The 72089-nt window shown below is 42.9% G+C and overlaps 1 long non-coding RNA gene across 1 annotated transcript; it reads left to right on the forward strand.

Annotated features, from left to right (window-relative positions):
• Positions 1-37200: 37200 nt before the first annotated feature.
• On the forward strand, positions 37201-52327 carry LOC117503154. The gene is made up of 3 exons (XR_004558500.1): positions 37201-37236; positions 45367-45372; positions 52210-52327. It is a non-coding gene; the product is annotated as an uncharacterized LOC117503154 (long non-coding RNA).
• The last annotated feature ends 19762 nt before the right edge of the window (positions 52328-72089 follow it).

The raw sequence follows: 72089 nt of genomic DNA on the forward strand, positions 1-72089 counted from the left end.
GCTAATCCTCCGCCCCGGCCCATGCTACGAGCATTCTGACAGTTAGTGTGACTCGGGGGTGTTGACTCATTTAGGCTAACATATTCATCCTGCTGTAACCAGGTTTCTGTTAGGCAGAATAAATCAATACGTTGATCAATTATTATATCATTTACCAACAGGGACTTAGAAGAGAGAGACCTAATGTTTAATAGACCACATTTAACTGTTTTAGTCTGTGGTGCAATTGAAGGTGCTATATTATTTTTTCTTTTTGAATTTTTATGCTTAAATAGATTTTTGCTGGTTATTGGTGGTCTGGGAGCAGGCACCGTCTCTACGGGGATGGGGTAATGAGGGGATGGCAGGGGGAGAGAAGCTGCAGAGAGGTGTATAAGACCACAGCTCTGCCTCCTGGTCCCAACGCTAGACAGTCACAGTTTGGAGGATCCAAAAAAATTGGCCAGATTTCTAGAAATGAGAGCTGCTCCCTCTAAAGTGGGATGGATGCCGTCTCTCCTAACAAGACCAGGTTTTCCCCAGAAGCTTTGCCAATTATCAATGAAGCCCACCTCATTTTTTGGACACCACTCAGACAGCCAGCAATTCAAGGAGAACATGCGGCTAAACACTCACTCCCAGTCTGATTGGGGAGGGGCCCAGAGAAAACTACAGAGTCCGACATTGTTTTTGCAAAGTTACACACCGATTTAATGTTAATTTTAGTGACCTCCGATTGGCGTAACCGAGTGTCATTACTGCCGACGTGAATTACAATCTTACCAAATTACGCTTAGCCTTAGCCAGCAATTTCAAATGTCCTTCGATGTCGCCTGCTCTGGCCCCCGGAAGACAATTGACAATGGTTGCTGGTGTCGCTAACTTCACATTTCTCAAAACAGAGTCGCCAATAACCAGAGTTTGATCCTCGGCGAGTGTATCGTCGAGTGGGGAAAAACAGTTAGAGACGTGAACGGGTTGACGGTGTACACTGGGCTTCTGTTTAGGGCTACGCTTCCTCCTCACAGTCACCCAGTCAGCCTGCTTTCCCGACTGCACGGGATCTGCCAGGGGGGAACTAACGGCGGCTAAGCTACCTTGGTCCGCACCGACTACAGGGGCCTGGCTAGCTGTAGAATTTTCCACGGTGCGGAGCCGAGCCTCCAATTCGCCCAGCCTGGCCTCCAAAGCTACGAATAAGCTGCACTTATTACAAGTACCGTTACTGCTAAAGGAGGCCGAGGAATAACTAAACATTTCACACCCAGAGCAGAAAAGTACGGGAGAGACAGGAGAAGCCGCCATGCTAAATCGGCTAAGAGCTAGTAGCTGCGCTAAGCTAGCGGATTCCTAAAAACACACAAAGTGAATAATGTGCAAATAATCCAGAGGTGATTCAGCAGAAGGAGTGCCCCAATCAAGGCACCAAACAGGCCATGAAGCAGCACAGGCAACGCACGACAACGGTGCTAAAATAAAATAAAAAAAAAAAAATTAAAAAATAAAAACGAAAGCGTTAGCAAGCTAGTTAGCTTGCCAACGCTAATGAAAGTTAGCTGATAAAAGTGCTCCGTCGCGATGTTTCGACCGTTAGAGGTCTTCCTTAGGCGTTGGAGCACAGTAAAAAAGTTAAAAAAAGGTAAAAAAGTAAAAAAGTCTTGAAAAAGACTGTTAGTTCAAGTCCAAAGCAGCAGGTAGCAGTCTCTGTGTAAACAGTCCCAACAGAGAGCCAAAATTCTGATGCAATCTCACTACATGCAACCAAAGTAAAAATGCAAAGAAAAAGTCCATATATATGGACACTAGTTTCCAATACCACAACTTTTTACCTGTGAAAAATTTTCAAGGTCAAAGTCTTATTAGACGTGACTTTTCATAAGCTAAAATACAATACAAAATATAGACCAAAGCGCTTTTCAATGTTAAAATCAAATATCTGTTAAATCTGCAATACGGACCAGGTGCAGATCAAACTTAGTCTGTTCATCGAAAGTGCCAGTTTGCACCTCATTGTCACAAATGAGAGTAACTGAAGCACTTTTGACTGAGATATAATGCAAAATGTACATCAAATTGACTTATCAATATTAAATTCAAATGCTCACAAAATCCAAAATCCGCTTCAGATCCACATTAAACTTTGTCAGGTGATATTGAGTGCCAGTCAGCACCTCACTTTCAAATATGAGCGTGATTGGGGCATGTTTTGTTAAAATGTACATTAAATTGGGTTTTCAAAGTTAAATTTGAATATCCACAAAATCTGTAATCTGGATCAGATCCAGATCAAATTTTGTCAGTTGATAAAGGATTTTGATCTTTTTTGACAGAGTTATGAATTTTTGAAAATCCATTCAATGTTGAAGATAGGGATTTTTACAAGGTTTTTCCTGACTTTGACCTTTGACCTGTGACTTGAAAAATGAATCAGTTCTTGCCTATCAGAATATGAATATTCTATAAAAAATCCATAACAATATATGAAAAATTGTGGGCTCCAGGCGGTTTACAAACAGACAAACAGACTAACAAACAGGTGCAAAAGCATAACCTCCAGCTTAGTTGGCAGAGGTATGAATAGTGCCAAATTGTACTGACCAATGCAATCAATAAAAGACAACTTATTTTTTTTTCTTCTTACAACTTCAGGCAAATTATAGTGGAGCAGATAAGAGAATATTTACAGAGGAATCTTTCAAATGGTGATACAAGCGCCAAATTCAGCAGAAACACTCCTTAGACATTACTCTTATGAAACAGTAGATGGGCCACTTGAATTTTTAGGTGCCATGTTAAAGATAGGGATTTTTCCAGTTTCCCAAGAATTTCCCTGACTTTGACCACTAACCATTGACCTTGAAAATTTCATCAGTTCTTGCCTATCAGGATGTGAATCTTTAGTAAAAAATTAATAATGATATGTGAAAATTGTGGGCCTCAGGCTTTTCACAATCAGACAAACAAACAAACACGGGTGATAACATAACCTCCTCCAGCTTCATTGGCGGAGATAGTTTCAGGCTCCATCCACACCAGTGTTGCCAGAAAAAAGCAACCATGTCTGTGGAAAAAAATGAAATTAAAAAATAAACCACTTTACTGTTCAATATCAGGTACATTTTGAAACTATCCTCTATAATTTTCTTTTTTCTTTTCTTTTCTTTTTTCTTTTTTGTTTGTTTTTTTTCCTTCTTCTGTTTTTCTTGTTGATTAATGCTGACTAATTCTACAATATTTTTTGTCTTTCTGATGCCTGATTCTGTTTTTTCACTGTTTAAGGTGCAGCTCCATCCAGAGATGGGAGTTGTATTTGTGTTGGCGACCCTCCTGTCCTGTGCACCAACAGCAATTCTTGTATATTTGTCCGTGAATTGTTCTGTGAATTGTTTCTGTAATTTATGTTTGTAGCATGGCCCAAGCAGAGGGTCACCCCTTTGAGTCCAGTCTGCTTGAGGTTTCTTCCTCAGAGGGAGTTTTTCCTTACCACTGTTGCTCTGGGGGTTGGTAAGGTTAGACCTTACCTGTGTGAAGCACCTTGAGGCAACTCTGTTGTGATTTGGCGCTATATAAAGGAAATAAATTGAACTGAAATTGAATTGAATAATTGCTACAAAAAAAATCTCCAAAAATAAGCAACCTGGCAACCCTGATTCACAATTACAGACATCAACAGCCAACAAATAGCATACAAAAAGATAGGTTTTAAGGTGTGGTTTTTAAACAGACAACATAAGATGCATGCCTGAGGTCAACTGGAAAACCATTCCAAAATCTTGGCTCAAAGATCTTCAAGATCTTGATGAACATCACTATGCAGGACTAAAATCATTTGAAGCTTTTAAAACAAACAATACAACTTTATACTGGATTATGTACATACTACAATCCAGTGCAAGGCTGCTAACATTGGAGTTATATGTCCTCTGTGTGTGTGTCTTGCTCAAGCTCAACCTCTGGTTCTCTACCAGGGGTCTGGGTGTTTTTATGGATCCTGCACAATAGCTGTTCCAAGGAGGGCACTGTACTGGCCAAAGACCTCAGACATTCCACAAGGAACCTGCAATAGCCATTCTCCCAGTTTGTGGCTTACAGCCCAGAGAGCTCCTATTGCCACTGACATTCTTCATAGTAACATCATTTTTGAATATATTATGTCTATTTCAAATTTTTTGGCTATATCAGTAGGCTAGAACAGTTTGAGGTAAGTTGACCAATACACTAGCTTATTGCACAGTACCAAGCAGGCACATTAGAAACAGCAGTATTGAAAAACTTCTGTTTCCTTACCAAAAGACTGATAGAACATGGACTAACTTATAAACGTTGCAATGGAGATAACCATATGTATAAGTCATTGTACATAAAGGCGAGATAACATGTTTGATAAACATGTACTTGAGGAATGTAGCCATTGCATTATGTCCACAAAATATTTTGTCTATATTTTTAGTTTCAGGAGAATCAAGATCCAAGTCTGTAGGGTCCTGGTCCTTCATCTATGGTTCTGAATCTTGAATGCCAACCAGTAACCTAAAGTAATAACTGGATGTTTTTGGTACTAGGTCTTTTTGGAGGATACATTGGTACTACTGGAAGAACCTTATGTCAAACAAGCTGTTACTTAAGGAGACTCAGATAAGGAGTATCACTTGTATTTTAAGGGACTGTCAGCTGATATATTTTGGAAATTTATAATATTTCTCTGGGTACACAGATGCCTTGGTTTTGTGGACCACATCACCTGGAGAAGGCCAATGGGATGCCAATATTTTGTCAGGCTGGGACAGGAAGTGGGGGAAGATCATCCATCTGGGTGGATCCAGGACAAAAGATGGTTCTGTAGTGTAGTGGATGTAGCCATACATGGTGCATGCTGCCAGAACCAATTTCAATTTGTGTTCATTTCTTTAAAAATATCTTCAGAGAAAATCAAATGTTCACTCAATTTGACTCAGTCAAGGCATGTTGTTGCTTTGACTTGAGTTACATTATTTAGTATAAAGTATCAACTCCCATTGCTAAAAACTACCCGCTTTATATTGACACGAGGTAATTCACTTAAAGAGTAACAATGACTTGACCGAGTCAAGTGGAGACAACACGTTTTGTTACATTGTACATGTTCTGGCTCATTGCTTTCAGTAGTTTGGTTTATCGAATCATGACAGCAGAACTTTGCTTTGGGTGAATAGCAAATTATTTAGTTTTAAACTTGAGTTAAAAAATACAGTTAGTCATATTTCCATCTGACAGGAGTCTTAAATGGAATTGCTTTTGCTCTAACACCGATGCTATCCTCACCATCTATTTCAAGTCAATCTCAGTGCTGGTAAAGGAATAATGAAGAGAAGAAATAAGGGTGGCAGTAACAGAACAGGGCCATTTTTCTCCAACATCACCATTAAGATCTTTTAAATTAGAATCTATTTTTGAACAATGGGATGGGTTCTTTATGACGGAGGTACAATAATGACAGATAATAGAGCCAAACCTCTTTGAAACACAGTGTAATCTTTAGTGCTGAAGTCCTTGATGAAAAATGCAGAGGTGTCACTCAGTGGTAACATGGAAAAAAAAGAACCCCGCTTGAAAAACAATGGCAGAGGAAGTGAACACGAAGGAGGGGGTGAGAAGTGGAAGTGAAAGGGGAGTAAATGAATGGAGGTGGTAGCAGATTAATAGATGAATTCAGAAGCATGGACTGTGTCGCGCTTTGTCTGGACTTCAATGAAATGTGCCGCTGACATTAATGGAATCAATTTTCCACACCGACAGTGATTGTCTTCTTGTTATGACACTGACATCTTTGAATTTGTTCCCACCTTCCTCTGTGAGTGTAATTCTATTTCTTTTTCAGACGGGTTTGCAGACTGTCAAAAAGAGACTCGCTGGCTGACTTGTATATGTACGTTTGTGCCATATGTACTATCCCATTTAAACTTACAGATATGTCTTGGACTTCATTTACTTCAGTCAACAGAAACTGTATGGTCTTGTGTGGTAAATCTGTCTGTAGGAGGCACATCTCCAAAAGTGAGTGAGCATGCAAGAAGGAGATGAGTGATGGAAGCCACCAATATAACTCTGAAAGTTACAAGCTTCAGTAGCTGAGATTGGAGAGGCTGTGCACAGAACAGTTTTAGTCATTATTTCACCAGACACAGCTTAATGGTGGATAGAAAAGAGTCTGTGGGATTATGTGCTGGCAGTGTGCATTGCTGCATGCACCACACAACGAAACAGCCCCAGGTAGTGGATGACAAACACGCAGGCAAATAAACACTCTATCCTCAAAAGTAACCATATATCTTATGCAACCAGGTGAAAGGTGGGTGTCCCTTTGTCCTTCTCCAGCCACTGGAGTATTTAATACTGCGGCACCTGCATGTTGGATCATGTTTAGAGAAATACGGCACATGGCCAAGATTTCGTAGATGATGCTCCATTAGAATTCCAATGATACTTCTCATCTTAGTATTGTTGTGGTCTTTCCCCTTTCTGTGCCTTATGTCCTCATGTTAGTTGTTATTGTGGTCTGACCTCTGTCCGTGTCTTATCTGTAAGTCATGTTGTTTTCCACTTTCATTTTCTGCCTTTCTTCATTGGTTTTGTATTTAGTTACTTTATGGTTTCCCTTTAGTTTGATTATTTTTTTCATGGTGTGTTTTAGGTTCAACTCACCCACAGTACTCTTTGAGGTTTGTTTCACTCTGTGTCTGTCAGCCCCTGTGTGTGCTTGTAGGTGTGTCCATGTCACTGGTTCTCCCTCACAGCTGTTTCACATCCCCAATCATACCACCTGTCTCTCTTCTACTTATCTTTGTGTCACTACTTAAGTTTGTCACAGTGTGGTCCTCAGTTGCTGGGTTTTTCTGGTTCATCACATTCCTGTCAGTTTAGTATTTTGTGTTGCTTCATGTCTGCTTGCCCTGGTTTTGCTGTTGGCTCCTCCTGTGCTCCTGTCTGTTTGGTCTGCTCCTTAGCTTTGCACTCATCTGCATATACTGTAGTAAGATAATCACTGACATTTTCCCTACACCTGGCTATTCCAGTGGGACCTCCAGAGACCTATTACCAAAGACATCCAGTTATTGCCTTTGGACACTGGTTAGCATCCAAATTTTATAAAGAGTAACACAGAAAGCACCAGAACCCTAAAGACTTGAACCATCATTCTCTTGCAAAGATATCAGCATTGTCAAGTACCTTTGTCCATTGTTGTCATGACTCCCTAAGTTGTTACCAGCTATTTCCTGATCTCAGAGGCTGAGAAACAAGACACAGGAATGTTGCTGAGAGTGGTAATTCTATGAATCTACATGTTCAGCAATTTGCCACATACAGATACACTTCAGATGACAGAGTTCCAGAAGTCATTGAAGGCTTGGGTCTTCATCTTGTTCCAGCGGAGTTGCAAACCCAGACACTCTGATTCTTATTCAGCTTCTCAATACTGCATTCATTAAGGCTGGGACCATACACTTGCCTCTGGATATGATACATATCACAATACTGGGGTACCAATTCAAGACATATAATGATACACTGGAAATGAGATTCTACAAATATTACAGTTGGTTATTATAATATATTGTGTTTGTTTTGTAGGAGATCTATACTGCATATTTAGTCATTAAATAATTAAAACAGTCATTGAAATAAACTCCCTGTCCATCATTAATCAGACTTAGCTACATGAAAAGTGTTTTTTATAATTTTTGTAGGGTTGGACAACATCTATTTAATTGGTGTATATTTGGCTTACGAATGGTCCACCCATCTCAACCATACACACACACACACACACACACACACACATAAGTATATATATATATATATATATATATATATATATATATATATATATATATATATATATATATATATATATATATATATATATATATACAGTGAGGAAAATAAGTATTTGAACACCCTGCGATTTTGCAAGTTCTCCCACTTAGAAATCATGGAGGGGTCTGAAATTTTCATCTTAGGTGCATGTCTACTGTGAGAGACATAATCTAAAAAAAAAAAAAAAATCCGGAAATCATAATGTATAATCATAGTTTATTTGTGTGTTACTGCTGCAAATAAGTATTTGAACACCTGTGAAAATCAATGTTAATATTTGGTACAGTAGCCTTTGTTTGCAATTACAGAGGTCAAACGTTTCCTGTAGTTGTTCACCAGGTTTACACACACTGCAGCAGGGATTTTGGTCCACTCCTCCATACATATCTTGTCTAGATCTTTCAGGTTTGGAGTTTCAGCTCCCTCCAAAGATTTTCTATTGAGTTCAGGTCTGGAGACTGGCCAGGCCACTCCAGGACCTTGACATGCTTCTTACGGAGGCCCTCCTTCATTGCCCTGTGTGTTTGGGGTCATTGCCATGCGGGAAGACCCAGCCATGACCCATCATTCAATGCTCTTACTGAGGGAAGGAGGTTGTTTGCCAAAATCTCACAATACATGACCCCATCCATCCTCCCTTCAATACGGTGCAGTCGTCCTGTCCCCATTGCAGAAGAGTACCCCCAGAGTATGATGTTTTCACCCCCATGATTCACGGTTGGGATGGTTTTCTTGGGGTTGTTCTCATCCTGATTCCAAAAAGCTCTATTCTGGTCTCATCTGACCACATGACCTTCTCTCATGCCTCCTCTGGATCATCCAGATGGTCACTGGTGAAATTGAAACAGGCCTGGACATGTGCATCGATTGAGCAGGGGGACCTTGCTGCCCTGTGTAGTTCTGAGCTTTCTCAGAATCATCTTTACCCCACAAAGTGAGATCTTGCATGGAATCCCAGACCAAGGGAGATTGCCAGTCATCTTGTGTTTCTTCCACTTTCTAATAAATAATCATAACAGTTGTTGTCTTCTACCAAGCTGCTTGCCTGTTGTCCTATAGTCCATCCCAGCCTTGTGCAGGTCTACAGTTTTGTCCCTGGTGTCCTTAGACAGCTCTTTGGTCTTGGCTATGGTGGACAGGTTTGAGTGTGAGTGACTGACTGTGTGAACAGGTGTCTTTTATACAGGTAAGTTCAAACAGGTGCAATTAATACAGGTAAAGAGTGCAGAATAAGAGGGCTTCTTAAAGAAAAATTAACAGGTCTGTGAGAGCCAGAATTCTTGCTGGTTGGTAGGGGATCAAATACTTATTTGCAGCAGTAACATACAAATAAATTATTAAAAAATCATACATTGTGATTTCCGGATTTTTTTTTTTTTTTTTTTTTTTTGATTATGTCGCTCACAGTGGACATGCACCTAAGATGAAAATTTCAGACCCCTCCATGATTTCTAAGTGGGAGAACTTGCAAAATTGCAGGGTGTTCACATACTTATTTTCCTCACTGTATATATACATGGCATATCTGGGAAAGTATTCACAGTGCTGCACATTCTCCACATTTTGTTATGTTACAGCCTTATTCCAAAATGGATGAAATTAATTTTGTTCCCCAAAATTCTACACAGAATATCCTATGATGACAATGTGAAAAGGGGTTTATATATATATATACAGACAGACACCCTCTCTACTTTTAAGATTAGGCTTAAAACTTTCCTTTTTGCTAAAGCTTATAGTTAGGGCTGGATCAGGTGACCCTGAACCATCCCTTAGTTATGCTGCTATAGACTTAGACTGCTGGGGGGTTCCCATGATGCACTGAGTGTTTCTTTCTCTTTTTGCTCTGTATGCACCACTCTGCATTTAATCATTAGTGCTTGATCTCTGCTCTCTTCCACAGCATGTCTTTTTCCTGATTGTCTCCCCTCAGCCCCAACCAGTCCCAGCAGAAGACTGCCCCTCCCTGAGCCTGGTTCTGCTGGAGGTTTCTTCCTGTTAAAAGGGAGTTTTTCCTTCCCACTGTCGCCAAGTGCTTGCTCATAGGGGGTCGTTTTGACCGTCGGGGTTTTTCTGTAATTATTGTATGGCTTTTGCCTTGCAATATAAAGTGCCTTGGGGCAAGTGTTGTTGTGATTTGGCGCTATATACATAAAACTGATTTGATTTGATATATATATATTTTTTTTTAAAGCTAGGAAAGTACATACTTATTCCATAAGTACATAAGTATTCATTCATTCATTCACTAATTAAATCAAAAAAATAAATTCACTAAATTAATTTTATTACCCAAAATTTTACACAGAATATCCTATAATGACAATGTGGAAAAGGGTTTATATATATATATATATATTTGAAAAATTATTAAAAATTAAAAAGCTAATAAAGTACATACTTATTTCATAAATACATAAGTATTCATTCATTCATTCACTAACCATCCTTGAGATGTTTCTACAGCTTAATTGGAGTCCACCTACGGTAAATTCAGTTGATTGTACATGATTTGAAAAGGCACACATCTGTCTATATTTAAGGTTCCACAGCTGACAATCACAGCACAAACAAAGCATGAAGTCAAATGAATTGTCTTAAATCTCCAAGACAGGATTGTGTTGAGGCACAAACCTGGGGAAGGGTACAGGAACATTTCTGCTGCTTTGAAGGTCTCAATGAGCACAGTGGCCTCCATCATCTGTAAATTGGAAGAAATTTGGATCTCTTTCTAGAGCTGGCAGCCTGTCTAAACTAAGTGATCGGGGAGAAGGACCTTTGTCAGGGAGGTGACCAAGAACCTGATGGTCACTCTGTCACAGCTCCAGCATTCTTCTGTGGAGAGAGGAGAACCTTCCAGAAGGACAACCATCTCTGCGGCAATCCACCATTCAGGCCTGTGTGGCATTTTTAATCACTTTACTGCAGACGTATTTTCTGCTGCTTTTAACCTTGATGAGTTGTTTAGTTCAGATTATGTTAATATTTTTTTTAATTCTTGTAATCATTATTGTCTATCTATTTTAGACAGAGTGGCTCCTTTTAAAACCAGACACGCCCCTCTGAATAACTCGTCCCCCTGGATGAATGACAGTATTTGCAGTTTTAAGAGATTTTGGAAAGTAGAGCATTTGTGGAAATCCACAATACTGCAAGTTCACCTCATTTATTTAAAGAAACTTTTGATTTCTTTTAACAATATGGTGAAAGATGTGAAGTTCTTGATGTTGAGGTTCTTGCCAACCACCAGTAGAGGCTTGCCTCTACTGGTGGTTGGCTCTCACTACGGTATTGTATCACTTCCTGTTCCGGAGCACAGCGGTGTTTTGCTGTATCTGTTAGCTGTTTAATCTGCGCAGTTAGATTGATCTAGGTAACTAGATAACGATTTGTTTCACAGTGTAATCTTCACATGCCTTAACTAAAGCACTCCCTCTGCTGAATCACCTCTAAATTATTTACACATTATTCACTTTGTGTGTTTTTAGGAATCCGCTAGCTTAGCGCAGCTACTAGCTCTTAGCCGGTTTAGCATGGCGGCTTCTCCTGTCTCTCCTGCACTTTTCTGCTCTGGGTGTGAAATGTTTAGTTATTCCTCGGCCTCCATTAGCAGTAATGGTACTTGTAATAAGTGTAGCTTATTCGTAGCTTTGGAGGCCAGGCTGGGCAAATTGGAGACTCGGCTCCGCACCGTGGAAAGTTCTACAGCTAGCCAGGCCCCTGTAGTCGGTGCGGACCAAGGTAGCTTAGCCGCCGTTAGTTTTCCTCTGGCAGATCCCGAGCAGCTGGGAAAGCAGGCCGACTGGGTGACTGTGAGGAGGAAGCGTAGTCCTAAACAGAAGCCCCGTGTACACCGCCAACCCGTTCACATTTCTAACCGTCTTTCCCCACTCGACGACACACCCGCCGAGGATCAAACTCTTGGCGACTCTGTTTTGAGAAGTTAGCGACACCAGCAACCATAGTCAATTGTCTTCCGGGGGCCAGAGCAGGCGACATTGAAGGAAATTTGAAACTGCTGGCTAAGGCTAAGCGTAAATTTGGTAAGATTGTAATTCACGTCGGCAGTAATGACACCCGGTTACGCCAATCGGAGGTCACTAAAATTAACATTGAATCGGTGTGTAACTTTGCAAAAACAATGTCGGACTCTGTAGTTTTCTCTGGGCCTCTCCCCAATCGGACCGGGAGTGACATGTTTAGCTGCATGTTCTCCTTGAATTGCTGGCTGTCTGAGTGGTGTCAAAAAAATGAGGTGGGCTTCATAGATAATTGGCAAAGCTTCTGGGGAAAACCTGGTCGTGTTAGGAGAGACGGCATCCATCCCACTTTGGATGGAGCAGCTCTCATTTCTAGAAATCTGGCCAATTTTCTTAAATCCTCCAAACCGTGACTATCCAGGGTTGGGACCAGGAAGCAGAGTTGTAGTCTTACACACCTCTCTGCAGCTTCTCTCCCCCTGCCATCCCCTCATTACCCCATCCCCGTAGAGACGGTGCCTGCTCCCAGACCACCAATAACCAGCAAAAATCTATTTAAACATAAAAATTCAAAAAGAAAAAATAATATAGCACCTTCAACTGCACCACAGACTAAAACAGTTAAATGTGGTCTATTAAACATTAGGTCTCTCTCTTCTAAGTCCCTGTTAGTAAATGATATAATAATTGATCAACATATTGATTTATTCTGCCTTACAGAAACCTGGTTACAGCAGGATGAATATGTTAGTTTAAATGAATCAACACCCCCGAGTCACACTAACTGCCAGAACGCTCGTAGCACGGGCCGAGGCGGAGGATTAGCAGCAATCTTCCATTCCAGCTTATTAATTAATCAAAAACCCAGACAGAGCTTTAATTCATTTGAAAGCTTGACTCTTAGTTTTGTCCATCCAAATTGGAAGTCCCAAAAACCAGTTTTATTTGTTATTATCTATCGTCCACCTGGTCGTTACTGTGAGTTTCTCTGTGAATTTTCAGACCTTTTGTCTGACTTAGTGCTTAGCTCAGATAAGATAATTATAGTGGGCAATTTTAACATCCACACAGATGCTGAGAATGACAGCCTCAGCACTGCATTTAATCTATTGTTAGACTCGATTGGCTTTGCAACAAAATGTAAATGAGTCCACCCACCACTTTAATCATATCTTAGATCTTGTTCTGATTTATGGTATGGAAATTGAAGACTTAACAGTATTCCCTGAAAACTCCCTTCTGTCTGATCATTTCTTAATAACATTTACATTTACTCTGATGGACTACCCAGCAGTAGGGAATAAGTTTCATTACACTAGAAGTCTTTCAGAAAGCACTGTAACTAGGTTTAAGGATATGATTCCTTCTTTATGTTCTCTAATGCCATATACCAACACAGTGCAGAGTAGCTACCTAAACTCTGTAAGTGAGATAGAGTATCTCGTTAATAGTTTTACATCCTCATTGAAGACAACTTTGGATGCTGTAGCTCCTCTGAAAAAGAGAGCTTTAAATCAGAAGTGCCTGACTCTGTGGTATAACACACAAAGTCGCAGCTTAAAGCAGATAACCCGTGTGTTGGAGAGGAAATGGCGTCTCACTAATTTAGAAGATCTTCACTTAGCCTGGAAAAAGAGTCTGTTGCTCTATAAAAAAGCCCTCCGTAAAGCTAGGACATCTTACTACTCATCACTAATTGAAGAAAATAAGAACAACCCCAGGTTTCTTTTCAGCACTGTAGCCAGGCTGACAAAGAGTCAGAGCTCTATTGAGCTGAGTATTCCTTTAACTTTAACTAGTAATGATTTCATGACTTTCTTTGCTAATAAAATTTTAACTATTAGAGAAAAAATTACTCATAACCATCCCAAAGACGTATCGTTATCTTTGGCTGCTTTCAGTGATGCCGGTGTTTGGTTAGACTCTTTCTCTCCGATTGTTCTGTCTGAATTATTTTCATTAGTTACTTCATCCAAACCATCAACATGTCTATTAGACCCCATTCCTACCAGGCTGCTCAAGGAAGCCCTACCATTATTTAATGCTTTGATCTTAAATATGATCAATCTATCTTTATTAGTTGGCTATGTACCACAGGCTTTTAAGGTGGCAGTAATTAAACCATTACTTAAAAAGTCATCACTTGACCCAGCTATCTTAACTAATTATAGGCCAATCTCCAACCTTCCTTTTCTCTCAAAAATTCTTGAAAGGGTAGTTGTAAAACAGCTAACTGATCATCTGCAGAGGAATGGTCTATTTGAAGAGTTTCAGTCAGGTTTTAGAATTCATCATAGTACAGAAACAGCATTAGTGAAGGTTACAAATGATCTTCTTGTGGCCTCAGACAGTGGACTCATCTCTGTGCTTGTTCTGTTAGACCTCAGTGCTGCTTTTGATACTGTTGACCATAAAATTTTATTACAGAGATTAGAGCATGCCATAGGTATTAAAGGCACTGCGCTGCGGTGGTTTGATTCATATTTAGCTAATAGATTACAATTTGTTCATGTAAATGGGGAATCTTCTTCACAGACTAAGGTTAATTATGGAGTTCCACAAAGTTCTGTGCTAGGACCAATTTTATTCACTTTATACATGCTTCCCTTAGGCAGTATTACTAGATGGCATTGCTTAAATTTTCATTGTTACGCAGATGATACCCAGCTTTATCTATCCATGAAGCCAGAGGACACACACCAATTAGCTAAACTGCAGGATTGTCTTACAGATATAAAGACATGGATGACCTCTAATTTCCTGCTTTTAAACTCAGATAAAACTGAAGTTATTGTACTTGGCCCCACAAATCTTAGAAACATGGTGTCTAACCAGATCCTTACTCTGGATGGCATTACCCTGACCTCTAGTAATACTGTGAGAAAACTTGGAGTCATTTTTGATCAGGATATGTCATTCAATGTGCATATTAAACAAATATGTAGGACTGCTTTTTTGCATTTATGCAATATCTCTAAAATTAGAAAGGTCTTGTCTCAGAGTGATGCTGAAAAACTAATTCATGCATTTATTTCCTTTATTTCCTCTATTGTAATTCATTATTATCAGGTTGTCCTAAAAGTTCCCTGAAAAGCCTTCAGTTAATTCAAAATGCTGCAGCTAGAGTACTAACGGGGACTAGAAGGAGAGAGCATATCTCACCCATATTGGCCTCTCTTCATTGGCTTCCTGTTAATTCTAGAATAGAATTTAAAATTCTTCTTCTTATAAGGTTTTGAATAATCAGGTCCCATCTTATCTTAGGGACCTCATAGTACCATATCACCCCAATAGAGTGCTTCGCTCTCAGACTGCAGGCTTACTTGTAGTTCCTAGGGTTTATAAGAGTAGAATGGGAGGCAGAGCCTTCAGCTTTCAGGCTCCTCTCCTGTGGAACCAGCTCCCAATTCAGATCAGGGAGACAGACACCCTCTCTACTTTTAAGATTAGGCTTAAAACTTTCCTTTTTGCTAAAGCTTATAGTTAGGGCTGGATCAGGTGACCCTGAACCATCCCTTAGTTATGCTGCTATAGACTTAGACTGCTGGGGGGTTCCCATGATGCACTGTTTCTTTCTCTTTTTGCTCTGTATGCACCACTCTGCATTTAATCATTAGTGATTGATCTCTGCTCCCCTCCACAGCATGTCTTTTTCCTGGTTCTCTCCCTCAGCCCCAACCAGTCCCAACAGAAGACTGCCCCTCCCTGAGCCTGGTTCTGCTGGAGGTTTCTTCCTGTTAAAAGGGAGTTTTTCCTTCCCACTGTCGCCAAGTGCTTGCTCACAGGGGGTCGTTTTGACCGTTGGGGTTTTTACGTAATTATTGTATGACCTTGCCTTACAATATAAAGCGCCTTGGGGCAACTGTTTGTTGTGATTTGGCACTATATAAATAAAATTGATTGATTGATTGATTGTTGAGGCTCGATGTCAGCCAACCACTTGAAGTCGCCCCTGATGGGTTTGTTCTCACTGTGGTTGGGAACCTTGGCTCTTTGGCTCCTTTTGCTCACTCAGCAGTCAGGAATTTAAGTGTTATGTTTGATCATTCCCTCAATTTTGATGGTTATGTCACCCACCTGAGAAAATCTTTATTTCATTTGCGGAATATTGCCTGTCTGAGCAGCATTGTGTCTAGGGCTGTGAAAGAGATGATCATTCATGCATTTGTCTGATCATGTCTAGACTACTGTAACTCGTGGTTCTTTTAACCTTAGCAAGTCCACTCTAGACCACTTAGGGCCCCATTCACACATAGTGCAAATGTGGTTGATTTGCACATGAAGCAGGAATTGTATGCAATAAGTGTACAATCATAGCTGCCTCCAATGCCTCGTTCACCTGTTGCTTCAACTATTTGCGCACACCAGCGGCTGAAAGACAGAGTGTGCGCTGTGACAGGCCATCGAACCCTCTCGCGGCAGGTCTCGGCCAAATTCCAGCTGACACACATGAACATCTAACACTGCTCACTTGGCACTTAGAAACTGTGTGGCCATTCACACTATTAGCATGACAACAGATCACTGTGGAGCTGGATGTGAAATTTGTCTAAGTGCCCCCATGAGTGTGGCTTTGCAAACAGACACAGTGATATGTTGGTGTGTGTGCTGAACTGACAGGGGTGTGGACGCTGACAGGAGCAGCTGTAGAGATCTGTGGTCTGGATGTCATGGCTGGGGAACATGTACCGTGTTTGGACAGACATAAACATAAACTGATTGTTGTTGTTGTTGCTTTGTGTGGAGGATTTAAGACACCTGTTGCAGTCTGTGAACCTGAGCCTCATTGTCAAGCCTGCAGTATGTCTACCCTTGGTTCTCAGTTTTTCAGTACCCTTTGATTGTTCTGTCTTGCCCTGCAGTTCTCTTTGGCTAAATAGCTTGCTACTTAAACAGTGGATACATCTGAATAATCAAATTAGCTTATTAAAAAGCAGTGCACACACTCTGTATGGCATAAAAATACAAATTTATTAAAGGTCTTCTTATTCTTATTCTAGCCTAACCAATATGGATTTTTAATAAATTTGGAAAAAAAAACTTTTTTTATGTTGTCATTATGGGGTGTTGTGACTACAATTTTGAGGGTGGGGGGGGTGAATTTGTTCCATTTTGGAATAAGGCTGTAACCTATCAAAATGTAGAAAATTGAAGGGCTGTGAATACTTATCAGATGCACTATACAATGCAACCAATCATGAGCCCTGCTGTAAATGAGTGTCTGGAGTCGTTCTGCCAGGAAAAGATTTGTATAAATGCAATAACTTCAAACAAACCACTCAAAAGGGTGAATTAGTTTTCTAAAACTCCTTTGAAGCTGGCTGCTTTAAAATTAAGACATTGCTAAGCAGTCATTCTATGCTCTCCAGCAGATAAGAGAAACATGACACGTTGGGCTTTTAATGGAAAAAGAGCTTACAGTGGGCACGATGGTAAAGGAAATCACATGCTGCACCTTGATGTGGATAACAAGTGTGAATCTGCTCAGTGAATAAAAACATCTGTCGCTTTGCTCTTCTGATCTATGATGTCTCATTTAATTATCACTTCCATCCTTCACTTCAGTGCCTGCCTAACCCCCTTTTTCAGCTGACAACTACCAGATACAATTCCAATTGTACAAGCTCAATGTGCTGACACAGTTCTCAACTGTGCTTCATCCAGGTGTCTGTCGAACATAAATGAGTCATTCCTTTAAACTGACCGACAAGTTGGCTGAGAGACGAGGCAGGACAGGCATCCCGTGAGCGGACTGCTCGACTGGAATGATTTGGCAGCCATTCTGGGCTGAAACAAGGCCTGTTGAATGACAAAATCATTGTGCACCCCCGGGCATGTTGGTATTAAAATGAGGTGTGCTCAGGCAGAGTGAAATTGTGAAGTGCCATAGTTTTGTGTTACTGTGTTGAAGCACAAAACAAACGCACCAAAACCTGAACTAATGTCCAGAGAGGTCTTTCACAAAAACAAGATTGTGGATTAAGCCAGGACTTACTGGGCATCCCAGCTGAATCAAGCCATGACTTAGTAACAGAAAGCTGGAGAAATATAAATGATCAGAGACAGTGGTCACTCTGCCATCAGCTGGGGGGGGGGGGCGGGGTCAAAATAGATTGGAAGTCTATTTGATGCAAATACTGAGTGATGCAACACAGCGACAGCCAATCAGAGTGAATAATGCTCTGAAACAGCTGTGTTTCTGTATAAGTACATGTTTCTCATATGTTTTGTCAAAGTTAGTGAGAAATAGACACTTCTAAATAAAAAAAAAAGCTGTTTTTGTAACCAGATAACACCTCTGAAGTGATTTACAAGACACCTTACAGAGATGTTTGGCCCAGATGAACATCCCCCATTAAGATGATCTCTTTTTCAATCCCAATCATGTATCATGTATATATATATATATATATATATATATATATATATATATATATATATATATATATATATATAAAATATATATATATATATATATATATGTGTGTGTGTGTGTGTGTGTGTGTGTGTGTGTGTGTATAGGTATGTGTGTGCATGTGTGTATGCGTATATGTATGTATATGTGTGTGTGTGTGTGTATATATATATATGTATGTATGTGGGTGTGTATGTATATGTGTATATAGATGTATGTGTGTATATATATACATATGCATGTATGTGTGTATGTGTGTTTATATATATACAGTGAGGAAAATAAATATTTGAACACCCTGCGGTTTTGCAAGTTCTCCCACTTAGAAATCATGGAGGGGTCTGAAATTTTCATCTTAGGTGCATGTCCACTGTGAGAGACATAATCTAAAAAAAACAAAAAAAACATCCAGAAATCACAATGTATGATTTTTTTAATAATTTATTTGTATGTTACTGCTGCAAATAAGTATTTGAACACGTACTAACCAGCAAGAATTCTGGCTCACACAGACCTGTTAATTTTTCTTTAAGAAGCCCTCTTATTCTGCACTCTTTACCTGTATTAATTGCACCTGTTTGAACTTGTTACCTGTATAAAAGACACCTGTTCACACACTCAATCAATCACACTCCAACCTGTCCACCATAGCCAAGACCAAAGAGCTGTCTAAGGACACCAGGGACAAAACTGTAGACCTGCACAAGGTTGGGATGGACTACAGGACAACAGGCGAGCAGCTTGGTAGAAGACAACAACTGTTATGATTATTTATTAGAAAGTGGAAGAAACACAAGATGACTGTCAATCTCCCTCGGTCTGGGATTCCATGCAAGATCTCACTTTGTGGGGTAAGGATGATTCAATCAATCAATTCAATCAATCAATCAATTTTTTTATATAGCGCCAAATCACAACAAACAGTTGCCCCAAGGCGCTTTATATTGTAAGGCAAGGCCATACAATAATTATGTAAAACCCCAACGGTCAAAACGACCCCCTGTGAGCAAGCACTTGGCTACAGTGGGAAGGAAAAACTCCCTTTTAACAGGAAGAAACCTCCAGCAGAACCAGGCTCAGGGAGGGGCAGTCTTCTGCTGGGACTGGTTGGGGCTGAGGGAGAGAACCAGGAAAAAGACATGCTGTAGAGGGGAGCAGAGATCGATCACTAATGATTAAATGCAGAGTGGTGCATACAGAGCAAAAAGAGAAAGAAACAGTGCATCATGGGAACCCCCCAGCAGTCTACGTCTATAGCAGCATAACTAAGGGATGGTTCAGGGTCACCTGATCCAGCCCTAACTATAAGCTTTAGCAAAAAGGAAAGTTTTAAGCCTAATCTTAAAAGTAGAGAGGGTGTCTGTCTCCCTGATCTGAATTGGGAGCTGGTTCCACAGGAGAGGAGCCTGAAAGCTGAAGGCTCTGCCTCCCATTCTACTCTTACAAACCCTAGGAACTACAAGTAAGCCTGCAGTCTGAGAGCGAAGCACTCTATTGGGGTGATATGGTACTACGAGGTCCCTAAGATAAGATGGGACCTGATTATTCAAAACCTTATAAGTAAGAAGAAGAATTTTAAATTCTATTCTAGAATTAACAGGAAGCCAATGAAGAGAGGCCAATATGGGTGAGATATGCTCTCTCCTTCTAGTCCCCGTCAGTACTCTAGCTGCAGCATTTTGAATTAACTGAAGGCTTTTTAGGGAACTTTTAGGACAACCTGATAATAATGAATTACAATAGTCCAGCCTAGAGGAAATAAATGCATGAATTAGTTTTTCAGCATCACTCTGAGACAAGACCTTTCTGATTTTAGAGATATTGCGTAAATGCAAAAAAGCAGTCCTACATATTTGTTTAATATGCGCTTTGAATGACATATCCTGATCAAAAATGACTCCAAGATTTCTCACAGTATTACTAGAGGTCAGGGTAATGCCATCCAGAGTAAGGATCTGGTTAGACACCATGTTTCTAAGATTTGTGGGGCCAAGTACAATAACTTCAGTTTTATCTGAGTTTAAAAGCAGGAAATTAGAGGTCATCCATGTCTTTATGTCTGTAAGACAATCCTGCAGTTTAGCTAATTGGTGTGTGTCCTCTGGCTTCATGGATAGATAAAGCTGGGTATCATCTGCGTAACAATGAAAATTTAAGCAATACCGTCTAATAATACTGCCTAAGGGAAGCATGTATAAAGTGAATAAAATTGGTCCTAGCACAGAACCTTGTGGAACTCCATAATTAACTTTAGTCTGTGAAGAAGATTCCCCATTTACATGAACAAATTGTAATCTATTAGACAAATATGATTCAAACCACCGCAGCGCAGTGCCTTTAATACCTATGGCATGCTCTAATCTCTGTAATAAAATTTTATGGTCAACAGTATCAAAAGCAGCACTGAGGTCTAACAGAACAAGCACAGAGATGAGTCCACTGTCCGAGGCCATAAGAAGATCATTTGTAACCTTCACTAATGCTGTTTCTGTACTATGATGAATTGTAAAACCTGACTGAAACTCTTCAAATAGACCATTCCTCTGCAGATGATCAGTTAGCTGTTTTACAACTACCCTTTCAAGAATTTTTGAGAGAAAAGGAAGGTTGGAGATTGGCCTATAATTAGCTAAGATAGCTGGGTCAAGTGATGGCTTTTTAAGTAATGGTTTAATTACTGCCACCTTAAAAGCCTGTGGTACATAGCCAACTAACAAAGATAGATTGATCATATTTAAGATCGAAGCATTAAATAATGGTAGGGCTTCCTTGAGCAGCCTGGTAGGAATGGGGTCTAATAAACATGTTGATGGTTTGGATGAAGTAACTAATGAAAATAACTCAGACAGAACAATCGGAGAGAAAGAGTCTAACCAAATACCGGCATCACTGTAAGCAGCCAAAGATAACGATACGTCTTTGGGATGGTTATGAGTAATTTTTTCTCTAATAGTTAAAATTTTGTTAGCAAAGAAAGTCATGAAGTCATTAAAAGTTAAAGTTAATGGAATACTCAGCTCAATAGAGCTCTGACTCTTTGTCAGCCTGGCTACAGTGCTGAAAAGAAACCTGGGGTTGTTCTTATTTTCTTCAATTAGTGATGAGTAGAAAGATGTCCTAGCTTTATGGAGGGCTTTTTTTATAGAGCAACAGACTCTTTTCCAGGCTAAGTGAAGATCTTCTAAATTAGTGAGACGCCATTTCCTCTCCAACTTACGGGTTATCTGCTTTAAGCTACGAGTTTGTGAGTTATACCACGGAGTCAGACACTTCTGATTTAAAGCTCTCTTTTTCAGAGGAGCTACAGCATCCAAAGTTGTCTTCAATGAGGATGTAAAACTATTGACGAGATACTCTATCTCCCTTACAGAGTTTAGGTAGCTACTCTGCACTGTGTTGGTATATGGCATTAGAGAACATAAAGAAGGAATCATATCCTTAAACCTAGTTACAGCGCTTTCTGAAAGACTTCTAGTGTAATGAAACTTATTCCCCACTGCTGGATAGTCCATCAGAGTAAATGTAAATGTTATTAAGAAATGATCAGACAGAAGGGAGTTTTCAGGGAATACTGTTAAGTCTTCTATTTCCATACCATAAGTCAGAACAAGATCTAAGATATGATTAAAGTGGTGGGTGGACTCATTTACTTTTTGAGCAAAGCCAATAGAGTCTAATAATAGATTAAATGCAGTGCTGAGGCTGTCATTTTCAGCATCTGTGTGGATGTTAAAATCGCCCACTATAATTATCTTATCTGAGCTAAGCACTAAGTCAGACAAAAGGTCTGAAAATTCACAGAGAAACTCACAGTAATGACCAGGTGGACGATAGATAATAACAAATAAAACTGGTTTTTGGGACTTCCAATTTGGATGGACAAGACTAAGAGACAAGCTTTCAAATGAATTAAAGCTCTGTCTGGGTTTTTGATTAATTAATAAGCTGGGATGGAAGATTGCTGCTAATCCTCCACCCCGGCCCGTGCTACGAGCATTCTGACAGTTAGTGTGACTCGGGGGTGTTGACTCATTTAAACTAACATATTCATCCTGCTGTAACCAGGTTTCTGTTAGGCAGAATAAATCAATATGTTGATCAATTATTATATCATTTACCAACAGGGACTTAGAAGAGAGAGACCTAATGTTTAATAGACCACATTTAACTGTTTTAGTCTGTGGTGCAGTTGAAGGTGCTATATTATTTTTTCTTTTTGAATTTTTATGCTTAAATAGATTTTTGCTGGTTATTGGTGGTCTGGGAGCAGGCACCGTCTCTACGGGGATGGGGTAATGAGGGGATGGCAGGGGGAGAGAAGCTGCAGAGAGGTGTGTAAGACTACAACTCTGCTTCCTGGTCCCAACCCTGGATAGTCACGGTTTGGAGGATTTAAGAAAATTGGCCAGATTTCTAGAAATGAGAGCTGCTCCATCCAAAGTGGGATGGATGCCGTCTCTCCTAACAAGACCAGGTTTTCCCCAGAAGCTTTGCCAATTATCTATGAAGCCCACCTCATTTTTTGGACACCACTCAGACAGCCAGCAATTCAAGGAGAACATGTGGCTAAACATGTCACTCCCGGTCTGATTGGGGAGGGGCCCAGAGAAAACTACAGAGTCCGACATTGTTTTTGCAAAGTTACACACCGATTTAATGTTAATTTTAGTGACCTCCGATTGGCGTAACCGGGTGTCATTACTGCCGACGTGAATTACAATCTTACCAAATTTACGCTTAGCCTTAGCCAGCAGTTTCAAATTTCCTTCAATGTCGCCTGCTCTGGCCCCCGGAAGACAATTGACTATGGTTGCTGGTGTCGCTAACTTCACATTTCTCAAAACAGAGTCGCCAATAACCAGAGTTTGATCCTCGGCGGGTGTGTCGTCGTGTGGGGAAAAACGGTTAGAGATGTGAACGGGTTCAGAGAAAGCTCAGAACTACACAGGACCTGAAGAGAGCTGGGACCACAGTCACAAAGATTACATTAGTAACACTTGAAGCTGTCATGGTTTAAAATCCTGCAGGGCAGCAAGTCCCCCTGCTCAAGCCAAGCACATGTCCACGCCCGTTTGAAGTTCACCAGTGACCATCTGGATGATCCAGAGGAGGCCAGAATAGAGCTTTTTGGAATCAACTCCACTTACCATGTTTAGAGGATGAGAACAACCCCAAGAAAACCATCCCAACTGTGAAGCATGGGGGTGAAAACATCATACTCTGGGGGTGCTTTTCTGCAAAGGGGACATGACGACTGCACCGTATTGAAGGGAGGGTGGATGGGGTCATGTATTGTGAGATTTTGGCAAACAACCTCCTTCCCTCAGTAAGAGCATTGTAGATGGGTCATGGCTGGTTCTTCCAGCATGACAATGACCCCAAACACACAGCCAGGGCAACTAAGGAGGGGCTCCATAAGAAGCATTTCAAGGTCCTGGAGTGGCCTGGCCAGTCTCCAGACCTGAACTCAACAGAAAGTCTTTGTAGGGAGCTGAAACTCCAAACATGAAAGATCTAGAGAAAATCTGTGTGGAGGAGTGGACCAAAATCCCTGCTGCAGTGTGTGAAAACTTGGTCAAGAACTACAGGAAACGTTTGACCTCTGTAATTGCAAACAAAGGCTACTGTACCAAATATTAACAGTGATTTCCACAGGTGTTCAAATACTTATTTGCAGCAGTAACATACAAATAAATTAAAAAAAAAAATCATACATTGTGATTTCCGGATTTTTTGTTTTTCTTTTTTTTTAGATTATGTCTCTCTCAGTGGACAGCACCTAAGATGAAAACCACTGGGTGTTCACATACTTATTTTCCTCACTGTATATATATATATATATATATATATATATATATATATATATATATATATATATATATATATATATATATATATATATATATTCTATTTCTACCTCATTTTCTTATTTTATTGTACTGTTACAAGTATTATTATTATTGCTTATCCTTGCACATGCTGTTTGATGAACATTTTCCTCTACTTGCACCCATCTTGTGTGTTTTTTAAGAGCTGACGTAACATGTGAAATTCTCCTCTGTGAGATCAATAAAGTTTATCTTATCTTAACATCCCAATTCCAAATGTGAGGTAATCAAGTCCAATTGTCCACATCAGCAGTCAACAGTTGTGTCTCACACAATTATCACAACCAACTACAAGCAACATTTAACTCAGCACCATGTGGCTTGCAATGGTACTGCGTGCATAAGTGCTAATGGCTGTGGTTGTAACACATTTCAAAGATAAAACGTGTCTGTTAACACCTCAAAAAAGTCTTCTTCTGAAGAGCGCAGCATGCCTTTCATGGGATTTCCAGCAGTGATTTAAAGAGGTCAGATAATGGTAACCACTGCTGACTACCAGACATGCTGACAACACAATCTGCATTATATTTCATTTTAATTTAGACTGCTTTTGCTAAAGCAATGAGTGGAGTTGTGTACGTCGGCATGGTGTGGCCCAGCTGAGCATCCAGCTGAGCTACTGTATGTCCGGCCGAGCCTTGATTATTTTGCCCTGCAATCACACAGCACAGTGTGACTGCACACTACTGCATAGGATCGCTGCCACCCCCCGATCAATGAGATCTCTCTGCCAGAAAACCTGCCAGACAGAAAGCAACCTGCAATATATGTGTTTTATTTTGAGTCTGTATTTTTAACTTGGCAGCAAAGTGACTCCACACCCAAATCCACATTGAAACAGAAATGATTTATTTCAATATGTAGTAACAAAATAAAAACCAAAACCCTCTGTAAAATTAAAGAAAAGGATGCATTTTAGCCTCCATCTTCCTGCTTTTAAACTCAGATAAAACTGAAGTTATTGTACTTGGCCCCACAAATCTTAGAAGCATGGTGTCTAACCAGATCGTTACTCTGGATGGCATTTCCCTGATCTCTAGTAATACTGTGAGAAATCTTGGAGTTATTTTTGATCAGGATATGTCATTCAAAGCGCATATTAAACAAATATGTAGGACTGCCTTTTTGCATTTACGCAATATCTCTAAAATCAGAAAGGTCTTGTCTCAGAGTGATGCTGAAAAACTAATTCATGCATTTATTTCCTCTAGGCTGGACTATTGTAATTCATTATTATCAGGTTGTCCTAAAAGTTCCCTAAAAAGCCTTCAGTTGGTTCAGAATGCTGCAGCTAGAGTACTGACGGGGACTAGCAGGAGAGAGCATATCTCACCCGTGTTGGCCTCCCTTCATTGGCTTCCTGTTAATGCTAGAATAGAATTTAAAATTCTTCTTCTTACTTATAAGGTTTTGAATAATCAGGTCCCATCTTATCTTAGGGACCTCATAGTACCATATCACCCCAATAGAGCGCTTCGCACTCAGACTGCGGGCTTACTTGTAGTTCCTAGGGTTTGTAAGAGTAGAATGGGAGGCAGAGCCTTCAGCTTTCAGGCTCCTCTCCTGTGGAACCAGCTCCCAATTCAGATCAGGGAGACAGATACCCTCTCTACTTTTAAGATTAGGCTTAAAACTTTCCTTTTCGCTAAGGCTTATAGTTAGGGCTGGATCAGGTGACCCTGAACCATCCCTTGGTTATGTTGCTTTAGACGTAGACTGTGGGGGGGTTCCCATGATGCACTGTTTCTTTCTCTTTTTGCTCCGTATGCATCACTCTGCATTTAATCATTAGTGATCAATCTCTTTTTCCTGGTTCTTTCCCTCAGCCCCAACCAGTCTCAGCAGAAGACTGCCCCTCCCTGAGCCTGGTTCTGCTGGAGGTTTCTTCCTGTTAAAAGGGAGTTTTTCCTTCCCACTGTGGCCAAGTGCTTGCTCATAGGGGGTCGTTTTGACCGTTGGGTTTTTCATAATTATTGTATGGCCTTGCCTTGCAATGTGGAGCGCCTTGGGGCAACTGTTTGTTGTGATTTGGCGCTATACAAGAAAAAAGTTGATTGATTGATTGATGTGGACATATGTAAAAACATATATCGCTGTTGCAATAGGCTGCAGCGAACGCACACACAGCGTACACATTGACAGGCTATCCCAGGTGAAACGGACTGTCAGATCATAACACACAGCAGGCGATCTGAAAGTCACGTCACCCACGTGAGCTCTATTCCACATGTTGCAGTGTCTGTCCTGCGGCACGCCATCCACAAGACACACATTTTGGGGAGGATACGTGTGCGGGGCTGGCTGGAAACGCCACCAGCAGATGTGGACATGATAAGAGCACACTGCTTCATCATGGACGTCATTTCATGACTGTACTTCTGTGACATCTACAGAGGAACAGAAGGATCATACTTGTATTGTCTGCTTGACAAGAGGGATTCAGTAAAATGTGTTGTTTTTATATGGTGTGTGGTTTTATTTTTTCTTAAATACGTCTATGTCCCCCTTGATATCAGGCATTTTCCCATTTGATCATGTTTAAAATTTTCATGATCGGTTGCAACATTCTACAACACCCTTGTGAACACTGTTGCATACTATGATGTGATCAAATTGGAATTAGCCACTATTGTATCCAACTGAGTGCCATAAATTGGCAATGGGAGCTGGGCTTAGCAGCCAGTCTTTATTAACCCTCTGGAGTTGCCTGATGTGGAGATGTGTCAAAGTCACATGACCAAATTAAGCAGGTGTGCCATCAAATCCAGCACACTCTGAATCTCCATTTGAATGTGTGTTGAAAGTGTGGACCTCAAGCTATATATACCAGTTTTTAAATTGTGTTTATAGGCCTCATAAAACTTGAATCATGATTTATAATTTTACACCATGCTTTTTCCTGAATATTATGGCAATGTGTGGCATGTGTTTCATACAGAATGGGCGGGAAAGGGAGTTTCTCTTCTTCTTTCTCTCCTCTCTGGTCGGAGCAATTACAAGGAAAAAAAAACAAGACTTTCCCTTTATCATTGGTGGAAAATGCATGACCTAAACCAATTAAAAACGATACCCAATTTACGTATTTGGTTGCTGAGGGAAGGAAAATTGTAGGAGTGCAGAACACGTGAACAGGAGTTTCTCTAACTATTTGTCTCCTCTCCTCCCAGACGAACTGCAAGAAGAAAAAAAAATGACTTTTGCTTTATCACTGGTGGAAAATGCACAACAAAAAAGGAAAATTGTGGGAGTACAGAACACATGGCAAATGGAGTTTCTCTTCCTCTTTCTCTCCTCACTGGCCAAAGCAATTACAAGAAAAAAACATGACTTTCCCTTTATCATTTGTGGGAAAATGCACAACTAAACCAATCAAAAATGATGACCAACCCACATATTTGGTTGCTGAGGAGATCCTGGCCAAAGATCCACCAAAGGAAGACTGAAGTACCAAGACTGCCTGCAGGTGGACAAGGGAATGAATAGGAGTCTATGATGTCCCCTTCTCTCTTGTGTTGGACAAAACTGTTTTGTTTGTTTGTTGTTTCTTGAGTGGCACAAATAATTTATGCGGCATCTTATTGTGACATCTGATTGCTTTGTAAATAGCTGTACAAAAATACCTCCTGAAGCATTCTCTGAATTTTTTTGTAAATAGTTGTATATGACTTTGTTATTTGCTACATGTGTACATATGTTTTCAAAATTTACAATATATATTTGCATTCTAAGTTATAAAATGGTTTGTTAAATGTATTCGTGGAATTCGTGGAATGATATTTTCTAAAAGCAGACTGTTGTGGCTCAAAGAGATTATTCTCAGTAAGGTGATCCACAAGATGCCGTGAAATCACTTTTTCCAGAATTTTAGACCAAAGTGATAGATTTGATATCGGCGTATAGTTTTTCAGTATACTCGGGCCAAGATTACATTTCTTAAGTAATGGCTTAAACGCTGCAGATTTGAAACATTTAGGAACAGATCCACAAGTTAAAGAAAGATTAATAATTTCCAGCACAGTCGGCCCAAGAGTGGACCACAGGTCCTTAAACATTTTTATTGATATAGGATAAAATAAGCAGGTTGTGCTTTTTGTAGACATTACGAGTTTTGTCAGCACACGTAGTGAGATATTCTCAAATTCTGTAAATATAGGTAATACCTCAGTAATGGCACCCACCTCAATAGCAGGGTGTAGTGGCTGGGTTAAGGCATGCTGGGATATGTTTAACCTAATGTTGTCTATTTTCTTCTCAAAGTAATTCAAGAAATCTTGTGCTGTAAAAAGAGAGCGACTTGCAGGTGGTTGTCCATGTATAAGTGTTGCCACCGTGTTGAACAAGAACTTTGAGTTCTGCGTTTTTTGTTGTTGATCAAATCAGAGTAATAGGTCCACGTTGTGGCCAGTAGTGCATGCTTATAGTCTGAGGTAGCATCACACCACGCGAGGTGGAATACTTCTAACTATGCCATTTCCATTCTAGACCTCTAACCTTATGCTTGAGGTCACATAAGTAATCATTGAACCAAGGTGACTGTGTTTTGGGGGGGCGTGGTTTTAATATAGGTGGCACAATCATGTCGAGTGTAGTTTTGAGCACTGAGTCTATACACTGTCTATAAGATTACTTGTTCCTTGAAAGTGTGTTGTGAGGGGGAGGATGTCCGTGATATGTGAAAGAGGAAAAAAGCCTTCATCACTTCACTTTGTAAGGTCAAATCAACCTCATCGCAACACAGCCACAGAAGTGCCAGACAGAAAGGGAATGAGTTCAGTCTGCACATGGAGATACTGACCCTTCAGGGTAGATCTTTTAATATTAATATTCTGACATGAGGTTCCCTGATGAAAAATGCTATGTTGCATTTTCTTTCTTGAAAATGTTTTTAATGTTTATTTATTTCCACTACAGTGGTTCAAATGCACAGCTATGTATTGGTAGCAGGGGTCCTTATCCCACTGAGCTATTTCCTCTGCCATGCATCAAAGTCTGCAGTTAAGTCATATATGATAGCCAAGTGGGCTTTGTATGTTTGCATGCATGTGTATGGTTTTGCTCTCAGAGAAAATGGGAAGAGCTGACATTTTCCAAAAGGTATGTTTATGTATTTTTGGTCAAGGATGAACACTGCAAAAATGGAAAGTAGATAGGACTAATATTTTGGGGGAAATTAGGGATATTAGCTAACAACAGTGAAAAATGGGCACTTTGCTGCAATGCACTGTGGGAGTTAGGGGTTTTCAGGTTTTAAATGTTGTTACTGTGGTTCATGTTAGTTTAACAGTGTTGTCAGTGTTTTTTCTTCATTGTGTTTTTGTAGTTTGTTGGTTTAGTCAGTTTAGTTAAGTGTCATGTTTCCGTTACCATGAGTGGGACGTGTAGTGCGTTTGATATGTTCCACCACTGTCTCTGATTGTGTATGTGTAAAATAAAGCACCTGCTTCGGGCAGAATGCAGAAAAGACAAAAAGCTCTGGCTTGGTTTTCATTCTTCCGTCCAGCTCACCACAATATATTAAACAAGGTGGTGTCTGTGTATATGTATGTGTGCATGTACCTACAGCTTCAATCACAGACAAACTGGGGAGAGCTGATATGCTTATGTATTTTTAGTCAAGGATGAATGCCACCAAATCAAACTTTGATAGGACTAATATTTTTAGAGAAACTACAGATATTAGCTAACAACGCTGAACAATGGACATTGATAACAACTGTACATTCTGGACTCCCATGCCTTTCCATCAGGGGGGTGGTAAATTATATAAAAAGTGAAATGGTGTCTGGGTACATGTATGCGTGCGTGAGTCCTTTTATTTAGTAAGTACATAATATAATTGTAAATGCATGGATGGGCCACACGCTAGTATATTATATAATATAATACAATGAAGAGTGACAACAAGATCTGTGTGTTACATCTGTAGTCATAACACCTATTTGCTGTAATTATTAGTAAATCAAATTCAATTTCAAACTTTTAAGACACATTGTACAGCTGTTAATTTGTGCAAATGAAAAGTCACTCCATGAATGGGGTGTAATTATTTATTAATTATGAGGGTCAGCAGTGTAAATGTAGATATTTGGCCTAAATGTGCATTCAGTCTGTCTTCTATTATATGCACATTTTCTCGTTCTTTTACTGCACTGCACTATGTAGTAGCTGTTGCTCACTGGATTTATAGTCCACCACATACATTTTTACCATTTTAGCATCTCCAACTCTTGTAGTGTGTTGAGGATAAGCTTTGAATGCACTTCCATCCAGATTATGTGCACATTACACATGGTTTGACCTCTTCATTCCTCTTCATCCTGTATTTCTGAATTCTGCATATTTGAAACACCCCCTTCAACTTCAACTTTTTTTTATATATAGCGCCAAATCACAACAAACAGTTGCCCCAAGGCGCTATATATTGTAAGGCAAGGCCATACAATAATTATGAAAAACCCCAACGGTCAAAACGACCCCCTATGAGCAAGCACTTGGCTACAGTGGGAAGGAAAAACTCCCTTTTAACAGGAAGAAACCTCCAGCAGAACCAGGCTCAGGGAGGGGCAGTCTTCTGCTGAGACTGGTTGGGGCTGAGGGAAAGAACCAGGAAAAAGACATGCTGTGGAGGGGAGCAGAGATCGATCACTAATGATTAAATGCAGAGTGATGCATACAGAGCAAAAAGAGAAAGAAACAGTGCATCATAGGAACCCCCCACAGTCTACGTCTAAAGCAGCATAACCAAGGGATGGTCCAGGGTCACCTGATCCAGCCCTAACTATAAGCCTTAGCGAAAAGGAAAGTTTTAAGCCTAATCTTAAAAGTAGAGAGGGTATCTGTCTCCCTGATCTGAATTGGGAGCTGGTTCCACAGGAGAGGAGCCTGAAAGCTGAAGGCTCTGCCTCCCATTCTACTCTTACAAACCCTAGGAACTACAAGTAAGCCTGCAGTCTGAGAGCGAAGCGCTCTAATGGGGTAATATGATACTACGAGGTCCCTAAGATAAGATGGGACCTGATTATTCAAAACCTTATAAGTAAGAAGAAGAATTTTAAATTCTATTCTAGAATTAACAGGAAGCCAATGAAGAGAGGCCAACACGGGTGAAATATGCTCTCTCCTGCTAGTCCCCGTCAGTACTCTAGCTGCAGCATTCTGAACCAACTGAAGGCTTTTTAGGGAACTTTTAGGACAACCTGATAATAATGAATTACAATAGTCCAGCCTAGAGGAAATAAATGCATGAATTAGTTTTTCAGCATCACTCTGAGACAAGACCTTTCTGATTTTAGAGATATTGCGTAAATGCAAAAAGGCAGTCCTACATATTTGTTTAATATGCGCTTTGAATGACATATCCTGATCAAAAATGACTCCAAGATTTCTCACAGTATTACTAGAGGTCAGGGAAATGCCATCCAGAGTAAAGATCTGGTTAGACACCATGCTTCTAAGATTTGTGGGGCCAAGTACAATAACTTCAGTTTTATCTGAGTTTAAAAGCAGGAAATTAGAGGTCATCCATGTCTTTATGTCTGTAAGACAATCCTGCAGTTTAGCTAATTGGTGTGTATCCTCTGGCTTCATGGATAGATAAAGCTGGGTATCATCTGCGTAACAATGAAAATTTAAGCAATACCGTCTAATAATACTGCCTAAGGGAAGCATGTATAAAGTGAATAAAATTGGTCCTAGCACAGAACCTTGTGGAACTCCATAATTAACTTTAGTCTGTGAAGAAGATTCCCCATTTACATGAACAAACTGTAATCTATTAGACAAATATGATTCAAACCACCGCAGCACAGTGCCTTTAATACCTATGACATGCTCTAATCTCTGTAATAAAATTTTATGGTTAACAGTATCAAAAGCAGCACTGAGGTCCAACAGAACAAGCACAGAGATAAGTCCACTGTCCGAAGCCATAAGAAGATCATTTGTAACCTTCACTAATGCTGTTTCTGTACTATGATGAATTCTAAAACCTGACTGAAACTCTTCAAATAGACCATTCCTCTGCAGGTGATCAGTTAGCTGTTTTACAACTACCCTCTCAAGAATCTTTGAGAGAAAAGGAAGGTTGGAGATTGGCCTATAATTAGCTAAGATAGCTGGGTCAAGTGATGGCTTTTTAAGTAATGGTTTAATTACTGCCACCTTAAAAGCCTGTGGTACATAGCCAACTAACAAAGATAGATTGATCATATTTAAGATTGAAGCATTAAATAATGGTAGGACTTCCTTGAGCAGCCTGGCAGGAATGGGGTCTAATAAACATGTTGATGGTTTGGATGAAGTAACTAATGAAAATAACTCAGACAGAACAATCGGAGAGAAAGAGTCTAACCAAATACCGGCATCACTGAAAGCAGCCAAAGATAACGATACATCTTTGGGATGGTTGAGTAATTTTTTCTCTTAATAGTCAAAATTTTGTTAGCAAAGAAAGTCATGAAGTCATTACTAGTTAAAGTTAATGGAATACTCAGCTCAATAGAGCTCTGACTCTTTGTCAGCCTGGCTACAGTGCTGAAAAGAAACCTGGGGTTGTTCTTATTTTCTTCAATTAGTGATGAGTAGAAAGATGTCCTAGCTTTACGGAGGGCTTTTTTATAGAGCAACAAACTCTTTTTCCAGGCTAAGTGAAGATCTTCTAAATTAGTGAGACGCCATTTCCTCTCCAACTTACAGGTTATCTGCTTTAAGCTACGAGTTTGTGAGTTATACCACGGAGTCAGACACTTCTGATTTAAAGCTCTCTTTTTCAGAGGAGCTACAGCATCCAAAGTTGTCTTCAATGAGGATGTAAAACTATTGACGAGATACTCTAACTCCCTTACAGAGTTTAGGTAGCTACTCTGCTCTGTGTTGGTATATGACATTAGAGAACATAAAGAAGGAATCATATCCTTAAACCTAGTTACAGCGCTTTCTGAAAGACTTCTAGTGTAATGAAACTTATTCCCCACTGCAGGGTAGTCCATCAGGGTAAATGTAAATGTTATTAAAAAATGATCAGACAGAAGGGAGTTTTCAGGGAATACTGTTAAGTCTTCTATTTTCATACCATAAGTCAGAACAAGATCTAAGATATGATTAAAGTGGTGGGTGGACTCATTTACTTTTTGAGCAAAGCCAATAGAGTCTAATAATAGATTAAATGCAGTGTTGAGGCTGTCATTCTCAGCATCTGTGTGGATGTTAAAATCGCCCACTATAATTATCTTATCTGAGCTAAGCACTAAGTCAGACAAAAGGTCTGAAAATTCACAGAGAAACTCACAGTAACGACCAGGTGGACGATAGATAATAACAAATAAAACTGGTTTTTGGGACTTCCAATTCCCCTCAGGGCAGAGTTGTGATATTTATATTCTGATGTACTTTACATGATGGATTTCATGCTGCACTTACACTCTGTCTGTCAACACATTGAAGCAGATTTAAACACTACCATTAAACTAATTAGAAATAAACACTAACGGAAAATGCTAAACTTCACCTCAGGGAGCTTTGGTGGCTGCTGTCCCCTGGTTCACCCTGACATGTAAGTCCTGATCTGTTAGGATACTATCTCACTGGGCTGTGACAGACTGTGAACAGCATCCTCAAGAGAATCTGTGAATTTCTGCAAAACATTCACAGGGTTTTGTTATCCCCTCACATGAATCACAGGGCATCACTCTTGTGTTGCTTGAATTTTGAACTGTTTGAGTATTTAGCACCATTTGTTGCTAAATACTCAGAGTTGTCCCAGGCATCTCAAACCATTCTGAATTTAGTCTCCATGACTCAGTTGTCTCACATTTCTCACTCTATGTGAGAAATTGGTGGCCCTAGGACCGTTGGGAACATGGCAAAACTGTGAGGTGGAGCCTTTATCCTGACATGTTTGCCATCAAGGCAGCCACAGTAGTGATGGAAGTTTGAGCAGTCACTGTAAGCCTGGACCACCTCCTTCCACTCGTCAGGTGTTATTGCACACCTGAAGACAGTGTCATTGTACCATTCATAAATGGTACAATGGTACAACCTGGCACCTCTGGCACAACAGTTATGCTTGTGTTGGGGGCAATCTGGAACCCATAGACCAGAGACTTGTAAGAGTCCTTGGTGGCCAAGTGCCTCAATGTGTTGCCCAGCTTCATTCCAGGGGACAGAGGCTACCTGAAATTTGTTGTCCTCTTCTGGATGGTCGGGGTCAGGTCTTCCTCCATCTGCTCAAACATGTCAGGGTTCATCCTGACAAAGTCTGTGATTGACCTGACATTCCCCTCTTGGAGGTGGAGCATGTTGTACATTCCATTTTGGTGTCTAGTCAGCAGCCATTCCCTCACCCAGGCAGTCTTTATATATATATATATATATATATATATATATATATATATATATATATATATATATATATATATATATATATATATATATATATATATATATATATATATATATATAGTCCAAACGCCTACTCGAATGCTGTGTGGCACTCTCGCAAATGATGTCAAGCACCACTTGCTCAGCCTTTGCAGGTTGTGGCACCCGTGCAAATGTCTCACTTGTGTCATGAGACATTCGCAGGTGCAGGGAGGTCACTATGGTCACGCAATATATATGCAGAATTTTTGGCCCTATATTTGCCACCAGCCTGTTCAACATGTGGGCAACATGTGCGAATGTGTCTGATGCACCAATTCAGTAAGATTCCAATTGTAAAATAGTTGTTGTGTGAGCCGCCAGAAGAGGAGGTACTGCTGGCCCACCACCAGAGGGCGCCCTGCCTGAAGTGCAGGCTTCAGGCACGAGAGGGCGCTGCCGCCACGGACACAGCCGGGGGTGACAGCTGTCACTCATTATCTCATGACAGCTGTCATCCATCTACACTTCATCATTCCACTCCATAAAAACCACCATCTACACTTCATCATTCCACTCCATAAAAACCAGACGTCATCTCCACCTCGTTGTTGAGATATCATCTACCTGTGAAGGTAATATTCTCAGCCTTAACACTAAACTGTGTCTTAGTCTGAACTCTTTTTGCAGCCGCTTTCCTGTGGTGTTCCTTAACTGAGAGATTGGCGTTTGGTGTGATCAGCGACGGCTTCGCTTCACACCCCAACCAGATAAGTGGTTAGACAGGAGCTCTACAAGTGTGTGTTAGAGGTGGAGGTGGAATTCCCACCATTGTTGTTACTGGGTGTGCACGCACCCACATCTGACTGTTTTTGCTCCTCGCCAGCAGTACCAGATCCTACACTCGGAGACGGTGGCCACCTGGGGACTCGGAACTTGGCGGCTCCAGTATTCTCCAGGTTCGGTGGCGGAGGAAATCATGTGGTTCCGGTTCTTCTCAGGACAGACGTCTTCTATCCTCGAGCCTGCCCACACGTCACCTTTGTGGATTGACTGTTTGCTCAAATTCTGTAATCCTCTGTGTTTTTGTTGTGCTCTTTCACAACAGTAAAGTGTTCATATTCGACTCTTTCATTGTCCGATCATTTACGCCCCCTGTTGTGGGTCCGTGTCACTACACTTTCCCAACAATAGTCACACACTCGTAATGTGTGTTTTGTCACACATTTATGGCTCCCACTACAAACAATAAATCCAACCCTTTTGCACCCTATCTTGTGGCCAGATTATGCACCTTTTGAACAGCAAAGCGGAGTCTGACACATCTCAACTGCACTATACACTATAGATATGCCAAATACTGTACATCATAGAACGTGCACCATTGATCACCACGGTCGGGGCCTGCTGATTCGGATCATGCTTTGCAATAATAACACTGTGTAATTTTAACTGTGCTGCACACCCACACATTCTATTTGGAGCTCATAACGTTTTGCCAACATTGCACCATGTGACGTCTGGTACCTCAGGCACACTGAGGCACTGTATGTGACTTTATAGTGGCTAGTAGGGCAGTTTATAAGTGAGTTTTTCACAGAATACATGATCTAATAACTAACACTTTAGACTCAAATTTTGAGCTTAGAGATTTTGTAGATACTAAACTGCACAGCTCATATAAGCTAAGTCATCTAAATGTCTTGTACTTGCTTTCTGAAGAACATAAAAGTGAACTACTCCGTCTTTTGCAGCCAAACAGGCCCGTATGGCTGCTGCATTTAAAAGGTCACTCTTGGCTGCAAATACAACCGTTTCTGAAAGGCAGGAACCATTACTGGCCAGACATGCAGAATCATCACAAAAGTCTTTAACTCTGCAATAACACTCAGCTGCTGTGCCCGTCCTGTTTGCTAATTCATCAGCTGTGTGTGGTACAACTCAGCCGGCTACATTTATTTCTCATAGGCTCATGCTGACATTTTTTTTTTCCTGTCATTCCATAACAAGAGTGAAAAATAGTCAAATACCCACCAGCTCCTGATGAAGCAGAATCCTCTCTCTCTAAGAAGATACCTCTTGTTCTGCCCCCAAGTTCGTTTGAAACATTATATACAGGAAATCTACCCAGAGATCCTCATTTCTCAAGCAGCTGATAATTTTAAATGATCCCAGAAAAAAACAAGTGGAAGAAGAATTATATATATATAAAATCACTGACATGTACTGCACACAGTGTGCATAAATATGCAAGTAAAAGTGCATATGATGCACATTACGAAGCTAATTCATTACCTTATAGCCACGAAGCAAACATATTTCTGTCATGGTTTCCCAATTGGTGAAATAGTTAAGCACAATATTTTCCAAAATGGTGTGTTTTTAATTCATAATATGCTAAATTTACAATAAAGAATACCCCAGATTTATAGAATACCCCAATAAAGAATACCCTATGCTAAATTTACAATAAAGAATACCCCGGATTTAAAGAATACCCCAATAAAGAATACCCTGTCTCTAAGGGAGATAGGGTATCTACCTTAGAGATAGGGTGAGGAGCTCGGTCACTCGGGAGGAGTTTGGAGTCAAGCCTCTGCTCCTCCACGTCGAAAGGAGCCAGCTGAGGTGCCTCAGGCATCTTTTCTGGATGCCCCTGGACACCTTGCTGGAGAGGTGTTTCAGGCACGTCTCATTGGGAGGAGGACCCGGGAAAGACCCAGGACATGCTGGAGGGACTACGTCTCTCGGCTGGCTTGGGAACGTGACGTGGCTCGTCTTTAGTCTTCTCAGGATGTCGTCTTTTAGATAACACAAACTAATTGCAAGTAATATGCTAGAAAAGGACACAACACTTTAGAATAATTCAGCCTTAAGCAAGATAAAATGCACAGAGTTTTTAAGTTTATTTAAGCCTTCGACACAGAGCTTAGACAAACTGAGTCCTCTAGAGAGACTGAATATGACAACCGCGCTCGTCTATTTATTGGAGACCCGCGGGCATCGCTCCTCCTTCAACTTTTTTATTTATTTCATTCCCAAGACATGGTTTTCTATTGGAAGCGTCCTCTAGTGAACCCTAAGCAGGTGTTAGGCCATTATTTCAATGTGACAAACGCTCCCATTAAAACGTGAAGGATTTACAACTGATTTTTTTAAAAGACCTTCAGCCACAGGTGCAGCTGGCCTGAGGCCCCCCCCCCCGCATGTGGCCTCAGCCACACGTGCAGCTGGCCTAAGGCCCCTGCACGTGGCCTGCGGGAAAGCACCTAAAAGGCCTTGGAAAGCCCCTGACAGACTGAATGACTAATAGAGCCCTTTTTTGGGGGTTGAACACCTGCTAGTTCAACCAGAGGACATACAGTTCGGATCAGGACACTTGATAGTTCATCATAGTTCAAATAAGGACCTAAAAATTCTTCTACAGTCCCTCCTCTGGGACTCGAAAGAGTCCCATTACATCAACTATACTCTTGGGTTGTTTACTGACAAGACATCCTCATTTGTGCATTGCAATAATAAAAAAGAAAAACACATCACTCGACTTACTGATAACTCTGGTGCGGATATGAATATCAGTGATACTTCACGCGGTAAATATATTGAAGTGCAGGTGAACCTACATACTAAGGCACAAGGTGATCAATTAGCTGGATTATATCAACACAAGGTGACATTCAAACATTGAGTTTTGGTGTAATTCAAGGCACTTAAAATGGCCACATAAAACAAGTTACAGCAACCTCTTAATCATGGCAAAGTAAAGGCTTTACATTGACATCAGTGCAACCAATCATCTTCTGGCATCTATTGTCTCACTCAACCAGAGGCTCCAACCTATTATACGTGGTTCTACATATTATTTTGTTAAAGCGTCACACATTTATTTTTTTAAATGCATCAAATAACCCCTACGTTACCACTATTTAGTCAACCAATCAAGAAACTATTCTAAGGTTGCGCAGCTATATCTAGTTAAATGATAAACACAATAAATGGTTTCCCTTCATGTCCGTCCTTAAGTCATTTGCCTTAGTCAATCATATAATGGTTTTCATTATAGGCCATTTCTCAACATTCTCCACTTTGTTTTCTTCTTTTTCAGCTTGTTTTCTAATGCCCTTTTTGGCCAGATGCCAAATTTAGGCGATGCATGTCTCTTGAGGCATGCTATAATTTAAGAAAAAGGGGTCCCTATGGTGCATCTTTACTACTAAATCTCCAAACACGCCGTGTAAGGGTCCCCTTTTTATAACTTTGCAATGTGATATCTATGTGTATGCATTTAGCTTTATCTGTGTTACGCAGATGATGGTAAGGACAGACATTTACCCGACCTTCGTTACTAACATATATCCTTCTTTGTTTTTTTATTTACACTCAGATTTCTGAAACCAGTCCGTAATTCAAACTCAAGAACCAAGATCATAGTCCGTGTTCAGTGCCATTACGTCAGTCTGCACTCCTCAGCATTTACTCAGCATCTGAAGTTTTGGGAGAAGTTGGGGAATATGGGGAGGTTGGCTTTTCAGGGGTAGTGGGGGAAGGATCAGGAATTCTGGCTTTCAGACAGTCGTGCAGTTCTCTGATGGATCTTTCCAGCTCCTTGTGCTGCTTGGCCAGGTTGTACAGGGCCCCCAGAGAATTCTTGCCCACATTCAGGGTGGTGGTGGCCAGTCCTAGCTGCTCCCTTTCCATATGCTCCATCATGCTGGCTAGCATGTCCATACTAGACTGAAGACCACACAGTTGAGTATGGAGGCCCTCCTGAGCACAAGAGATGTTGGCATTGTCACGGTGTATCCTGAACAGGTATGCAGCTGTCTGACTTAGTTGTGGCATGATTTCTTCAAATAGCTCATGGGGAATGTGATTTGTGAGGGGCAGGAGCTGCTCCAAGGTTTTTGGAACAGACTCTTGTGGAAGACAAAGCTCTCGAACCAAGATTGCCATGTCCTGTGGGGTGACCATGACCAGATTAAGGTTGTGCTGATGTCGCTCGGGCAAGTGGCTGGGACACTCTGGGCATTTAGCAGCCTGTACAAAGCTCCCCTCTGTCCTGGTCGGTGAGTTCGACTAAGGTCCACCCCTGCTGATCCTCCTCCAGAGGTACTGGGCTGATCGGAATATCTCTCCTGCCTTGGGGGTGGAAAGCTGGGGACAGGTCCTAGCAGTGAATTGGGTCTAGGATGCACTCGGGCGGTTGCTGCATATGGCCGACCTTGGCTGCCTCCCCTGGAGGGTATCATGGCCACTGGCACATGTGACTGTCTCCATGGCATCTGCGGAAGGGGTGTGTTCCTGAGTCCAAAGGGTCCTTCAGGTGATGGTGGAGTCCTCGGGCCGACTCTTGCTGCAGGCAGATTCTGTGAAGCCGTCATCGCCAGGTGCTGGAACGATGAAGATCCTTCTGTTGCCAACTGGTTTAGCTGCTGGATGGAAGGCGGCTGTGGCGACCAATCATGTCTCGACCATCCCTCCTGTATATCCTCTTCTCCAAACAGTTCTGAGAGTCCAATCAGACTTGATAGAGGCAGATCAGGCATAGGTCCCTGATCAGGGGAGTCTGGTCTCTCAGCCATACTCCTGTGTCCTAGTAATATACATATACGTTCATTATTACAGCTCCATGTCATTCTTTCAGATATTGTCTATCCTATCCCTCATTTTTGTGGGTGCATGTGTGTGAATGTAAATGTGCATGCATGTCTTCTTCCTCGTCTAGCACGGTCCATCCCAGTCCTCCCTATCTGGGGTGTACGCCACAATATTAGGGAGCTGGGGGCTGTCGGGGAGGATAATTGGTATTTCATCCATTTCCATATATTCTGGTTCTCTGTCTGTTTCGTTTGTGCTTTCTTCCAGGGCTCGGATGGCTAACAGTGGGAGCTGTCCTACTGTGGATGAAATCAATTTATTGACCAGAAATTTTATCAAGGGAATACCACAACATATTACCAGCAAGACCGCCACCCCTGTTAGTGCCAAGATTACACCTATCTGGTATAACCAGTCTTTCCATGATATCCACCCTCTCCTTAGAGTCCCAAACAGTGAAAATAGTGGGCCAATATTCATTCCATTCCCTACAATGTATCCAGAATCGTCAGTTTCATTTCTCCCCCCTATGGAGTTACTTAACAGTTCCTGTTGCATCTCTTCAAGTGTGATTAAGAGCTCTGTCAAATTTCCGTCTTCCCCTGTACGCATGGGAATAGCTGTGCAACATTCGGTGGCTTTGATCATAATACAAACTCCTTGTTCATCAGCCATCATCATCTCGATAGCTAATCTATTTTGCATTGTCATTAGCGAGGTGGCGTGCAGTTGTTCGGTTAAGGCTCCTACTGCTGCCAATGTCCAGTTCAGGTATCTTTGCTGATTGTACCATAAGTAATTAATCCACTGCACCTCCTGGAACCTAGAACGGATTTTTGGAGTAACCCCGAACAGAGCCAATGCCCATCCCCATTTATCCGCGTCTTCATCTGCTTTAACTCTGCTACTGTCTATGGCTTCTAATTGTTGGGGTATCCCTTCTGGTATCCCGTTTCTTACTGTGATGTTGTAGTCTGTTTTAAACGTCATTATTCCTCTTTTCTTACGAAGTTTCTGTGGCATGGGTTGTATTGAATTTGGCATTTCAATTACTGTTATAGCTCCTGTGAGCATCACAGGAGCACAAAGGCCTTTCCAATTAGGGGACAGCGATGACAGGAGTTTCCTTCTTTATCCGCATATCCAAAAGATGTCAGCTAAGGGTACCGTTCCCTTAGCTAAATTTGGAGTAGATACCCATGAAGCATGGGTGAGATTCAGTCCAATCACAGACCCCCCTGTGGCCGGTACTATTTGTTCACACTGTATGCCTGCTGCTGGCAGGGTGTGACAGACGGTAATGTTCCATGCTGTTTTGGCCGGTTTGTATTCTTGCTGCTTTTGCATACACTGTATGTGGTGTTTTGACTAGGTCGTCTCTACCTGCCAATCGCTTATGTATTGTGCTACTAAGCCTTTAGCTATACAGAATGGGTGTATCATCCCTTTCTCTATTTTAATCATAGGTGGAACGGTTCCTTCTGTACTTAGGGGTACCGGACAAAGTTTACTGTCGGCAGCATATTTTTCATCACCTACTGCCATTTTCATAACACATTGTGTATAGCATTCTGCTTGGTCTGAGTTATGTTGGGGACTCCTATAACAGTTGTTGATATCAGGTAGGGGTTTAGCCTGAGGTATCACACCTTTCCGGTGACAGGCTATGCAAGGCTTTTCACTGATCTGCCTAGCCGAAAATTTCAACCATTGGTAAAATAAATTGGTCTTCAACCCTTGTGTGCGGGCTAGGTCTGTACTGGGATCCCATCTCCCTAAGTGACTGCTTGTTTCTAGGCTTCTAATTGTCCTCTTTTTCCTTGGTTTGATTTTTACCCATTTTGTGGCTTCATGTACTGTAACAGTTACGTCTTGCTTGGTTTCCCTGCATCCTCCTTTATCACAAATTACCTCTATGTTGAGTGTTCCCTCCTCTTCACATTTGATGCTAATGGCTTCGCCTAATATGTAATCCCCCAGCTTTCCCTGTATTCCTATGTTCTTGTAGGCTTTTGATTTAATGTATACCAAACTATATGTTTTTCCTGTGTTTAGAATGCCTTGTTTAGCTGCTATTGCGGCCATGGCCACGGCACAGTCCGTTGTATGTTTGGATGTCTATTTTCTCCCATACTGACCACCAGTAGTATTGTCAATCCCTTGAATAATTCCTTAATCATTGCTCTGATGACTGTTGAGATGTGCTACTAGATGTGCTACTAAGTGAGCCGTCACTAGATGAGCTGTCACTAGGGATGTGTGGTGTATCTGTGCTTTGTCTGGGTTGTACTTCCTGCGGTTCTTCTGTCGGTAAATCTACTGAGTTGCTGTCCGAGTCTGATGTCTCCTGTGGCCTGTCTATCTGTCGGTCTGTATTTCTGTCTGTCTGTTGGCCTGCGTCTCCAGTTGTTTCTGAGTCTGCATCTGAGTCTGTCGCTGCTCTATCTGGCAGGGATCCACTACTCTCTGAAGCTGTGCGTCGTCTTTGTTCAATCAGTCTCTGTGAGCGCCTTGGCCGGTGTTCGCCTGGCTGCAGGGAGGCGTGGCCTCCCCTCGGTGCTTCTTCTGGCTGCAGGGAGGCGTGGCCGTCCCTCGGTGCTGCTGTAGGGTCTCTGGCTTCTCCTGCTTCCCCCCTTGGCCCGGCGGCTCTGCCAAGACGAGCTTGCCGAGGCCGCAGGGGCGCTGGGCCACCAACCCTACAGCAGTGGTTTAAATGAAACCAAGTGTCCTTACCGTCTACTTTGACTGCTGTACGTGAGGCAAGAATAACTTTAAAAGGACCTTCTCGGCGGGGCCTGTCCCACTTCTTTTTGAACACCTTGACGTAAACCAGATCACCAGGCTGGATGCTCTGATTTTCGAGTGGAATCTCTGCTTCTCTGTCTTCTGTAGCACCTTTGACCTGCAAAAAGATAGTTTTGTGTATTTGGGTTAACTGTCTCAGATAATTATGCCATTCGTCTTGTAGCTGCTCCAGCGATGGTCCTTCGTAGGGTCCTCTCAGGTATGGAATAGGCATCGGCCGACCTGTAAGAGCTTCAAATGGTGTCAAATGGGTTAGTCGGTTAGTTTGTGAGCGCATTGACAATAAAGCAAGCGGCCACGCATCCAGCCAGGTTAGTTTGCCATTGCTGTCTGCTATGATTTTTGCTAGTTTGTTCTTTAAAATGCCATTAGCCCGTTCCACCACCCCATTTGATTGAGGGTGATAAACACACCCAAACTTCTGTTTGATACCCAATTGTTTGAATGTTTCTTGTGTAACCTTGGCTACAAAAGCCCTACCGTTGTCAGATGAGATAGTATCTGGAATGCCAAATCTTGGAAAGACATCTCGGCACAAGAATTTGGCTACCATTTTATGGTCTTGATTTGCAGAGGCTACTGCCTCAATCCATCGGCTGAATCTGCATATCACTACCAAAACATATCTCATTCGTTTAACTCAATTTTCAGCTCCCATGTCTATGAAATCCATCATAAGATGTCTGAATGGCCCATCAGGGACCGGAATGTGGGCTAAAGGGGCTGTGAATGATTTCCGGACATTGTACTGTGCACATACCTCACACTCATTCAACAAACGGTCCACTGTAGCTGCCATATATGGTGACCACCAGACAGCTTTTAGTTTGTTCATAATTTGGACTCGCGAACAATGATCGGGTCCGTGGGCCCAAATGATTGCATGTCGTAATAAATTGGTGGGTAACACAAAATGTCCATGACTACTGCGCCACAGCTTGTCCGCTGGCCCCTGACTGCGTGTCTCAATAGCGCCTCGTTTAACCCACATTCGTTTTTCTTCTCCACTGGCCCTACTTTGAGCCACTATCAGTGCGTCAAGTGAAACCAGTGGGGCACAATCTTGGATGGTTAGCAGGGGAAACATATTTTCTCCTTGTGCTCCTTTGCGAGCTGCGTCATCTGCTAGGTTGTTACCTTGAGCTATGATGTTATTATTCTTTTGATGACCTGCACATTTAATGATGGCTACCTCAGACGGTAATTGGAGAGCTTGTAACAGTTGGGAAATTGCTTCTCCATGAGTGACAGGGGTGCCATCTGCTCTCAGGAATCCCCTTTGTTTCCAAATGTTTGCATGTACATGACATACGTCATAAGAGTAGGCTGAGTCTGTGTAGATATTAACACGTTGATCTTTAGCTATCTGGCAAGCCATAGTTAAGGCTTTAATCTCTGCCAGTTGGGCTGAACAAGGCTGATCAATTCCTTGGGACTCCAGTAATTCAAAGGTCTCACCATCTGTGTTTAGTTTAACAATCCCCATACCCGCATGCAATCCCGCAACATCCCGAAAGCATGAGCGGTCCACGAACAGGGTTAGATCTGCATCTATGGCGTGATTGTACAAATGTTCTCTGGCTCTCAAAAATTTCTCTGTCTCTGCCACACAGTTATGTGGAGTACCATCTAACGGTGTGGTCAATTTGGTGGCGGGATTCACCGTGTGACAACGTTGTATTGTTATTTCTGGAGCGGACAACACAACTTCATATCCAGTGCGTCTAGCTTGTGTTAAGACAAAACGTTGACTGGTTAGCAGGGCATGTAACTGATGCGACGTGTACAACGTTACTGCATGTCCCATGATTATGGATGATGCTTTTTGAAATGCAAAGGCAGCTGCTGCTAGACCCTGATAGCATGGTGGCAATCCTGTTTCAATGTTGTCAAGCTTTGTACTATAATAGGCCAATGGTTGTTTTCCTTCATTTGTTTCCTGCATTAGTACAGCACAAGCATAACCAGCTTTTTCAGTAACATACAAATGGAAAGGTTTCCCATAATCTGGGTTACCTAACGCGGGAGCAGATTGCATGTCTGTTTTCAGGGCCTCAAAAGCTCCCGTTGCCTCATCTGTCCAGACGAGGAGAGCTGCATTGCTTGTTTGCCCCACTGCTCTAATCATGGCACGCAAAGGTGCAGTTTTTATAGCATAATCACAAATCCACGGCCGACTGTACCCTGCCATCCCAAGGAATGAAAGCATCTGTCCCACTGTTTGGGGTTTGGGAGCCTTGATTATAGCCTCCACTTGGCTTGGGGCTATACATCGCGTGGTCCCACACAACTGTCTTCCCAAGTATTCTACTTGTTGTTTGCAGAACTGCAATTTGTCCTTACTTACTTTATGACCTCCATCTGCCAATGCATGCAATACAATTAATGAATCTTTTTCACACTGTTCTTGAGTCTCTGATGCAATAAGGAGATCATCCATATATTGCACCAATGTACTGGGTATGTCAAGGTGTTGTAAATCTTCAGCCAGGACTTTGTTAAAGATGGCTGGGGACAGGTTCAGTCCCTGAGGTAGCCGTGTATACGTTAGCTGTTGTCCCAGAAATGTGAATGCAAACAAATGTTGTGAGTCTGGGTGCACAGGCACACTGAAATAGGCTGAACACAGATCGATTACTGTGTACCATTTTGCTCCAGCAGGGATGCTTGATAGTATAGTATGCGGATCAGGTACTATAGGTGCATCCATTTCTATTATTGCATTGATAGGACGCAGATCATGTACCAGCCGATACTCTTTGGTATTGTTTTTAGGGATAGGGTAGATAGGAGTATTGCATGGGCTTGCAGTTTTTATTAAAACTCCAGCTGCCATTAGTCCCTTAATTACTGGTTTTATGCCTTCAATAGCCTGAGGTTTTAATGGATACTGCCTTTGGTGAGGCAGTTTTGCTCCCGGTTTTACTTTTATTTTTACTGGTAAGGCTGTTTTTACTAGTCCTACATCTGTTTTGCTTTTGGACCACACCACTGGTGGTATTTGCTCTAACAATTTCTCTTGTTGGGCCGATAACACCATCTGTCCCTCTGGTCTAGGATTGAGCTCCACTTTTTGAGCTATAGCCTCATCATTTACTTTTAAGTTAATTCGTACAAACTGCTGGTCTTTTGACAGATGTACTTGTGGACTTTCCATGTTTTGCCATTCTTCAACTTCTGAGGCTGTCTTTACCATTGGACCTAGGTCATGGGATTCGTACTTTTCTGAGACTAAAAGGGTCACATGAGGCGTGGCATTCGGCACTTGATACCATTGTTGTTCAGCTGAAGTTAGCTTGACAGAAGCTGCGGCCCCTTGGGGGCCTAAATAAATTTCTGTGGTGGTTATGTGAAACAGCCGTTGATTCATCAATGCATCCCAGCAGCATGCATAGTCAGTTTGTTCTTGTTTGGCATCGAACATCAGGGTGACATGTAAAGGTAAACTAGGTGTACATACTGCTTCATAGTGTTGTTCTGCCCAGGGCTTCCATTTTTCCCATTCCAGTTGAAGATTTGAATTTTCTGGTTGTAACTTCAGCCAGTATACCATGGGTTGCACAGTTCGGACCTTGTTTTCCATGTCCATAAGCACCATAATGTTGGTGAGTGCTTCGTCAGGAAAGTGTATTTGCAGTCCTTGATGGGTACACACTATCTGGGTTTGTAGCTTACATAAAATGTCTCTTCCCAGCAAATTCACAGGTGTATTTTGTGAGTATAACAGGGGTGCTTCAATTGTTTTTCCTGCAATCGTTACAGGACGTGGGCGTGTAAAAGGTATTATTTGAGTTTTCCCAGAGAAGCCGATGGTCTTAATTACAGACCCAGAGAGGGGGAGATGAGCGCCCATTTTCCCTATGCAAGAGTATGTTGCCCCTGTATCCACCATGAAAGGGAAATCTCTGTTTTGTATATTAACGGTGACGGTTGGCTCTTCCTTAGGTATCATCGAAATAGCCAATGCCACCGTTTCCCCCTCTGTCTTCTCTAGGCCTCCCTATTGCCAATAGGCAGAGGGTCCAACCCAAGGTCGGGCCGGACAATTTCTCATTCGATGTCCAGGTTGTCCACAGCTCCAACACTCATTAGAGGATTGATCTCCTATTGGGGGTGTTGGTCCCATAGGCGGTCCCGCTTGACTGTTCCTGGGAGCTGAGTTTTGGAATCTGCTTCCAAATGAAGGTTGGCAAGCTCCTCTTCGCCACCCTCCTCTTTGACCTTGAAAGTTCCGTGACTCTCCTCTCCACCCATGACTGTAGGTGGGTCCATTTCCGGGTGTGCCAGTGATATGGTAGTGATAGTGATGCTCCACTGGTGCTGAGACTTCTCCTGTAGGAGTGCTTCCTGCTGCTCCTTGGGGGCTCTGTGTGGCTGTTACCACAGGTGCCTGTATGGTGGCAGCAGTGTTTGCGGTAGGGCCTGTGCTTGCCGACTCAGAAGGAACAGGGGTCATCATTGGTGCCTGGGTCTTTGTTTTTTCTTTCTTGCCTTTGGTTAGTTCTCCCAACTGCATCTGCACCAATTTTTTCGTCAGGGATTTTGCTGCATCTTCTTCTTTTTGTTTTTCTTTCTTGTAGATTTCAAGATGGTGACAAATATGCTCAGAGTATAAAGCCCAATTCATTTTCGATAGTCCCACGACTCCATCTAGGGCTTTCTGAACCTCATCTGGTAGAGCCTTTTTTACAGTTATTTTAAACAGGATTTCAGTTGCTGGAGAATGGTTCCATGCATTTCCTGTTTCCTCCGCCCATCTCTTCTGGAATCGGTGCAGGAACTTCTTTGGGCACTCTTCAGGTGTCCACTCCTCATCATCCAATTTAGAGGGATCCAAGACCTCAGGGTACTTTCTTCTCAGTCCTTCCCACATGGAGTTTCTATAGCGATTAAAGGGGACTTCATCATGTTGATTAGTGCCCATCATTTGTGTTAGTCCAACCTTTCCTGCTAATTCTTCAGTGTCATGTTTTCCCATGACATGCATTAGCAAGGCTTTTATGTCACCTAAAGACAAGGTTACCCCTGCAGTGCCTTCTTCTAAGGCAGTTATCCATCTCCCAGCTCCTTGGGTGATGTCTGGCAGCCTGTTGGCCAGCCCCACCATGTCTGTCCAGCTCCATGGGGTATACACATGATGACCATTTCTAACCACCAATGGGCATATGAGGTCTTCGTCCTCCTCTTCTTCTGTGGGGGCTCCATACTGTCTTCCAGATCGAGTGCGACTGACTGGTTCCAGGCAGTCCATCCAGTCGGTTATATTCTGTTCTAAAGCGGCTATGTCTTTGGCTACACATTGTTGTCGTTGCCTGCGTCGGGCCTCTTTTGCAGTCTCAATGACGATCTCACCAGAAATTTTTCAGGTGGGTGGCTCTATAATGTGATTCCCTTGATTGGGCGTCGATTGTTGTAATATTCTTCTTTCCTCGGCGTCCCTATGTCTTTGTATTCTTTCCTTCGCTAGCCGAAGTTGCTCAGCTAGTTCTTCATTATCTCTTCTGGCCAGATCCAGTGTGTCACAGAAGCTCTTGTGCCACTCTTCGGAGTCTCTATAGCCTGTGAAGGTCCGGTCGGCTGACTTATGGTGGGAGGGGACGGTTTTCAGTGGACCTCGATGTGCAGGCGGAGCCTTCAGGTCTCTCTCTTTATCCTCGTCTGCCTCCGTGTCACTGTTATTTGTGGCCCCCCCTGCTGGTCGTGGTGAGCGACCACTTACTTTCGGACTTGGAGACCTTGTATGATCCATTTGACAGACTGAGGACCTGTCTCCTTGTGGCTCTCGAGCTTTTAGTGTCAGTGTGAATTTGCCCTCCACATCCATGCCTTGGTCCTCTTCACGAGTTCCTAATACAAATTGTCCAGCTGTCTTTCCCATATCATGACGTTTATATGGGGGTGGCTCTGCTTCCCAGCTCGGTGCACTGGCTTTAGTGTCTTTGGATCTTTCCTCTGTCATTTTTTCTCTTTTCTGCTGTAGCCTCTGTGCTTCCTGCTTGAACAAGGCCAAAACTTCTTTTTCTTCAGTGCGTTTTTTGTTGTTATTTACGTTCTTCTGCTGATCTTTAATTTCTTTTTTCTGTATTTCTACCGCAACTGCTTCACACATCACCGGATCAAATGATCCCTCCAAAGGCCATTGCCTGCCCCCATGTGACCTTTTGTGCCACTTTCTCATACATTGGTTGGCCTTAGTGCGTTTTCCTGAATATTTTCTTAGTACTAAGTCTAGCGGGGTACTTTCCCGACCTTGACCTTGAGAGTTACCCATGTAACCCTGACAAACGCTGTGTGAGGTGTTTCTATGGTGTTCTGGTAGTCCCTCAGGGGCTGTCCTGATCCAGACCAATAACTTGCTGGCTGTAACACCTGTTTTGTATTTTAAACCCTTAAAAGGATTACATTTCCAACTGTTATGCCCGTCTTCTTTTTCTTTAACTAAATACGAAAATTTACCTGTTTCCCACCGAACCTTCCTTGGGACCACAGTCAGAGTCAACCTAGGAAACAGTTCTTCACCTGGATCGGTTGGCAGTGTTATTAAATGATTTAATGGTATGCTAATTTCTTTATTAGGATCAGCACAAAGCAGCTCCAGCCACGGGGTTAAACCCTGATGCCACAGACGTCTTATCAGCAGCTCCCAATTAATTAGAGGGAATTGTTCTTTCTTTTGCTTCAGATTGATTACCTTAGTAATCTGCCATAATTTCTGATTGATCTCTTGTTCGTCCTGCCAATGTTCTGCTCCTACCCTGTCAAAATAGGTCCTTTCCAGCCAAAAATGTGTCCTGATTCCCTGGGTTTCGATGTCTCCGTCAGTCAAGTAATGTTCTGGGAGTATTATTTCATCATCACTTAAGTCTCCCATCAAAGACTGTCCCAAGCATTGATCAGTCTGTCAGCTTTTTCACTATAATCTAAGCTTTAACTCTTTTGATTTATAACCAACTTTATTTATTTAATCCTCTTACAACCCTAACACTTCCTAATGTCTTTGCTCCCGACTTTCTATTTTCCTTCTAATTTTTTAACTTTCTGCTTCTCGTCTTTTTCTGCTATGTTTGTTTATTAGTTTTCTCTCTTTGAAATAATATCTACCTTCTCTGTATTTACATAGCACTCTAGTCTCTTATCCTGTCTTTTTCTTCACTGTCTCTGTTTCACACTTTCCTCTCTGCCTGTCATGCACCTCCCAAGTCCTTCTGGTGGATCTAAACACCTCCCCCTCGTACTCTTTCACATTAATCTTGTATGTCAGCCAGCCTGCAAGCCCTCACAGCTTTACACAGATTACTCTCCACTCTCCCACACACCAATCTTCAAAAGCTTTATACACAAAAATTATTAAAAACAACTTTCTATATATCTCTATCTAGACTTCTGCCACTTTTCACTCCGCGGCTTTAAACAACCTTTTTATTCACTTAACACCAATGTGTTCTGTTTAAGCATGTATCTCTTCTTCACGTTAGACAGCTTCTCCGGCGCTGTCAGCAACTTCATATATTATTTTTTTTTTTTTACAAGCCCTCTTTGAGCATACAATATTTCATTTACTTCTACGCCTTACCGCGCCTCGCGTGCGTATCCTGTGCTTAATATATTATTTTTCACCAGCTCCTTTCTGAGCATACAATATTTCATTTATTTCTACGCCTTACCGCGCCTCGCGTGCGTATCCTGTGCCTTTCTGCACTTTCTTCTACTTTTTTTTTCACTTACTGAGCTCCTCGTGAGCTTAATGTGCCTTTGCACTGAAAATACTCTCTTTTTCTTTTCTTATAAAAAACACATATTACTGTGTACTTAATTACTTATTCTTCTCCCACACCCCACAAGCGTGTATTTGGTGCCTTACTGCACTATTTTCTGCTTCATTAATTCTCATGTATTCTGCACTAACTCTTCATTTATTTTATTTTTTTTAATAGTTTTTCTCTTTTCTTAAAAAATGACGTCCTTTATTGAGCTCTTTTACTTACTGTCAGCTGTGCTACTTTGCACTTTTTTCTTTAAATCTCTTTATCACGTACGGTATTTCTACTGCGCCCCCTCAGGCGCTTATCTTGTGCTTTCTCTGCACGTATTCTCTTGTTAAACTCTTTTCTCACTTATTTCACTTCAGTCTCTGTTAAACTCTTTAAATAACCTTGTATTACCTTGTATCTATTTGTCAGTATACTCCCCTAAATTAACCCCTACAGCGCATGCTATTAGCCGGCACGTTAGTAACGAATTTCAACACCAATTATTCCCCAAGCATTCCCCAAAAAGCATCCAGGTTAGTTCTCCACACACTCTTTTCCGCACCAGAGTTCATGAACATTCCTGACCTTTCACTCACACAGACATTCTTTTTCCCGGGAACACACACACCTTCTGAGCATTTTATCTACAAGGCCTGATAATTTTCAATCTTATCTTTTTTTAGTCTCTTATCAATTTTCTTAGTCCAGGTTCTTTTGGGTAAGAGGCAATTAAAAATATCACCTGTCAACTTGGGCGGAAATCCCGACTCACTCCTCCAGATCGTGCAGAAATTATAAAAGGTTTCTGCTTACCTTTAGTCGTGATCACTGTTATTTACGGTCTGGAGGGATGAGCTGGACTGCCCCAGGCTGCCGGAATGCCCCTGGACCCTCCTGGCTGGCTCGCCAAGTTCTGACGTGGCTCGTCTTTAGTCTTCTCAGGATGTCGTCTTTTAGATAACACAAACTAATTGCAAGTAATATGCTAGAAAAGGACACAACACTTTAGAATAATTCAGCCTTAAGCAAGATAAAATGCACAGAGTTTTTAAGTTTATTTAAGCCTTCGACACAGAGCTTAGACAAACTGAGTCCTCTAGAGAGACTGAATATGACAACCGCGCTCGTCTATTTATTGGAGACCCGCGGGCATCGCTCCTCCTTCAACTTTTTTATTTATTTCATTCCCAAGACATGGTTTTCTATTGGAAGCGTCCTCTAGTGAACCCTAAGCAGGTGTTAGGCCATTATTTCAATGTGACAAACGCTCCCATTAAAACGTGAAGGATTTACAACTGATTTTTTTAAAAGACCTTCAGCCACAGGTGCAGCTGGCCTGAGGCCCCCCCCCGCATGTGGCCTCAGCCACACGTGCAGCTGGCCTAAGGCCCCTGCATGTGGCCTGCGGGAAAGCACCTAAAAGGCCTTGGAAAGCCCCTGACAGACTGAATGACTAATAGAGCCCTTTTTTTGGGGTTGAACACCTGCTAGTTCAACCAGAGGACATACAGTTCGGATCAGGACACTTGATAGTTCATCATAGTTCAAATAAGGACCTAAAAATTCTTCTACAAACGCCTCAGGGTTTCCCCTTGAGGAGCTGGGGGAGGTGTGTGTGGATCGGGAGGTCTGGGCGGCTTTGCTTGGGCTGCTGCCCCTGCGCCCCGGCCCCTGATAAAGCAGAAGAAAATGGATGGATGGATGGATGAATACCCCGTTAAAAGAATAACATAATGTCTGTTGGGGTATTTCATAAGATGCTATGCAGTGATGAATGCTGGGTAAATACTCGCTGCCTCCATGTCAACCAGTGACATAGCTAGATTTATGACAACTAGTGACACAAAAGACCTTGTGGAAAAATGTCTTCCTACAAACATAATCCGGGGGTAATAAGAGAAAAGACAGGAGAAGAGAAAAGAAGGGAGCAAAGTTAACTAAATTAGACAGTTTTGGATTTTCTAGCATGGGAAGTATCTAGCACCAGCAGCCCACCGACAAGTCCGGGCCCGGGCCGCTCCTCTTGTTTCTGGCGTTGCCGGTGAGAGTGGCATCAGCTGAGACATCGGTTTCCAAGTTAAAAATGATCAGGACATTCCTGAGGAGCTCCATGGGAGAGGAGTGGCTGAGTGGCTCAGCTATTCTCAAGAGCCAGGAAGTTGGACAATGGGGGATGTTATAGAAGATTTTGCCCAGAGCAAGGCTCGCAAGATGCCCTTCCACTAAACCAAATATTTTTCAGGGAACTGGGGGTATCTTATAATAATCAAATTTGTGCAAGTGTCAAGTGTTAAAAAAAAAAAAAAAAGCAGAACAATAATATCTCTCTTCTGTCTTGTTATGCTTGACTTAAGGTTTATCATGTCAGGGTGCACTCTTGACTTTGCAAGAAAAATGATTTTGTAGTCATTTCAGCACCATTATGAATTAGACAGCTCCTCCCCTGCTGTCTGATGTGATGATGAGGTATGTTGGCTGCAGACTCTTGTGCATGTGATTCCGAGCTGGGGTGATAAATCTAGATTCTTGATCTCTTAAAAAGTTTCTAATACAAGACCTCACAGTGTGGGTGGGCGCATGCATGTGCATGATTGCACCTAATAAATTGTAACATGCATGTGGGGCCCGTCAGTATATCTTGCACTGGAGCCTGTGCTGAGGTTGCTTTGCCACTGCTCAGCCATATCCACAAATGCCAAAATAATAGCCAATAATAATAATAATAATAATGATAAGACAATCATGTTTGATTTTAAGTAATATCAAAGAGAGTGACAGACACACAGACCTCTTGCAGGACAATGGACCAACCTGCAACTGTGTTCTTCCAAGTAGCTCAGAGCATGTCCAGGTGCTGCACCCGCCCTGTTTGGTCCATTTAAATGAGAACAAACAGTTCAGCTCACTGATGGAGGTGTGAACATGCATTCCAGCTCTAGTGCCGACTAAGCCAAAAAAAAAAATTGAAGCTTAGTCTGGTTCCTTTGGGCCACGGCATTGTTGCCTTGTCTTTGGATTTAATGATGAGTTATACAGCAATTGGACATCAGAAATTTTTATTTTAGAAAAAGTACTTAGGCAGTAAAGTAGTACCATACAACATACCAATTAATATTATAAATTGTTTTGATTCCATTATGTAAAAAGGATGTAACCATCTTTATCTTTGTACATTTCAACAAACACAAACAATATCAAACAAATTATAGTCAAATGATACAAATATTGTCACCATACTGCATCTTTATATATTGCTAGGGTGAATAAAAAGTTTGAGCTTTCTCTTATCGAGTCCCTGGTATGGTAATATGCTTCCTAACCTTTTCAATTAATTTTATTAGTAAACAAATTAGGTTACAGCCTCAACTTTATCTAAAGTCTGGGTCTTTTCATGAAGCTTTGGGCTAGTGGCCGGTGATCACCTAAGTATTTCTTCTGTTTTTCTTGTTGCTTAATGCTGACAAATGATACTGTATTTGTTGTCTTTTGGCCGCCTGATTCTGTTTGAGGTGCAGCTCCATCCAGAGATGGGAGTGGGTGTCATCTTCTGCAGACCTCCCGTCCTGTACACGAACATGGACTCCCAAAAACTTCCTGTATATTTGTATTGTCAACTGTGTCAGTAGCATGGCCCAAGCAGAGGGTCACCCCTTTGAGTCTGGTCTGCTTGAGATTTCTTCCTCAAATCATCAGAGGGAGTTTTTCTTACCACTGTCGCCTGTGTGCTTGCTCTAGGGGTTGGTAAGGTTAGACCTTACTTGTGTGAGGCAGCTTTGCTGTGAATTTGGCACTATTCACCTTATTCAGGAAGTCAGGGTGAGTGGCTCCATTTTGTCAAACAACTTCTGGTTTGTCACTGCTTCTAATGATTGTCTATGTTGGAACACAGTACGCTACAAGTGTCCGGACATGAGCAGCATTAATTGTTCAGTTTGTGGGTCCACAATAACTGGAAAAAGAGGAAACTATTGCTTTCAGAATGATGCTTTGAACATGGAAAGCAGAGATCTGAGTGCTGTGGACGAGCATTGAACTTGTTCCCTCCTCCATTGAAAGACGAGGATCTCTGGGGCTGGCTAAAGGTACTCAATTTGAAAAATCCACCCAAACATCCCTATGTCTGTTTTTTTCATTTAATGAGGAAAAACCCCACACCACTGGATCTTTACCCAGAGAAATGATTGGACTATAACGCTCCATTGAAGAAGCCACGGTGGATGCTAGTGAGATAAATGGGTAAGTTGTGTTTGTAGCATTAGCTGCTATCTTATTTACTCATTTTCTGGTGTTTGATACAACCAAAAACTGCATGAAATATCGCCATACGTATATTAACATTACGTAATCTTGGCATTACAGTGATACGACTTGTCTGGTAGTATTTTAACTTGATTGTGCTTTTATACAAGCTTCAGCGGCGCTGAAGCTTCATAATTTTGTGCTTCATAATGCGCCACACATTTCAATGGGCGACAGGTCTGGATTGCAGGCAGGCCAGTCTAGTACCCGTACTCTTTTACTATGAAGCCATGCTGTTGTAACACATGCAAAATGTGGTTTGGCATTGTGTTGCTGAAATAAGCAGGGACGTCCCTGAAAAAGATGTTGCTTGGATGGCAGTATGTGTTCCTCCAAAACCTGGATGTACCTTTCAGCATTGATGGTGCCATCACAGATGTGTAAGTTGTTAACACACCCCCATACCATCACAGATGCTGGCTTTTGAACTTGCGCTGGTAACAATCTGGGTGGTCTTTTTCCTATTTTGTCCGGAGGACACAACATCCATGATTTCCAAAAGCAATTTGAAACATGGACTCATCAGACCACAGCACACTTTTCCACTTTGCATCTGTCCATTTCAAATGAGCTCGGACCCAGAGAAGGCGGTGGTGTTTCTGGATGTTGTTGATGTGTGGCTTTCGCTTTGCATGATAGTTTTAACTTGCACTTGTAGATGTAGCGACGAACTGTGTTAACTGACAATGGTTTTCTGAAGTGTTCCTGAGCCCACGCGGTGAGATCCTTTACACAATGATGTTGGTTTTTAATGCAGTGCCGCCTGTTGGGAAAGTGTAGGTACACGGACCCACAACAGGGGGCGCAAATCAATCAATCAATCAATCAACTTTTTTCTTATATAGCGCCAAATCACAACAAACAGTTGCCCCAAGGCGCTCCATATTGCAAGGCAAGGCCATACAATAACCATGAAAAACCCCAACGGTCAAAACGACCCCCTATGAGCAAGCACTTGGCCACAGTGGGAAGGAAAAACTCCCTTTTAACAGGAAGAAACCTCCAGCAGAACCAGGCTCAGGGAGGGGCAGTCTTCTGCTGAGACTGGTTGGGGCTGAGGGAAAGAACCAGGAAAAAGACATGCCGAGAAGGGGGGCAGAGATCGATCACTAATGATTAAATGCAGAGTGATGCATACGGAGCAAAAAAAGAAAGAAACAGTGCATCATGGGAACCCCCCACAGTCTACGTCTAAAGCAACATAACCAAGGGATGGTCCAGGGTCACCCGATCCAGCCCTAACTATAAGCCTTAGCGAAAAGGAAAGTTTTAAGCCTAATCTTAAAAGTAGAGAGGGTATCTGTCTCCCTGATCTGAATTGGGAGCTGGTTCCACAGGAGAGGAGCCTGAAAGCTGAAGACTCTGCCTCCCATTCTACTCTTACAAACCCTAGGAACCACAAGTAAGCCCGCAGTCTGAGAGCGAAGCGCTCTAATGGGGTAATATGGTACTACGAGGTCCCTAAGATGGGACCTGATTATTCAAAACCTTATAAGTAAGAAGAAGAATTTTAAATTCTATTCTAGAATTAACAGGAAGCCAATGAAGAGAGGCCAACACGGGTGAGATATGCTCTCTCCTGCTAGTCCCCGTCAGTACTCTAGCTGCAGCATTCTGAACCAACTGAAGGCTTTTTAGGGAACTTTTAGGACAACCTGATAATAATGAATTACAATAGTCCAGCCTAGAGGAAATAAATGCATGAATTAGTTTTTCAGCATCACTCTGAGACAAGACCTTTCTGATTTTAGAAATATTGCGTAAATGCAAAAAGGCAGTCCTACATATTTGTTTAATATGCGCTTTGAATGACATATCCTGAAAGGTCAAATAACAACACTTTACTGTTGTGAATGGGCACAACAAATACAATCAGATTACAACAATAGACAAAAGCCAAATCACAAAAGGTGTCGTGTGGGCAGGCTCGAAGATAGGAGACGTCTGTCCAAAGCAGAACCGGAACCACACGATTTCCAGAACCCGGGAATACTGGAGCCGCCAAGTCCCGAACTCCCAGGTGGCCTCTGCCTTCGCGTGTCGGACCTGGTACTGCTGGCGAGGAAAAAAAGAACAATTAAATGTGGGTGTGTTTGCACCCAGGAATCCGCACGGCAGGAAAACTACCTCCACCACTCGTTGGAAAAGGAGTCAGCTAAACAACTCACAAAAGTCACAAAAGATCACTGTTAACCAGTCAGCTGAGCACGTTACCTTCCAGGTAGAACGATATCTCGGCAAAGAGGTGGAGGCGTCGTCCTGCTGATATTCCCCTGCTGATCAGATGATGGGTAACAGCTGTTGCAGGTGATGCGTGACAGCTGTCACCCTGGCTGCTCCTGTGAGGCGACTGCGCCCTCTTGTGCCTGAAGCCCGCACTTCAGGCAGGGCGCCCTCTGGTGGTGGGCCAGCAGTACCTCCTCTTCTGGCAGCCCACACAACAGGACCCCCCCCTCAACGGGCGCCTCCTGGCGCCCGACCAGGCTTGTCCGGGTGGCGGCGGTAGAAATCGGCCAGGAGGGCCAGGTCCAGGATGAAGCTCCTCTTCACCCAGGAGCGTTCTTCGGGGCCGTACCCCTCCCAGTCCACCAAATACTGGAAGCCCCGGCCCATCCTACAGACATCCAAAAGCCGGCGTACAGTCCAAGCCGGCTCGCCATCGATGATCCGGGCAGGAGGCGGTGCCGGACCCGGAGTACAGAGGGGTGAGGTGTGATGTGGTTTTATCCGGGACACATGAAACACAGGATGGATCCGCAGTGAGGCCGGAAGCTGAAGCCTCACCGCGGCTGGACTGATGACCTTAAGGATCTTAAATGGGCCGATGTAACGGTCCTGTAGCTTGGGGGAGTCCACCTTGAGGGGAATGTCCTTTGTGGATAACCACACCTCCTGCCCTGGCCGATACGCAGGGGCCGGGGCCCGCCGACAGTCTGCATGGGCTTTTGCCCTCGTCCGGGCCTTTAGCAAAGCAGAACGGGCGGCACGCCACACCCGATGGCACTTCCGTAGGTGGGCCTGGACCGAGGGCACACCGACCTCTCCCTCAACCACCGGAAACAACGGGGGCTGATACCCCAGACATACCTCAAAAGGGGAGAGGCCGGTGGCTGAAGATACCTGGCTGTTATGAGCATACTCGATCCAGGCCAAATGGGTACTCCAGGCCGCCGGGTGCGCGGCAGTCACGCAGCACAAAGCCTGTTCCACCTCCTGGTTTATCCGTTCTGCTTGCCCGTTGGTCTGAGGGTGGTACCCGGACGAGAGACTCACCGTGGCCCCCAGTTCCCGGCAGAAGCTCCTCCAGACTTGCGAGGAGAACTGGGGACCGCGATCGGAGACGATGTCTGTTGGAATCCCATGCAGCCGGACGACGTGGTGGACCAGGAGGTCCGCTGTCTCCTGGGCTGTTGGGAGCTTCGGGAGGGCCACGAAGTGGGCCGCCTTGGAGAACCGGTCCACTATCGTGAGGATGGTGGTGTTGCCCTGGGACGGCGGGAGGCCCGTGACAAAATCCAGGCCGATGTGGGACCAGGGGCGATGAGGCACAGGCAGCGGCTGGAGTAGGCCTGGTGCCCTGCGATGGTCAGCCTTGCCCCTGGCGCAGGTGGTGCAGGCCTGGATATAATCCCGGACGTCGGCCTCTAGGGACGCCCACCAGAAACGCTGCCGGACAACTGCCACGGTTCTTCGCACCCCTGGATGACAGGAGAGCTTGGAGCCATGACAGAAGTCCAGGACTGCAGCCCTAGCTTCTGGTGGGACGTATAGTTTGTTCTTCGGCCCAGTTCCGGGGTCCGGGCTTCATGCCAGGGCCTCCCCAACGGTTCTCTCTACGTCCCAGGTGAGGGTGGCCACGATAGTGGACTCCGGGATGATGGGTTCCGGTGGAACCAACAACTCCGCTTTGACTTCATCTTCATGTACCCGGGACAAGGCATCCGATCTCTGGTTCTTGGTCCCGGGACGGTAGGTGATCCGGAAGTCAAAACGGCCAAAGAACAGTGACCAGCGGGCTTGCCTGGGGTTCAGCCGCTTGGCGGTCCTGATATACTCCAGGTTCCGGTGGTCAGTGAAAACCGTGAATGGCACGGACGTTCTCTCCAACAGATGTCTCCACTCTTCAAGAGCCTCTTTCACCGCAAGGAGTTCTCGATTGCCGACGTCATAGTTCCGTTCGGCCGGGGTCAACCTGCGGGAAAAATAGGCACACGGGTGAAGGACCTTATCGGTCTTCCCGCTCTGGGAAAGCACAGCTCCTATCCCTGAGTCCGAGGCGTCCACTTCAACCACTAACTGGCGACTAGGATCGGGCGCCGTTTCAACTCCTTGAACGCGGCATCGCAACGATCCGACCAGGTGAAGGGGACTTTTGGTGAGGTCAGGGCTGTCAGGGGGCTAACTACCTGACTGTAGCCATTAATGAACCTCCTGTAGAAATTTGCAAAGCCGAGGAACTGTTGCAGCTTCCTACGGCTAGTGGGTTGGGGCCAGTCTCTCACCGCCGCAACCTTGGCCGGATCAGGAGTGACGGAGTTGGGGGAGATGATAAACCCCAGGAAGGACAAAGATGTGCGGTGAAACTCACACTTCTCGCCCTTCACAAACAGCCGGTTCTCCAACAACCGCTGCAGGACCTGACGTACATGATGGACATGAGTCTCAGGATCCGGAGAAAAGATGAGTATATCGTCTAGATATACGAAGACGAATCGGTGCAGGAAATCCCACAAGACATCATTAACTAATGCTTGGAACGTCGCGGGGGCGTTTGTGAGGCCGAACGGCATGACCAGGTACTCAAAGTGACCTAAGGGGGTGTTAAATGCTGTCTTCCACTCGTCTCCCTTCCGGATCCGAACCAGGTGATACGCATTTCTAAGATCTAGCTTAGTGAATATTTGGGCTCCATGCAGGGGCGTGAACACTGAATCCAACAGGGGCAACGGGTATCGATTACGAACCGTGATTTCGTTCAGTCCCCTATAATCAATGCATGGACGAAGTCCGCCATCTTTTTTACCCACAAAAAAGAAACCTGCACCCATCGGGGAGGTGGAATTCCGGATCAACCCGGCGGCTAAAGAGTCCCGGATGTACGTCTCCATTGATTCGTGCTCAGGTCGTGAGAGGTTGTACAGCCTGCTGGACGGGAACTCAACGCCTGGAACCAAATCAATGGCACAATCGTACGGACGGTGGGGGGGAAGGGTGAGCGCCAGATCCTTACTGAACACATCTACAAGGTCGTGGTACTCCACCGGCACCGTCCCTAGATTGGGCGGGACTCTGACCTCCTCCTTAGCCTGGGAACCGGGAGGAACCGAGGAACCTAAACATACCCGATGGCAGGTCTCGCTCCACTGAACCACTACCCCGGACGGCCAATCGATCTGGGGATTGTGTTTTAACATCCAGGGGAACCCTAGAATCACGCGGGAGGTAGCAGGAGCCACAAAAAACTCGATCTCCTCCCGGTGATTTCCTGACACCACCAGAGTTACTGGTGGTGTCTTATGTGTGATTAGAGGGAGTAGGGAGCCATCTAGTGCCCGCACCTGCACAGGCGAGGTAAGCGCCACTAGAGGGAGCCCTACCTCCCTGGCCCATCTGCTGTCTAACAGATTCCCTTCAGAGCCCGTGTCCACCAGTGCTGGGGCCTTCAGGGTTAAATCCTCATAAAGGATTGTCACTGGGAGTCGTGTGGCAATATGGGTATGTCCCACGTGAATGTTTTAGCCCACCCCTAACCCAGTGTCTAGGGGCGGGCGTCGGTGTTTTAACCGCTCGGGGCAGTCCCTCACTTGATGCTCTATTGAGCCACAAACAAAGCACGCTCCGCGGACCAGCCTCCTCTGTCTATCTGGTGCCCTAAATGTGGCCCTGCTCGTGTCCATAGCTTCGTCAGCAGGGGGAGCTGTCACCACACGGAGCGTAGGGGCCGTGGAGCGTGGGGAGGGCGGAACTCGGTCGGAACCGGAAGGGAGAGGGACGGCGCGTGCCCGGCCACGCCCTTCATCTCATTCCCGACGGCGTTCTTCTAACCGATTGTCTAATCGTATAACGAGATCAATAAGCCCCTCTAAATCCCGCGGTTCGTCCTTGGCCACCAGGTGCTCCTTCAGAACTAACGACACTCCGTTTACGAAGGCGGCGCAGAGGGCAGTGCTATTCCAGCCGGACCTCGCAGCCGCGATGCGGAAGTCGACTGCATAAGCAGCTGCGCTCCGGCGCCCCTGTCTCATTGACAGCAGCACTGTTGAAGCGGTCTCTCCTCTATTTGGGTGATCGAACACAGTTCTGAACTCCCTCACAAACCCATCATATATCAGAAGGAGCCGCGAATTTTGCTCCCAGAGCGCTGTAGCCCAAGCGCGTGCCTTGCCGCGAAGCAGATTAATCACATAAGCTATCTTACTAGCGTCAGTCGCATACATAACGGGACGTTGTGCGAAGATGAGCGAACACTGCATAAGAAAGTCCGCGCATGTCTCCACACTACCCCCGTACGGCTCTGGAGGGCTTATGTATGCTTCAGGGGAAGGTGGGAGGGGTCGTTGAACGACCTGTGGAACGTCACTGTTGCGCACAGGATCGACAGGAGGGGGAGCCGCAGCAGCGCCCTGAGGACGCGCTTCCACCTGCGCGGCAAGAGCCTCCACCCTGCGGTTAAGGAGGACATTCTGCTCGGTCATCAGATCCAGCCGAGCCGTAAAAACGGTGAGGATTCGCTGCAACTCACCGATCATTCCTCCTGCAGACGCCTGTGCGCCCTGCTCTTCCATTGGCCGTTCAACAGCCGGTTGACGCCCCTCGGGGTCCATGACGTTGGCCGAGATATCCTGTTGGGAAAGTGTAGGTACACGGACCCACAACAGGGGGCGCAAATGAACGGACAATGGATGAGGTCAAATAACAACACTTTACTGTTGTGAATGGGCACAACAAATACAATCAGATAGGAGACGTCTGTCCAAAGCAGAACCGGAACCACACGATTTCCTCCGCCACCAGACCCCGGGAATACGGGAGCCGCCAGGTCCCGAACTCCCAGGTGGCCACTGCCTTCGCGTGTCAGACCTGGTACTGCTGGCGAGGAACAAAAGAACAATTAAATGTGGGTGCGTCTGCACCCAGGAATCCGCACGGCAGGAAAACTACCTCCACCACTCGTTGGAAAAGGAGTCAGCTAAACAACTCACAAAAGTCACAAAAGATCACTGTTAACCAGTCAGCTGAGCACGTTACCTTCCAGGTAGAACAATATCTCGGCAAAGAGGTGGAGGTGTCGTCCTGCTGATATTCCCCTGCTGATCAGATGATGGGTAACAGCTGTTGCAGGTGATGCGTGACAGCTGTCACCCTGGCTGCTCCTGTGAGGCGACTGCGCCCTCTCATGCCTGGTGGTGGGCCAGCAGTACCTCCTCTTCTGGCGGCCCACACAACGCCTGAGGGATCGAAGGTCACGGGCATTCAGTGTTGGTTTTCAGCCTTGCCGCTTATGTGTAGAAAGTTCTCCAGATTCTGCCTAAATTCCTTACAAATGAATGTTGAGAAACATTGTTCTTAAACTGTTGGACTATTTTTTCATGCAGTTGTTCACAAAGTGGTGATCCTCACCCCATCTTTGCTTGTGAATGGGTGAGACATTTGGGGATGCTCCTTTTATAACCAATCATGACACTCACATGTTTCCAATTAACTGTTTTTTTGAGCATTCATCAACTTTCCCAGTCTTTTGTTGCCCCATCCCGACATTTTTTAAATGTGTTGAAGGCATCCATTTGATGCATGAGCAAATATTTGCACAAAACAACAAAGTCTATCAGTTTGAACATTAAATATCTTGTCTGTGTGGTGTATTTAATTGAATCTAGGTTGAAGAGGATTTTCAAATTGTATTCTGTTTTTATTCACATTTTACACAACATCTCAACTTCATTGGAATTGGGGTTGTATTTTCAAATTAATTTTCATACATATTCATTTGGTCAGCTGTCAGAACAGAATATATTATATTTATTATTGTCCACATAGTATGTTGCATTGATCCTGTAAGATGTCTCATATTTTGATGCGGCATATACTACCTCAACACTCTACACTTTTTTATGCTTCCTACCAATATGAATCTCACATATGTTCACTATTATTCTTATTAGTCAATCAGTCAGCAGGATAACAACAGGATATAAATGCATCAGTGCATTTTAATGGAGAGACTGACATGGGGAAGTAATTAAATTTTAACGTGGAATGAAGAAGCAGATGTTTGCTTTGATCTGTGAGCTTTTGTCCCAACTCCTCATAGCTTGGTCTGAAATTTTGTCTTTGATTTTTTTATTTACTCCCAATCAAGGGGCAAATTAAGGTTTTGATCTTTGTGCAACACACAGATAAACTGAATAACCACTGTCATCCTCAGCTGGGAACTGCCCATTGACTGTTTCATCCCAGGACACTCTCCACGCAGCAGGCCCCTGGTGCTGGTCAGACACTAAGAAGGTTTTCCAAACATTTGCATATTGGGGAGGAGAACAATTTGCGAGTGAATTACTACAAATAATTGTGCAAATGACAGTGGGTGGTAAAGTGACGTAGACAGCATTGTGTACAATAAATAATGATTTGCATGTGACCGTAAATGCTGACTGAAATTCAGCAAGAAGAAGAAGGGCCTTTTGTTGTCATTGTCCATACAAAAAGTGAAATTTGTCCTGGAATTAACACATCCTAATTTCAGTAGGAGCAGTTGCCAACCACAATCGAGCACCCGTGGATCAACTCCAGATGTAGAGCCGGTGCCTTGGCCAGGGGCAGAGAAAGGAGAACCTAAATAAACGTGTTTTTGTTTGTGGGAGAAATCCCACACAAACACGGGGGAAACATGTGAGCTCCACACAAAAAGAACCAAGTGGGAAGCGGACCCATAGTCTGTCTTATCACACAGCTGGTACTTCAGATGGTCTTGTAAACGCCAGCTGGGCAAATTGGCAGGTGATGGTAATAGATCCTAGACAAATCTAAGCAGACATCTAAGTCTGAGAGGCTCATGTTGCCATAGTCTGATCCTGGCTGTTGTTTTCCATTGTATCCATTCTCCCCCGGGCACGCATGGTTACTGCTGTTGTTACTGCTGTTGTTACTGCTTCCTTTTCAATCAAGCATATCTTCTCTTATGCCAACTACCTTCACTATGAGCTCTTTGCTGAGATCTATCTTGTCCTTGTGATGTTGCCCAACAGCAGTTGTGCTGATAATGTCTTTGTACTGTAGCCAACTTTCAGCTTGAGATAAAACTTGGCTTGAAGACTATTGTCTTCCACGTGGCATCTTGACAACTGCTTTTCAAATCATGCCATCATCTGACTCACTGGGTGTAGCCACCAGTCATGCTTTGGATACCTGTAACTCATAAAACCACGATAACAGTGGAAGTTGCAATTGATTTATCCTGTCATAGAAACCAAAGCTGGTAGAATTTGGTGGTACCCCAATCTATCTCCACAGGTATCAGTTGGCTGTTTTGGTCAACCACCAGTAGAGGCACAAAGGGCCTCTACTGGTGGTTGGCTCTCACTGCGGTATTGTATCACTTCCTCTTCCGGAGCACAGCGGTGTTTTGCTGTATCTGTTAGCTGTTTAATCTACGCAGTTAGATTGATCTAGTTAACTAGATAACGATTTGTTTCACAGTGTAATCTTCACGTGCCTTAACTAAAGCACTCCCTCTGCTGAATCACCTCTAAATTATTTACACATTATTCACTTTGTGTGTTTTTAGGAATCCGCTAGCTTAGCGCAGCTACTAGCTCTTAGCCAGTTTAGCATGGCGGCTTCTCCTGTCTCTCCCACACTTTTCTGCTCTGGGTGTGAAATGTTTAGTTATTCCTCGGCCTCCTTTAGCAGTAACGGTACTTGTAATAAGTGTAGCTTATTCGTAGCTTTGGAGGCCAGGCTGGGCGAACTGGAGACTTGGCTCCGCACCTTGGAAAATCCTACAGCTAGCCAGGCCCCTGTAGTCGGTGCGGACCAAGGTAGCTTAGCCGCCGTTAGTTCCCCTCCGGCAGATCCCGAGCAGCCGGGAAAGCAGGCCGACTGGGTGACTGTGAGGAGGAAGCGTAGTCCTAAACGGAAGCCCCGTGTACACCGCCAACCCGTTCACATCTCTAACCGTTTTCCCCACTCGGCGACACACCCGCCAAGGATCAAACTCTGGTTATTGGTGACTCTGTTTTGAGAAATGTGAAGTTAGCGACACCAGCAACCATAGTCAATTGTCTTCCGGGGGCCAGAGCAGGCGACAGTGAAGGAAATTTGAAACTGCTGGCTAAGGCTAAGCGTAAATTTGGTAAGATTGTAATTCACGTCGGCAGTAATGACACCCGGTTACGCCAATCGGAGGTCACTAAAATTAATATTGAATCGGTGTGTAACTTTGCAAAAACAATGTCGGACTCTATAGTTTTCTCTGGGCCCCTCCCCAATCGGACCGGGAGTGACATGTTTAGCTGACATGTTTAGCCGCATGTTCTCCCTGAATTGCTGGCTGTCTGAGTGGTGTCCAAAAAATGAGGTGGGCTTCATAGATAATTGGCAAAGCTTCTGGGGAAAACCTGGTTTTGTTAGGAGAGACGGCATCCATCCCACTTTGGATGGAGCAGCTCTCATTTCTAGAAATCTGGCCAATTTTCTTAAATCCTCCAAACCGTGACTATCCAGGGTTGGGACCAGGAAGCAGAGTTGTAGTCTTACACACCTCTGCAGCTTCTCTCCCCCTGCCATCCCCTCATTACCCCATCCCTGTAGAGACGGTGCCTGCTCCCAGACCACCAACAACCAGTAAAAATCTATTTAAGCATAAAAATTCAAAAAGAAAAAATAATATAGCACCTTCAACTACACCACAGACTAAAACAGTTAACTGTGGTATATTAAACATTAGATCTCTCTCTTCTAAGTCCCTGTTAGTAAATGATATAATAATTGATCAACATATTGATTTATTCTGCCTTACAGAAACCTGGTTACAGCAGGATGAATATGTTAGTTTAAATGAGTCAACACCCCCGAGTCACACTAACTGCCAGAACACTCGTAGCACGGGCCGAGGCGGAGGATTAGCAGCAATCTTCCACTCCAGCTTATTAATTAATCAAAAACCCAGACAGAGCTTTAATTCATTTGAAAACTTGTCTCTTAGTCTTGTCCATCCAAATTGGTTTCTTTTCAGCACTGTAGCCAGGCTGACAAAGAGTCAGAGCTCTATTGAGCCGAGTATTCCTTTAACTTTAACTAGTAATGACTTCATGACTTTCTTTGCTAATAAAATTTTAACTATTAGAGAAAAAGACATATCGTTCTCTTTGGCTGCTTTCAGTGATGCCGGTATTTGGTTAGACTCTTTCTCTCCGATTGTTCTGAGTTATTTTCATTAGTTACTTCTTCCAAACCATCAACATGTCTATTAGACCCCATTCCTACAAGGCTGCTTAAGGAAGCCCTACCATTAATTAATGCTCCAATCTTAAATATGATCAATCTATCTTTATTAGTTGGCTATGTACCACAGGCTTTTAAGGTGGCAGTAATTAAACCATTACTTAAAAAGCCATCACTTGACCCAGCTATCTTAGCTAATTATAGGCCAATCTCCAACTTTCCTTTTCTCTCAAAAATTCTTGAAAGGGTAGTTGTAAAACAGCTAACTGATAATCTGCAGAGGAATGGTCTATTTGAAGAGTTTCAGTCAGGGTTTAGAATTCATCATTGTACAGAAACAGCATTAGTGAAGGTTACAAATGATCTTCTTATGGCCTCGGACAGTGGACTCATCTCTGTGCTTGTTCTGTTAGACCTCAGTGCTGCTTTTGATACTGTTGACCATAAAATTTTATTACAGAGATTACAGCATGCCATAGGTATTAAAGGCACTGCGCTGCGGTGGTTTGAATCATGTTTATCTAATAGATTAATAGATAATAGCTAATAGATTACAATTTGTTCATGTAAATGGGGAATCTTCTTCACAGACTAAGGTTAATTATGGAGTTCCACAAGGTTCTGTGCTAGGACCAATTTTATTCACTTTATACATGCTTCCCTTAGGCAGTATTATTAGACGGCATTGCTTAAATTTTCATTGTTACGCAGATGATACCCAGCTTTATCTATCCATGAAGCCAGAGGACACACACCAATTAGCTAAACTGCAGGATTGTCTTACAGTCATAAAGACATGGATGACCTCTAATTTCCTGCTTTTAAACTCAGATAAAACTGAAGTTATTGTACTTGGCCCCACAAATCTTAGAAACATGGTGTCTAACCAGATCCTTACTCTGGATGGCATTACCCTAACCTCTAGTAATACTGTGAGAAATGTTGGAGTTATTTTTGATCAGGATATGTCATTCAATGTGCATATTAAACAAAATGTAGGTCTGTTTTTTTACATTTGCGCAATATCTCTAAAATTGGAAAGGTCTTGTCTCAGAGTGATGCTGAAAAACTAATTCATGCATTTATTTCCTCTAGGCTGGACTACTGTAATTCATTATTATCAGGTTGTCCTAAAAGTTCCCTGAAAAGCCTTCAGTTAATTGAAAATGCTGCAGCTAGAGTTCTGACAGGGACCAGAAGGAGAGAGCATATCTCACCCATATTGGCCTCTCTTCATTGGCTTCTTGTTAATTCTAGAATAGAATTTAAAATTCTTCTTCTTACTTATAAGGTTTTGAATAATCAGGTCCCATCTTATCTTAGGGACCTCATAGTACCATATCACCCCAATAGAGCACTTCGCTTTCAGACTGCAGGCTTACTTGTAGTTCCTAGGGTTTGTAAGAGTAGAATGGGAGGCAGAGCCTTCAGCTTTCAGGCTCCTCTCCTCTGGAACCAGCTCCCAATTCGGATCAGGGAGACAGACACCCTCTCTACTTTTAAGATTAGGCTTAAAACTTTCCTTTTTGCTAAAGCTTATAGTTAGGGCTGGATCGGGTGATCCTGAACCATCCCTTAGTTATGCTGCTATAGACTTAGACTGCTGGGGGTTCCCATGATGCACTGAGTGTTTCTTTCTCCTTTTGCTCTGTATGCACCATTCTGCATTTAATCATTAGTGATTGATCTCTGCTCCCCTCCACAGCATGTCTTTTTCCTGGTTCTCTCCCTCAGCCCCAACCTGTCTCAGCAGAAGACTGCCCCTCCCTGAGCCTGGTTCTGCTGGAGGTTTCTTCCTGTTAAAAGGGAGTTTTTCCTTCCCACTGTCGCCAAGTGCTTGCTCACAGGGGGTTGTTTTGACCATTGGGGTTTTTCCGTAATTATTGTATGGCTTTGCCTTACAATATAAAGCACCTTGGGGCAACTGTTTGTTGTGATTTGGCGGTATATAAATAAAATTGATTTGATTTGATTTGATTTGTTTTGTGAAGGCATTCCATTGTATAGGCTGTGATCTCATATAGCATCAGAGGCCACTGGGCAGTAGGCCATGTTGCAACAGCCAGGCTTTTAACTTTCCTGCAAGACTAGTTTTCTCTGTTTCAGACCATCTTGTTGGTGTCCTTCAGGCTAGCATCAAACCATTTGCCAATGCACTTGATTAGACTGTCCAAGACAGATGGTATATCTTCTTGTACCTGAAGGCTGCACCTATACTGATTCTTTTGCTGCACATCCTATCATTGATCTTAACAATGATAAAACATCTAAAAACATAACCTCTTTGATGAGGCTTAAAAATCTGTGAGCAAAATGAAAAGGCTCTTTGATTCAGAACTAAAAGCCCCTTCACACATAGTGCGAATTTGGTTGAATTGCACATGAAGTGTGCATGAAGCAGGAATCGTATGTAATAATTGTAAAATCGTAGCTGCAATACGTGTAAAATCGTAGCTGCCTCTAATGCCTCGTACACCTGTTGCTACAACTATTTGCAAACACCAGCGGCTGAAAGACAGAGTTTGTGCTGTGAGAGCCCATCGAACCCTATTGCGGCAGGTGTCAGCCAAATTCCAGCTTACACACATGAACATCTACCACCTCTCACTTGGCACTGAGAAAATGTGTGGCCATTCACACTATTAGCACGACAACACTCAGCAGACGATCACTGTGGAGCTGGATGTGTAAGTGCCCCATGAGTGTGGCTTTGCAAACAGACACAGTGACACACTGGTGTGTGCGCTGAACTGACAGCGGGTGTGGCCGCCCACAGGAGCAGCTGTGGAGATCTGTGGTTCTGGATGTCACGGCTGGGGAACACTTACCGTGTTTGGACGGACATGACTAACAACTGCCCACTGTGACGTGCGTGTATCTGCTTGCTGTCACCACATTGACATACATAAAAATATATTTTGCTGTTGCAATGGGCTGCGGCGAGCACATTGACAGGCTACCCCAGGTTGAAACAGACCATCAGATCATAACACGCAGCTGGCGATCTGAATGTCACATCACCCATGTGAGCTCTGTTCCACATGACGCAGTGTCTGTCCTGCAGTGCGCCATCTACAAGACACGCGTGTCGGCAGGACATGCACGTGGGCTCTGCCGGACATACTGCCAGCAGATGTGGACATGATAAGAGTGCTCTGCTTCTCATTCATGTCATTTCAGGTCTGTACGTCTGTGACCATCTCCAGAGGAACAGAAGGATCATACTTGTATTGTCCGCTTGATGAGAGGTATTCAATAAAATGCAGTGTTTTTATATGGTGTGTCATTTTATATTTTTTTAAATATGTCCGTGTCCTTCTTGATATCAGGCATTTTCCCACACCTTTTACAGGACAGTGATGGTAGCTCAGTGGTAAAGTTTCTGACTGGCAATCAGAGCTTTTGGAAAGTGCAGGTTTGAATCCCGTGGGTGGCATGTATTTTTTTATTTATTTTTTTTATTTTATTTTCACAGCAGTTGTGCAATGTGGTTACAGCTGCTGTGGTTACAGTGTAGCTGCTAGCACTGTGTTCCCCCGTGTATGAAACCGTTGCAGCATGTATTTTTTTTATTTGTTTTTCTTCACAGCAGCTGTGCAATGTGGTTACTATGTGTGAAGGGGCCCTAAGGTTATGATCCAAGAAAAGTGATTATTACCAATAGTCCAGAATTCAGGATCAAAGATTAGGATCAAAGACAAATGATCAGGATAAAATGTCAACATATACTACGAATATACTAAGTTTAGCTGTCATGATCAAAGCTCACAAATCAGAATTAAAGATCAGAATCAAAGATAAGTGAGCAGGATGAAAGTTTAGTGATCCAGATGAAAGATCAACAATGAGGATGAAAAATCAGTATAAAAATCAGTGATGAAAGATTTTCAGGAGTGAAAAAGAACAAAGATCAGGATCCCAGGACATGAATCAGAAACAAGATGAGTGATCAGGATCAGAGCTCATTCATCACAATCAAAAATACACGATCATAAACAAAGATCAGGATGAGGACCACACGTCAGCAGTCAGAAACAATGATGAGCAATCACAAACAAAGGTCAAAAACCATCAATCAAAAATGAGCAATTGGGAGCAAAGTTCAGCATCATGATCACAAGACACAATCACCACCAAAGATCTGCAAAGATGAGTGATCAGGATCAAAGCTTGGTCATCAGTATTTACGATCACAAATTAAGACCAGTGATTAAAAATGAGCAGTAAGGAACAAAGATCATGAAGTGTTAGCAGAAGTAACGTTTGAGAAGTAGTAAATAGACAGAGGAAAATGCTAGCAGAGACAAACTCAGGACTCCTCGACCTTGGTGGAGTCATGTACTCTCTTAGGTCCCTTCTACTTTGTTCATGCTTGTGCATCAGTAACGTGATTATAGTCACTTACACACAGTCTGCTAGTGCACATAACAACAGGAAAAGAGTCTAATCAACTGAAGTCACCTCCAGGCTTTCCATCCCAAGAGGGCTGTCCCAGAGAGTGCGCTGTTATTCAGAGAGGTGCAGGATGACTGAACACATTCAAACTAAATTTTATGTTGTACACACCGAGGTCATTTATACAAGCCGCTTAATGGCCAGTGCCGGCATCACCTTTGGCCTATGCAGTGACAACAATTATGGATAATTAACCCATAATTATTGGAGGCGTTATGATGAAATGATGCGCTTCCCCTCCACTCTCTCAAGGTCACATTGACATGTTGCAGAGGGAACAGCTGATTGGTTGAATGTATTGATGCAGTTAGGTGTGGGGCTTCAACAATGAAGAAATAACAGAGAAAGGGAGAGGCTTGGAGTTTCCACCAAACAGCAAGAGATTTCACAGGAAATCCTTGTAAATGCTTTCTTTTGTATCCCTCCGGTATGAAATACAGGGGGACTATAACTATCAGCATGCCCATCTGTCCAACGGTCCTTTTTCACTTGTTAGCACGATATCTCAAGAACCAACTGACCAATTTATTTCATATTTAGCATAAAGAGATATGTGTTTGATCCCCCAACACCAGGTGATTACGGTGACCTTGGGGTCAATTTCAAGGTTACAGCAAGATATTCAAGAAATTATCATTGCCATCCTTGTTTCCCCAATATCTCAAGAACCAGTTAACCAATTTCATTCATACCAAATATGAATGAAATTGGGTGTACTTTTGAAAGGACAAACGGGTGTACTTTTCCATTTCAATTTATTTCAATTTATTTTCATTTATATAGCACCAAATTACGACAGAGTGGCCTCAAAGCGCTCCACACAAGTAAGGTCTATCCTTACTAACCCAACAACCCAGCAACAGTGGTAAGAAAAAACTCCCTCTGAGGAAGAAACCTCAAACAGACCAGACTCAAAGGGGTGACCCTCTGCTTGGGCCATGCTACAGACATAAATTACAGAACAATTCACAGAAACAATTCACAAAACAAATACACAGGAATACACTAGGGCTGCACCTTAAACAGAGAGAAATAACAGAACCAGGCATCAGAAAGACAAGAAATACAGTATAATTTGTCAGCAAACTATACCAGTATACTAGCCATACGAAAGGGAAAATAAGTGCGTCTTAAGTCTGGACTTGAAAGTCTCCACAGAATCTGACTGTTATTGATGCAAGGAGATCATTCCAAAGAACAGGGGCACGATAAGAGAAAGCTCTGTGACCCGCAGACTTCTTATTCACCCTAGGGACACAAAGTAGTC

Source organism: Thalassophryne amazonica, chromosome 2 (genome assembly GCF_902500255.1).
Source record: "Thalassophryne amazonica chromosome 2, fThaAma1.1, whole genome shotgun sequence".
NCBI classification, from domain to species: Eukaryota; Metazoa; Chordata; class Actinopteri; order Batrachoidiformes; family Batrachoididae; genus Thalassophryne; species Thalassophryne amazonica.